At 33.5% G+C, this 72,089-nt stretch overlaps 1 pseudogene; it reads right to left on the bottom strand.

The window, feature by feature from the left end:
• Positions 1 to 38,936: 38,936 nt before the first annotated feature.
• On the bottom strand, positions 38,937 to 62,982 carry LOC136309302 (proteasome subunit alpha type-2-like; annotated as a pseudogene).
• Positions 62,983 to 72,089: the final 9,107 nt, after the last annotated feature.

The raw sequence follows: 72,089 nt of genomic DNA, 5'->3' as shown, positions 1-72,089 counted from the left end.
GCAGCTCAGTTATTACTGATAGCAATGAATATGTGTGAAGAACAAGAAATTTTTAGAGTGGTGAAACTATTTTATTTTATACCAAATAGAGGATATATGACATTACACATTTATCAATATCTATAGAACTATACACCAGAGTGATCTCTAATATATGTTATAAACTTTAGTGAAATATAATGTATCCATATTTATCAATTGTAATAAATGTACCGCCCTAGTGCAAGATGTTAACGATAAGGAAAACTATGAGTCTAAGAGAGGAAATAAATAAAAACTCATTGCAGACTCTGCCTAATATGCTGTAAGCAAACCAAAACCCACACTCTAAAAATAAGATCTTAGTTATTTTTTTTAAATTAAATATTTAAAAATCTAGAAAAAATGTACCAGACTTGCATGGTGAAAATTAGAAAATATTGTTATCAATAAATGGAGAAATGTACTGTTTATGGATAAGAAGTCTCAACTTACTAGAGCTATTTCTCTCTAAATTGATGTATATGTATAACACAATTCATATTAAAATTTCAGCAAGATCCTGACCAGATTGTGGCCCAGTGGATAGACCATCAGACTGGAATGCAGAGGATCCAGGTTTGAAACCATGAGGTTGCCAGCTTGAGCAAGGGTTCATCCTGCTTGAGCGTGGGCTCATCAGCTTGAAGTCAGGGTGACTGACTTGAGCATGGGATCATAGACCTGACCCCATGGTTGCTGGCTTGAGCCCAAGGTCTCTGGCTTGAGCAAGGGGTCACTTGCTCTGCTGGACTCCCCGGGGTCAAGGCACATAGGAGAAATCAATCAATGAACACGTAAGGAAACAAAGAACCACAACAAAGAATTGATGCTTCTCATCTCTTTCCTTTCCTGTCTGTCCCTACCTGTCCCTCTCTCTGTCTCTATCACGAAAAAAAGAAAATTAACAGGATTATTTTTAAATACAAAATGGTTATTCTAAAATTTTCAGACACAATTACGGTTGTTTTAAAAGAGAAAAGCAAAATAACTAGAATACTTAAAATAGCTTTGAAAAAAAAAAGCTTAGGTGGGAGAAATTAATCTATCATGTTTGACGAATGATAGTAACTAAGGCTATGACCATGTTATTTTGTGAAGGGTTAGATACAGGATAAATAAAACAGAATAGAATACTAAAATATAAACTCACATATGTATGCCCAATGACTTTGACAAGTATGCAAAAAAATAAATGTAGAAAAGATTCCATGTTCAACAAATGTTGCTGGAGCAATTGTTCATCCAGTAATCTTGACTTAAATTTCCCTCCTTATAAAAATTAACTCAAAATGGATTATGAACTATATGTAAAATGCATTGCTTTAAAAATACACAATAAAATTCAATAGAAAAAATATAATCTAGGCCGTGGAATAGAAAAGGTCTTACATTGATAAGAAACACATGAGCCATAAGAGGAAAAAAATGATAAATTTCGCTTTATTAAAATTTGTCTTTGGCTCTGCAAAAGATCATCATAGCAGGTACAAAAACTACTGACTGAAATAAATACTTGCAGACTGCATATTCAACAAAAGACTAGTATCTAGACTACATAAATAAATCTATAAATTTAGTAGGAAAAACAAATTAGAAAAGGAGCAAAAGACATTAACATTTTACTAAAGAATATATACAAAGGGCAAACACAAAAAATAAAGTTAAACATTATTAGTTATTAGTAAAATGTAAATTAAAACCATGAAGATAAACTTAACAGCATGGTTCAAATAAAAATAGGGATGTCAGCCAATGCAGGTGATGCAACAGAAAAATCAGGCCACATATACATTTCTGACTGGAATCAAAACTGGTACAGGAACTGTGAAAAACAGTTTTGTTATTTCTTAAAGACTAGTAAACTTGCAACTCTTATATGATCTAGCAAGTACACTTCTAGACACTTATCAAAGAAAAATAAAAACTTATGTTTATACAAAAATCTGTAATTCAATGTGTATAGTAGCCCTATTCACAATAGTCAAAAATGGAAAAAATCCAGATGTAAAAAAAATTGTAGTTCAATACATAAAATAGAACAATACTCAGCAATAAAAAAGGAATTAACTATTGATACACACAAAAATCTGTATGAATCTCCAGAGAATTACATTTAGTGAAAAAGATCATTTCTCAAAATTATGCAGTTGTATATTGTATTAGTCCATTATATAATATATTTCAGATGACATATTATAAAAATGGAAAATGGATTAATGTTTGCTAGGGGTTAAGAAAAAGGTTGATGTGGGAACTAAGTGAATGTAGTTATGAAATGAAACAAGACATTGCCAATGACAATATACACAGTGTGGTATTGTACTATAATTTTCCAAGATTTTATTATTAAGAAATATTTGGAAAAGGACACATATATCCTTTCTATATTATTTCCTATGATGCATATAAATCATCAAATTTTATCAAATTAAATTTATAATTATATATAAAAACCAAGATGTCATAAACTTACTAATTGTTAAATATATATATATATATAAAGTACACATTTTGATGTACTGAGAATTGTAAGATTAAATCATGAGAGACATGATGACTTAGTTTAATGTGTCACTTTTATATGTTTAAGTTGTGATTTTGTAAGAATATGAAAAGTTGAGACTTCCTTCAAGCTTAAATTGCTTTACTGTTAGATAGAAATGCATTCACATGTATTAGAAACAAAAGAGATTCCAAACAAGTGATCAGGTCTTCTATTCTATGTTTAATAGTTGAATAGAAATATAAATTATCTGGCATGAAGGGCTGAAAGATCAATACCTTAAGACTATTATTATGATATGAAATGTTTTATCACTGTTATCAACAAAAATCTATTACTATAATAGTGAGATATGGTTAGTATATATCTTTGATTCAACTAGTATTGCAAGAATAATTAATTTTGGGAAGATTTAGAAAGAGTTTTCTTCCTCTTTATTATCTCTCTTTCCTTAGTAGGATTCAGATATTTCAAAGATGTATTCTTGAGAGACCAAAAAGTAAAAATTAAAATTTTGTATTAAGCAATATGTACATTTACTATTCTAAATACAGTATATGTAATATCTAAGATAAATTTAACTATTAGAGAGTGTGTAAGAATTGTCATTTCAATTTTATTATTTTTATAGTTGAAACCAGGAGTCCCCAAACTTTTTACACAGGGAGCCAGTTCACTGTCCCTCAGACCATTGGAGGGCCGGACTATAAAACAAAAACTATGAACAAATCCCTATGCACACTGCACATTATCTTATTTTAAAGTAAAATAACAAAACGGGAACAAATAAAATATTTAAAATAAAGAACAAGTAAATTTAAATTAACAAACTGACCAGTATTTCAATGGGAACTATGCTCCTCTCAGTGACCACCAATGAAAGAGGTGCCCCTTCCCGAAGTGCAGTGGGGGCTGGATAAATGGCCTTAGGGGGCCTCATGCAGCCCCCAGGCCATACTTTGAGAACCCCTGGTTAAAACCATAAGACAAATTTTAAATCATTAAAATACTAAATATTTTATTACAAGAACATGATAAGTTCACTTGTTTAAGTTGTCTAATGTATTTCTTTCTTTAAAAATTCAATTTATTGAGGTGATATTGGTTAGAGAAACCAAACAGATTTCAACTGCAGCTCAACAAAACATCACCTGCACACTGCATTGTGCACCCTCTCTGTGAGCAGTATCTTTCTGTCTCCATTTCCCCTCTTTTTGCCCACCTTCTTATATCCCGCACACCGCCTTTCTTTTGGCACTCACTACACTGTTGTCCTTGTCTATGTTTATATATATATTAGTCTTATCCCTTCAGCTTCTTTATTCCAACTTCCTAATCCCTCACCCTTCTAATAGCTCTCAGTCTGTTCCTATCCCATTAATCAGCTTATTTTGTTCATTAGATTCCACAGGTGAGTGAAATGCATATAGTCTTTGTCTTTCTCTGATTGACTTATTTTACTTACCATAATAATCTTCGGGTCCATCCATGCTGTCACAATGGTCAGATTTTTTTTTTTTAATATCTGGGTAGTATTCTATTGCATAAATGTACCACAGCTTTTTATCTAATCATCTGCTGATGGATACTTGTGCTGTTTCCAGATATTGGCTATTGTAAATAACACTGCAAATAACATAGGGGTATATATATTCTTTTGAAATAATGTTTTAGGTTTCTTTGGATGTATTCCCACAGTGGAATCACTAGGTCATAAGGAATTTCCATTTTAATTTTTTGAGAAAACTCCATACTGTTTTTCACAATGGCTACATAAGTCAGCACTCCCACCAACAATGCATGAGTGTTGTGGTGTTTCCACATCCTTGCCATCACTTGTTTGTTGATTATTAATGAACCATAATGGCAAAAGTAAGATGTCATCTCATTGGGGTTTTAATTTGCACCTCTCTAATGATTAAGATGATAAGCACTTTTTGATGTTTATTGGTAATCTATATTTATTTATTTATTTATTTATTTTATTTATTTTTTTTTTTGCATTTTTCTGAAGCTGGAAACAGGGAGAGACAGTCAGACAGACTCCCGCATGTGCCCGACCGGGATCCACCCGGCACGCCCACCAGGGGGCGACGCTCTGCCCATCCTGGGCGTCGCCATGTTGCGACCAGAGCCACTCCAGCGCCTGGGGCAGAGGCCACAGAGCCATCCCCAGCGCCCGGGCCATCTCTGCTCCAATGGAGCCTTGGCTGTGGGAGGGGAAGAGAGAGACAGAGAGGAAGGCGCGGCGGAGGGGTGGAGAAGCAAATGGGCGCTTCTCCTATGTGCCCTGGCCGGGAATCGAACCCGGGTCCTCCGCACGCTAGGCCGACGCTCTACCGCTGAGCCAACCGGCCAGGGCCTATATTTATTTTTTGAAGAAGTGTCTATGCAAGTTTTCACCACTTTTATTTATTTATTTATTTATTTATTTATTTATTTACTTATTTTAGCACTCCTGCCCAAGAAAGAGAGAAAGAGAGACAGACAGACAGGAAAGAAGAGAGAGAGAGTTGCAGCACCTTAGTTGTTCATTGATTGCTTTCTCATAGGTGCCTTGACTGGTGGTCTCCAGCCAAGCCAGTGAACCCTTTGCTCAAGCCAGCAACCTTGGGCTTCAAGCGAGCAACCATGAGATCATGTCTATGACCCCACGCTCAAATCAGCAGCCCCATCTCAAGCTAGCCAGCCCAGGCTCAAGCTGTATGAGACCAAGCTCAAGCCTGCAACCTTAGGGTTTTTACCCTGAGTCCTTAGCATTCTAAGCCAGTGCTCAATCCACTGCTTCACTGCCAGGTCAGGCTTTTGTTCACTTTTTTAGTTGGGTTGTTTGCCTTCTTGGTGTTGAGTTATAAAAGTTATATATATATATATATATATTTTAGCTCCCTATCAGAAATATCATTGGCAAGTATATTCTTTGATTTAGTGGGTTCCTTTTTCATTATGTGATTTTTTTTTTTTTTTTTTTTTGCTGTTTAAAAACTTTTTAGTTTGATGTAGTCCTATTTATTTTTTCCTTTTTGTTTCCTTTGCCCAAGGAAGTATATTGGCAAAAATATTGCTGCGAGAAATGTTTGAAATTTTACTGCTTATGTTTTGTTCTAGGATGTTTATGAAATTGCTACTTACTTTTATACCTTTAAATTATTTTGAGTTTATTCTTGAGTATGGTGTAAGAAAGTGATCTAGTTTCATTTTTTTTATATATATTTGTTTAATTTTCCCAACACCTTTTATTGAAAAGAGTCTTTTTACCCCATTTTATGTTCTTGTCTCCATTATCAAACATTAATTGACCATAAAGGTATAGGTTTATTTCTTGGCTGTCTGTTCTGTTTCCCTGATTTATATACCTGTTCTTTTGCCAATACCTTGATGTTTAATTACTATGGACTTACAGTACAGTTTAATATGTATTAGATAGTGTGGCACCTCCAACTTAGTTTTCATTTCTCAAAATTGCTGAGGCTATTCGGGGATTTTTATGGTTCTGTATACATTTATGGAATATTTCTACTAGACTTATGAAATATGCTGTTAAACAAATAAATATTTTTTAAGTTTGCTCACTTGTATTGGAGCAGTGCCATATGTATATAGTCCAATGCTTCTCAAACTTTTTGAAGTCGGGGCACATTTAAAATCCTACAAATAATTGTAGGCATATTATATACAAATTTCTGACAAACATGTTATAATAATTAAGTCAAATATTAAAGAAAAAATATAAAATCCAAGCATGCTTTTATGGTAATTAAACAAAATAAATATGACAAAATTAAATTTATTCTGTCATAAAAACATTTTTATGTTAAATTTTTGAGTTATGCTTTTTAGAATTCATAAAAGAGGTTAAAAATACAAAACAACAAAAATGTTTCTTTTTTTATATATATAGATACATTCTTAGTAAGATTTAGTAAATTTGGCAGGTTCTGGCCCAAATGTATTAAGTTTTTTTTATTTTTGTGTTTATGAGAAACATAAACCTGATGTGTCCTAGCAATTTCTTTAGTGTTTGGGCATATATTTGAAAGGCAAACTCTCATTTCTTCATCAATACATTGAAGAATTCCTCTCTTTTTACTCTTAATTGTATTGAGTGCAGAAAACCCCACAATATATATCAACTTTACACCAAACAAAGGATAGAAGAAACTTGCCTCCAGTATTTTCAGGGAACGTTGGGAGTAGTGTAAACAATCCAGCACCACAGTTTAATAGACTTTTGCAACCTAATCAGGCAAGTGAGGTGGGGTTGGGCAGACTGTCAGCTTATAGCCAATTCCCCTCACCTCTATCCTCCAAAAATCTAAACTCCAAAATCCCTGTTGTTTTTTTGGTCCCCAACAGGCACATATTTCTCTGGAATACCATAGAGCACAGCTGGAAATCTTCTAGGGCACAGCAGTGCGACCTGTTGCACACTTTGAGAACCACTGGTATAGTTGATGGAAGGCTGAGGGTGCTTGCCCTCAGGGTGGCAGTTTGCAAATTGCAGATTGCCGACTTGCTTGGGAGGAATGATTGTTTACTATTTTTATTTATTTATTCATTTTAGAGAGGAGAGGGAGAGACAAAGAGAAAGAGAGAGAGAGGAGAGACAGGGGGGGAGGAGGTGGAAGCATCAACTCCCATATGTGCCTTGACCAGGTAAGCCCTGGGTTTCGAACCAGTGACCTCAGCATTTCCAGGTCGACGCTTTATCTGCTGCACCACCACAGGTCAGGCCTGTTTACTATTTTTTGATGGAGAAGGGTTTTTCTCCCCCCAGCCTGATTGGGTAGAGAATCCAGAGAGAGCAGAGACAGAGTCCAGAGGGAGAGTCCCAAGGGTGAGTCTAGAAAATGAGTCCTGGATGTGGAATCAGAGACTGATTTGGGGCATGGGAATCCTGATATCTGCTCAGCCTGCTTGGCTGGGGAGTGCCGAGACTGATGGGGTCCTGAGATAGGAGAAAAGGAACCGATCTTACCTGCCTGTTTGCTCTTCCACCATTATGGGACTTTAAAAAATAAAATGGCCCACCATTTTCTGGTTCCACTGTTTCTTTAACATCTGCCTGAATCCAATGAGAACCTGCATGGCCATAGCAGCAGCAGTGGACCCTACATATGCCGTTTGTATTTTAATAGAAATTGTGCTGAATCTGTAGGTTGCTTTGGGTAACATTTTAATGATGTTAATTTTTTTTCTGTCCATGAACACAATATATGCTTTGACTTATTTGTATTTTTCTCATAATTTTCTGAGTACAAGACTTTTACTTTATTTGTTAAATTTTTTAGGTAACTTATTTTTTGTTCTGCAATAGTTAGTAGAATTATTATCTTAAGTTGTCTTTCTGATAGTTCATTATAAAAGGCCACTGATTTCTGAATATTAATTTTGTATTCTGCTACATTGCTGAAATCATTTATTACATCTAGTAGTTTTTTTATGGAGTCTTTAGGGTTTTCTATGTATAGTATATCATCTGCAAATAATGACAGTTATATTTCTAGTAAGAATATACTTTCAGGGATCGTTTCTATAGTTTATTACTCCTAGTGTATTCTTCATTTCAGACATATTTTTTCTTTCTATTTATGGTTTCTATGTACTTTTTAATGCTTACTATCTCTTTAAGTTTTCACTGAGGTCATTGATTCTTGCCTTAACATTTTGAGCATCCTTATAACCATCATTCTAAACTCTGCATTTGATATTGCAGTGGTTTTTATTTCATTTTTCTGGGGATTTTTGTCCTTTCATTTGGGGAATATTTCTTCATGTCTACATTTTGTCTCTCTGTGTTAGGTAGATCTGGTGTGACTCCTAAGCTTATTATCATGACTTTATGATGGAAGTTTCTTGTTGGACTCAGTGGCACAATCTTTCAGATCATCTGAGATCAATGTTCTAGGAAAATTTCTTGTGGGTTATGTTCACCCTCCAGTTGTAGTTGATCCTTGAATGTGTTTGGTTTATTTGTGAGTGGAGTTAACCCTTCAGGCAAGGTTAAAGATTAACCCTGGCCATAAGGATTAACCTTCATGACCATGTATGAGTTGCTATCCAGGGGCTGCCCCGCAAGTCAAAGTTGTTTCTAGCAGTGTGTGGTGCCTTCCAGAATCCCCCATTTGGTGTGACACTTGTGTGGCTAGTTGAATTAACCTCTGATGTGATCTGAAGCCTACCTTTGATTGTGTTTTTCTGAGTCCACTGGGCATAGTTCAGGTACAGGTCAATGTCAGAAGAGTATAACCAGTTTTAAGCTACCTGCCTGGAACTATCATGCTATTCACTATTTATTGTTCTGTCTACTGGGCATGAGTGTGTGTTTAGGAGGGGCCAATATAAATACAAGGGTTGGCTTTCTCTAGCCTAAAAGCAGGCCTAAAAAAGGTCCAAGGCTCTTTGAGCTCCACCTCTACCTGTCAGCTACTAACTTTTCCCTTGAGATTGCTTGTTCTTCCTCCGGAGCCATCTGAAGAAAGGCTGTGTAATAGGCCTGTTTTGGCCATGACCCACAGACCCTTCCACAGGTCTTGAGTTTGGTAGGATGGAATAGTCATGATTGGGAGGACAGGGTTAGTGGATCCCTTACTTGGGAATTGTGTGGTCGAGAACTCAATGAGGAGAAATTAGCTCCTACTCCAGAACCAAGCCACTCAGTCTCTTCCAGAGTCTCAAAATCTCCTGGAAAAGCACATGGCAGTTTCAGGTTGGGTGCTGCCAACTATCCCCTCTACAGGAGCAAGCTCAAGAGGGAGATCCACTGGGGCTCAGAAAGATAGATCAAAAGAGTATCCTGTTGGTAGTAGTACCAGCTTGTAGAGGTCTTGAATAGGAACTAAGAACAGGGACAGAGTTCAGTGCCCTGAGGCAAAAGCCACAGTGGCTTTACTGACAAAAGTACTGAACGTGAACGCAGTCCTGTGCTGAATGCAGCAAAATAGGGCAAGAATTAGCAAATCTGATTAATCAATTTGTGGGGACATTTGAGCTCCTTTTCCCTTTAATCTGCTCTAAGGAAGTTTCCCATCCTGACTTCCTCATTCTCTTCTCTGCTTCTTGACTTTCCCATCCTTGTACCTGCTTCTATTTTGTGTGTATCAATAAGTACACATAAGGACTGGGGGTCAGGGCTGTCTCATGACACCTGTATAGAGGACTGTGAAGTGGTCTTCCTTAGTTCCCTCAGTGCATGCCACGTGGTCTAACAGTCTTTGTCTCCACAATACCAGCTGATTTCACAGGAGAGAACCAAGCACTCTGTTCAAGTTCCAGACAATAGCCTATGAGGGAGATACACTTTAATTTTCTCAGCTTGAGCATCCATCCATCTCTGCCACCATTTTCCTATGGAATTGAGCTCAGTAGGCCAGGACCCCTGGGACTTGAGAGAGGCAGATACAAGCAGTCTCCAACTGGCGATGATTTCAGCAAGTCTGTAAGGGAACAGACACTTCTTCTCCTTCCTAGGATAGAACTGGCTGAATTTTCAGGGGAGCTATGAATGGTTCCTGCATAATATAGCCACACAACTCAGCTCAGTTACTGTCTGAATCTCTGCCATTTGCTTATCTAGAAAAAAGCACTCCAAAAGCTACTACTGAGTGCCACCAGCAAACCATCTGCAGCTCCTAAGTACAGCAGAGTTGTGTCACCAGTAGGTGAAGGAACAAGTAGTGCCCTCCACAAACTGGTGCTGGAATGATAAGAGTGCTCAAGTTTGGGAAGGTATGTCTGGGTCTCTAGCAGACTCACGTCTCTCCTATATGGACTGAATCCACTCTGATTTTCTCCACACTGATTTTCACCACCAGATGCCTGCAGACTCCTCTTCCCATCTCTACTGCTCAGAGTTAAAGATTGTTGCATGGAGTTGAGACACTACACTCCTAGGAGGAGGGAGTTTTATAGACAAGATACCTTGCTCAACAACTATACATGTGTGCAGGATTCAGCATTTTAGTGTTTCTGCCCTTCTTACCAATATCTATGTGGCTTGTTTTGTAAATTCTTGGTTATATTATTTTGGGTCAGCTATCCTTCTAGTTATTCAATTGATTGCCCTCTACTTTAGGTGAAAATCCAGTGTAGAGCAGGAAGCAGGTAAGTGTAGTTTCTACCTACTTTACAGCCACCTTGGAATCTTCTCATTTCAACTTTAAATATAAACTAATTTAAAGTAAGTTTGTAAAAATAGCCAAAATCTAATTTCTAAAAAAATTGCAAAAATATAACAAATGATTTATAATATATGAGTTTAACATATTGGATTTATAAATGTTATTTGACTACAAAAGACAATTTTATTTTTATGGTTATAAAGTAGAAAGAATGAATATATTAAAACTAAATTCAGTTAAAATTTTCAACATTTAATTGTTATTAAAAGCACTTTATGTTACCTAAAGTATACTTAACTGGGCTGCTGTTTGCTCCTGGGAGCTGGGCAGCCCTTTCTGCGTTTCTGCTTTTCCTACCAGTCTCAGTGTGTCTTCTACAGTGATCTTTGGTTAAAGAGTCCCCTTAGTTTAGTCCAAGGTTGGTTTTTCCAGATGATTGTTCTTAAAATTAAGTTGTAATCCACTTTGGTTCTGGGAGGTAGAAGTTGGTATGTCTGCCTACTCCATCGCCATCTTGCCGCCTCTATCAAATGTAATTCTTCATGATTTCTTTACATATAAACATAAAGGTAGAAATTGTTAACTGAATTTAAAAGTTTAACAAACAGTTTTACTTGTAAATTTAATTAATTGAAATTAATCTTTAAAATCTTAATACATTTCTAGTAACCCTCTTTGAATAAATACACACACAGAGAAATGAAGAACACAAATGTAACATAGTCAAGGAAATTTAATCTCTGCCATTTTTTGTCAAATGGAACATCAAAGAAAGCTCCTTGGAGAAAAAATAAAGTTAAACATAAAGTAACACATGTTATGATAGCATGGGAGAAGATAACATAAAATATATGGCACTAAAAAGTTTGGTAAAGGATCACTTTAGAAGAAAAAAGAGCAAGGGTAAGATATCAAAATTCACTGTGTGTTTGATATTACAAGATAAAATTCTGAGAGTAGATACAGTGAAAAATAAATTAATGTGGCCTGACCTGTGTGCATTGGGTAAAAGGTGGACCTGGAATGCTAAGGTTGTCAGTTCATAACCCCAGGCTTGCCTGGTCAAGGCACACACAAAAAGCAACTGCTATGAGTTGATGCTTCCTGCTCCTCTTGCTTTATCTCTCCTCTCTCTGAATTCAATATGTAAAATCTTAAAAAAAAAAGTTGATGAGTCTAAAATGAACTATGAAGAGTCAAATAAACAAGCCAAAGATTGCAAAAACAGGTTAAAAACCTAATACATAATATATAAATTATAAAGGGCATATATGTGATTATAATTAAATAGTTGAGATGGAGGAATGCTAAGATAATTATAGTAAATCCAGAAAGAAAAGAAAAAGAGGTTAAATTATTAAATAGATAATTTAATGCATATGCAAAATAGACAAGAATATAAAATATTCTAATAATTGACATTTTGAAAGAACTTCACTGATAGGAAAACAAAATTCTAATATATAAGAGGATGTTTTTCTTGACATATTTCCAATGAATTCATATACTGAGAGTAAAAAATATACATTCATATAGAAAATACATAACCAGTCTTAAAGGATTTAATCTGATATAAAATATAGTTTATTGATAAATAAGAAAAAAAGTTCACTTAAAATAAGGAAATTCAGTCTGGATTCTGAAATCTTCATAGCAGTGTTTAAAATCAGATGGAACAATACATTGAGAGAAAAATAATATACCTTGGCATGGTTATTTTCAACACATTAGTCTTAAAACTATAAAAACAACTGCAACATATCTCAATTTTACAAAGACTAGAGGAATTTCACACCTAAAAAACCTTATATTGAAGAAGTTTAATGGCAAAATCCAGGCAACCAATAAATGAAGAAATAATAAGCAAAATATCTAGTGACAAGCTTTGTTTGGATAAATTTAATCTGAAAAAACTAAGAAAGAAATTTATAGGCAAAGCTTTAGTGTAATGTTTACTGAATTTTAGAGAAAGAAATATACATATTTAGTAGGTGTGAAGAAATTAAAGAATAACTAAGTATATTAATTTTTTCATTTGAAAGGAGTTAATAAATATTATTATTGATATATCAAAAATAAAGGTAAGTTATTTTATTTATTTAGAGAACTATTATAAAAATAATCCCCCAAATATAACTAAAACATAGGTACAGTAGGTTCTCCTTATCATAGGGTATAAATTACAAGACCCCCAGTGAATACCTAGAATTATGGGTAATACTGAACATTATATATGCTTTTTCCTAAACATATATACCTATGGTAAAGTTTAACTTATAAATTAAGCATAATAGGAGATTAATAACAACAATGATAAAAAAGGACTATTGTAACAGTATACTGTAATAAAACATTGGTGACTGTAGTCTCTTTATTTCAAAGTACTTTATTGTACTGTATGTACAGTGTGTATATCTAGATAAAGGGATGATTTATGTCTTGGTTGAGACAGAGCTGGGTGGTGCTAGATTTCTTCCTGCTACACAGGACAGCATGGAATATTAAATTTATGTAATGTTCATTTCTGAAATTTCCTACTTAATATTTTCAGACCATAGAAGACTGTGGTAAGTGAACCATTTTCATTCATTAAAGCCATTCATTAAAGAAGCTGCATCACTTACACTAACAGAAGAGGGTGCTCTTGATCTAAGAATATATTAAACTACCCCAAACTGCCAAGGTTAAAACTTAGTGGTTTATGTCTATACCAGAAGGTAGCAAATAATTTTGTAAATAACTAGACAATAACTGTATTTTCAGCTTTGTGGAACATACAATTTATGTCACATCTACTCACCTCTGCTGTTGTAGTATAAAATCAGCCGTAGATAATACATAAATTATAAACATGACTCTGTTCCAATAACTTCTCTAACTGAAACAGGTCTAATTTGACTCATTGACGGCAGTTTGAGAACCTCTAATCTAACCTTATGTCATATAAAAAAAATAATCAAAATGTTTTAGTAAATTCAAAACGTTTTCCCAAAAGTCACTATATAGAAGGAAATTAAAAACAACAATCCAAAATGAAGTAAAGATTGATAGGGACCATTACCCATAGAACAATTTACCTTCAACAAAAAATACTGAGACAATTGTTACTAACACAATTTAATTTTAATAATAAAGTTAAAAAAGATCTTGATCTTATGTTTGGACAAGAAGAGCACAAAATGAGCCTAGAAAATCTTGTACCAGAAACTAAGAATATGTTAAGAAAATATGAGAAACTTTCAAACAATAAAAGAGGCAGATAGAAATAGCAGTTCATTAAAATAAATACATAAAAAGATATTTATATAACACCCAGAATAAAATAATTCATGAGTCATTATTAATATAATGAATAAAAAATAAATATAGTAAAAGAAAAACTCTTCAATAAAGTATAATAAAATAATATATGCAAATGTAATGATAGAGTTTGAAAGTCATAATTTGAAAGCAAATAATCTTTGTAGTAATTATTTTATAAAAGTCTCTTCAATGGATTATAAAACCAGTGGATAAAATTATTTTGAGTTATAGGACACTTATATAGTATTAAATACCTACTCATAAATTATTTATTAATAAAAATGAAGGATATTACTTACTTTACAGAAGTAAACTTGGCGGACACTACCTTAATCAAGTGACAAAATTAAATATTTACAGAAAAAGGACAAAGAAAAAATCATGCTCCACTTGTATAAATGCAAAGAAAAAAGGTAAAGATATTTTGGTGTTTGTTTTATTTTGTTTTTCCAAAAACCCTAGTCTGCAATTTACCACTAAAGTATCAAACTGGTGGATATTCCATATCATAATTGGTGCCTTAAAATGATACCTCATTATGGTTTTAACTTTTATTTTCTCTACCTATCACTTATAAAGTGAATCATAAATGTTATGTATGTTTATATTTCTTCTCCAATAAAATAATTGTTACTTCATTATTTTTTTAAATTGATTTTCAGTACTTACCTATTAAAATATTATTTTGGGCCCAATACACTGAGCATATTTGATTCAAAATTTTTAAGGTATGTTATTTAATGCAATTTTATTTATTCATATTTTTATAAAGCATAATTTTAAAATCCTGCTTAAAATATTTATTCTACTCCAAAATGGTAAATATATTTCATCTTATTATTTCTTAACATTTTAAATCTCTAGTTTTCATATCTATGTTTTTACTTGTTTTCATAAACTTATTTTTGTGTTGTATGACAGGAGAGAAAATGCAATAGAAAATTAATTATTCCAACACCAAATTATTTTGGGTATTCTATGAAGATAATTGTATCATTAGTAGAATATGGCATTTCTAATTTTTTTTTCCAGCTCTCAGGTTTCTACTACATTTTACTGTAATTCTGCACTGTGTAGAATTATCATTCAATAAAGAATTAAATGGGAAGAAGTTGGCATAGTCCAGTGCTCTTGATTTAAAAAAAATGCTTCTGATATTTCAACATTAAATATAATGATACTAGATTTGAAGTAGTAGATTCATTATTCAGTGTAGAGAAGTTTTCTGCGACTCTTGCTTTATTAAGAGCTTTTATGATTAATTAGAAATGCACTTTATTGAATGTACTTGCTCCATCTAATGGAAAGATCAAATTATATTTCAGCTTAATCTTCTAATACAGTGTAATTCCATAGTAGATTTCTAGTACTAAAACAAACTTGTATGCCCAGGATTAAATCAATTTATCATTATGTATCATATATTTTAATAGATATATTAACTTTGGTAATATTATCTTAAGGATACTGTCACCCATTTTTATATGTTGGTTTGAACTGTATTTTTCCTTTCTTATACAGTCCTTGACTAGTATTCTGTGATACAGAAAGGTAACTCAAATAAGACATCAGAAAGCTAAAATAAGGCTCAAATATTGAGAAAGGCCTTCTGGCAAACTCATCAAAAGTACATGGCAGCATCAGATTAATTTGAAACCCACAGTAAACTAAAAACAACCATACCAAAAATAGCAGCAGCTAAAATTCAGATTTACTAGATCCTCAATGATTAACTCAATTTTCACTAAATCACATCTAATTGACTTAGATGATGTGTCCATTTAGAGATATAAACCTTAATTTCCTCAGTTTCTCTTGTTCTACAGAAGATGTATGGTATACAATAAAGATGTATGAGACATTTAAAATGCAAAAAAATACAACCAATTGTCAAGAAACAAAGTAGTAAACAAAACAAAAGTCAGAGATTACATAGATTTTAGAACCTTTAGGCATAGATATTGAAATACTTGTAATTAATTTATCAAAGAATTGAGTGGAGAGTGGATTACTTAAATGAACAAGTGGAAATTTCAACAGAGTAATAGAATTAAAAGAAAGATGAATAAAAATGAAAGAAAATAATTATCAAGCTTCAACATAGATGAGGAAACAATTAGTGAACACAAATTTAGGTCATTGGAAATTACTCAAACTGAAAGAAAGAAAGCAAATAATAATAAAAAAGCTATGGGACCATGTCAAACTGTAAATATGATTAGAATTATAAAAAAAAAGAAAAAGTGGTTAAAATGGAGAAATAGTTGAAGAAGTAACAGCAGAGATACTTTGTTAAAAAATGATGATATATATCTAAGAAACAGAGACTTAAAATTTCAATTAGGAATATAGTACACACACATACACATATGCATACACACACCAAAACTAAACATAGGCTATACATACTTATGGAAACTCAAAGAGAAAAATTTAAGAGCACCTATGAAAAAATGACACACTACATTAAGAGAATAAAGATAGAAAGTACGGTTTTGTTTTATTTTGTTTTGTTTTGTCAGTAATGCCATCCAGAAAAGAAGAACAATATTATTAATGTACTGAAAGAAAAAAAAAAAACTATCAAATCAGAATTTTTCACCCACCAAGATATCTTTGAAAATTAAAAGCAAAATCAAGAATTTTAAAACCAAAACAAAGCAAAAACATAACAACTGAGGGAATTTATTGCCAGCACACCTGTGCTACAATAATGTGAGTGAATTTCTTTAGGCAGATGTCAGAGCACACCTGCTCCACAGGGGATGACTTTGGAGCTGAGATTCCCAAGGTGAAGGAAAGAAAGCACAAGGAGCCAGAAGAAGGTGGTGCATGCATCAGTGTTTTATTACTGCTTCATCTCTGTTGCTGCTGCTGTTCCTCTTCCTCCTCTTCTACTTCTGCTTCTGATACCCTCCTCTAGCAGTGCCAGCATGAGTAGATATAGGGACTAGGGACAATAGCGGCATAGAGCCAATATCACATCAACCATTGCATCAGTGTAGTGATGAATTTGCTGAGCTAGCTAGCCTACATCCAAAAAAGCAGTCCTCCAGGGATGCTGACCTAGAAATGCCTGTGAACCGAGGCTCAGTCAGGCAGTCCAAATATATGTGGGAGCTAGCACTAGGGCAAGCAGCCCAGGAAGTCATGGGATTCAGTACTTGATTCTGCAGTTTCTTACGTTAACCAGAGCTCACATTCTGGTCTTCACTATTAAGGTCCTCACAGCAACAATACATACATACATACATACATACATACATACATATATATATACATAAGCAAACTAGATCTATACAAAAAATTAAGAGCCTTAGAAATGATAAAGAAAATTATACAGAATGCTTATACATATTGTAAGTATATTAGAAATACACTGTTATGCACAGGTGGTATATTTATTGTACATAAATTACCTAAATGTGCCTAACCTGTGGTGATACAGTGGATAAAGCATTGAACTGGAATGCTAAGGTTGCTGGTTCAAAATTATGGGCTTGCCCAGTCAAGGAATATACAAGAACAAATACTACAAGTTGATAGTTTTCATCCTTCCTCCTCCTCCTTCTCCAAAATCAATAAATAAGATCAATAAATAAAACTACCTAAATATATGTAAATACACTAAAGAGATTTACCTCTTCATTGTATAAGTTGTCATCTGACAGTAAACATTTGTAAAATCTCAAGAACTGCTATTATAAAGGGTAAGTTTTCCTGTATAAGTTATATTTTAATATATATGAATAAAAAAAATAATCCAGAGACACAGAGAGAGAGATAGAGAGGGAGGGAGGAGAGACAGGTCATGGTTTGTTGAATAAGAAATGGAAGTTCTAATATCTTCAGTTTGACATGTCAGTAATCTATCAGTGATCTAAGAACAGAAAAGCATATGAGCATTTTGGATAGGGAAAGAAATTATAAGATGTAAGATAAATCCTTGTTTATCCAAAAATAATTTAACTGACAATTGACATAAAAGAAGTGAATATTTTCAAAAGCATTTTAAGTATAGAGGTCTTTATATAATTAATAGAATTAACTAAAAATAGGAAACTTTATGTGAAAAGATGCTCATCACCAGTAATTACCTGGAAAATAGAAATAAAAAACACTATTAGGTATCACTTAAGACCTGTCAAAGTGGCTATTATCAAAAAGTCACCAAATAACAAGTGTATGGGCATATCTCAAGAAAATAAATAAATAAAATAAAATAAAACTACCATACAAGCCAGCAATTCCACTTTTAAATTAGAATCTAGAAACAAAACAAAACACTAATTTGAAAAAATACAGGTGCCTCCATGTTAATTTTAGTCTTATTTACAAAAATCAATATATGGAAACAAATTAAGTGTTTATCAATAATAATGGATAAAGAAGATGTAATATATACACAAAATTAAATATTATTCATTAAAAAAAGAATAAAATATATCATTTGTGACAGCATGGAATGGCCTAGAGGTCATTATGCTAACTCAAATAAGTCAGCCAGAGGAAGATAAGTACTATCTGATTTCACTTATATGTAGAATCCAAAAGGAAGGAAGGAAGGAAGGAAGGAAGGAAGGAAGGAAGGAAGGAAGGAAGGAAGGAAGGAAGGAAGGAAGGAAGGAAGGAAGGAAGGAAAGGGAGGAAGGAAGGAAGGAAGGAAGGAAGGAAGGAAGGAAGGAAGGAAGGAAGGAAGGAAGAGAAAGAGAGAGAAAGAAAGAAAGAAAGAAAGAAAGAAAGAAAGAAAGAAAGAAAGAAAGAAAGAAAGAAAGAAAAAGAGAAAGGAGAAAAACAGAAATAGACACGTATAAATACACAGAACAAACTGTTGCCAGATGGGGTGGGAAAAAAGGTGAAAAAAGTGAAGGTAAATAAGGTACAAACCTATAGTTATTTTAAAAAAATTAAGTAACACACATGTAATACACAGAAGAGGGAGAATAGTTAAACTAAAACTTGATATGTTTACAGATGGTTACTAGACTTCTGTGTAAGGAATATAAATGTTGAATTACAGTGTTGTACACCTGAAACTAATATAGTATTGTATATCAAATATACTTTAATAAAACATTTAAAAATGTTAATACACCTAGAAAAAAATAAGGTAAAGCAGTTTATTAGGTAGAGGAGTCTGAGACATGGTAAAATTGCTTTCTTTTTAAGACTTTTTAGTCTAGTTATAGTTTTTAGATGGAATGCATGTTGTACTTGGAAAAATTGTTTCATCATAAAATAAGTATATATTGTGAACCATCACTCAAGAAATAAATATAAGGTGGGAAAAGTAAATTTACAGTTGTTCCTTTGGAAAATAATGCAATAATGAATAAAAGAATAAATTCTTTCCTGTACTCACAACTATAAGCCTACTTTTGCCCACTCTTAAAAAGCAATTAATGAGAGGAAAAAAGCAAACTGAAACAAAACCTGTCAATCTAGAAATCTATACCCAGTAAAAATGTTATATAGAATAAAGGGAAACAAAGATTATTTTTTCAGAAATGAAATACTCTGTATATAGAAGCTTAATGTGATATCAATATACACATACAATTTATGGTTACTTTTATCTTTTTATTATTTATATTTGAAGTGGGTAAAAAAGGAGAGGAGGCGCATTAAGAGTTACAAACTTCTAGTTGAAAATAAGTTATGGGTATATAATGTACAGCATATAGAATATAATAATAGCTTTGGTACTAGATGGTAACTAGACTTACTATGATAATCATTTTTTAATGTGTATAAATATTTAATTATTATCACACATACACCTAAAACTAATAATATGTTGTCAGTTGATTATACTCAATATAAACAAAGAAACAAAGATTCCCTGGCCAGATAGCCTGGTTGGTTAGAGTAGTTCTTGGAAAAGCAGAGGTTATTGGTTTGATCCCCAATCAAGGCACATGCAGGAACAGATTGATGTTCCTGTCTCTCTCTCCCCCTACCTCTTCTCTAAAATAAATAAAATAAACATTAAAATATTAAAAATAAACACAAAAACAAAGAAAGAAAAAGGTTTCTTTTATAGAGCATAAGTTTTGGTCTTTGTTTTTTAATGCAGTTTCATAATATACATCTTTTGATTGGGTTATTTAAAAAACACTGATATAGGAGTTGGCAAAAGTAGGTTTAAAGTTGTGAGTATTCAAAATACAGAGTTTATTCTTGTATTATTTATTAATTATTGTATTATTTTCTAATTGTAAGCCTACTTTTGCCTCACCGGTGGATGGTGCTACATTGCCTTCTCATTTATGTTGTTTTAAGTGAGATTCCTTTTGACCTTGCATGACATTTTATTCTCAGGTTGCTTTAAAATTTTTACTTATCACTGGTTTTGAGAAAATTGATTATAACAAGATTTGTGATGGATAGTTCATGTTCCTTCTATTTTAATTTTGTTGACCTACTCAAAGATGTGTCTTAGTAATTTGAACCAAGTCAGAAATTTGTTCTTTTACAAAATATTGTGGCTGACTCTTACTTTCTCTACTCTCCTTTGGGAACTCCAACTATACAGATATTCGGCAACTTAAAATTTGCTGTCTTTAACTTTTTTTTCCCTCTGTGTTTAATTTTAAATTATTTTCATTGCTGTGTTTTTAAAATTATTAATCTTTTCTTCTATAATAGCTAGTCTTTTGTAAATCTATTTCAGTTTATTTTCCTTTTCAATCTCTGTGATTTTAATCTTTTGACACTCAATTTGAGTTCTTTTAATAACTTTCACATGTTTATGTAACTTTTTAAACATATAGGATACAGGTATAATAGAGTTCTGGATAAGTTTTTATTGATTATTCCCTTTAAGAATTATATTTTTAGCATGCATAAATAGTATTTGCTTATATGTAAGACTGTGAATTTTACCTTGGGTACTAGATATTTTTGTATTCCTATAAATATATTTGAACTTTGTCTTGGAGTGCTGTTAAACTACCTAATCCATTTGTTTCTTCCAGGTCATACATTAAAGACTTTTTAAGGATATGCAGCAATTAGTCTACATTTGAATTGGTTTTACTAATATGGCAATATCTTTCTAAATAATCGACCTAATTCTCACTGAATTAGAAATTTTCCTACCTAATAGAAATTAGATATGATTTCCAGTACTGTATGAACACTAAATTTTGTTTTATTTTTTTCCCAGTTTTGGATATTTTTTGCATACATATGTACTAGTCAGTGATTAATATTCTAGGGAGCCCTTTTGAATATTTCTGGACATTTTACTATGTTTAGCTTTCTATCTGTCTGACACTGTCTAGCTGGTCTCTTGTGTGGTCATATGTCCACATATCAGAAAATTTTCAGGGTTCCAACTTGTTTAGGAAATTGTCTTGAGGTAGTAAGATAAGCAAATTGAATGCTTTTCTCATTTGTTTAACATTTCTTAAGAGGAATTGCCCTTCATTTTCTAATATTCTGTTTAAAAAACCATTGTCTAATATATTCTGTCCAGTTTTGGAGGGTTATTTCACCTTGGAGAATAATTTTTGGTTCCTGTTATTCTGTCTTGAAACATGTAAGGAAGAAGTCATATGGATATTTTAAAGAAGGTATCCAGGCAAGAAGACCTAGCTTCTGAAAGAATGTAAAGAAGGCCAGTGAGGCTGGAGTGGAGTGAAAAAAAACTTATACTTTGAGCAATTACTTCTTGGACAATATAATGTTTATACTTAACTCAAGTTCTACATTAACCTAATTTAGGGAAAATTCAATAGTAATATGTAACATGTTTTATGGCACAAGAAAATGGAAATAGGATTGTATATCTACAATTATGTTTTGGGAAACAAAGAATTTGAGTGTTAGATAAAAAATACTGAGAATTGTTGTTTCAAGCATGGGTAATGGCTTGTTCTTCAAGCAAATACTTCATTCTCATTTTTATGTGACAGTCTTAACTGGGAATACTTATTAATATATTGAAAATTCAATGTAGTTAAATTCATTTAAAATAAAAATGACAGTTTACAGATACCATATTCTGGAATTGAACTATATCCAATATACACCCAAAATACAATGCTTGATAGAAGTGAGTGATGTGGCTAAGCTTTGTCAATATCCCTCTCCTCATTTATATAAATTTGATTCGTAACTTTTATCCACCCAAATAGAGGTCTAAAATTAAAATAATCATTATAACTAATTCTAAACTGTGGAGGATTTAAATGTTTCTTTTTTGGCTAATAACTTGTTTTAAGAAATGTTTAATAGCATAGCTACTCTTTATGAGATCTATATCAACTATGAAGAAGCTCAAAGTAGTGAAGCTCAATACAATACCAAGAAAATGTCCTTAGCCTCAATTATTCTACCTTATGCTCTACCATTGTAGATAATCTAAAAATATTTTGAACATTAAATCAATGATTTAAGTAAATTTGTATGGAACACCTATTATATATCAGATACTAGACTATTCCTGAAAGAAAAATAGGTACCCAAAAATGTAGCTGTAGTTTAGAGTCTAAGTATACCAAAGAGGCAGGCAAAAATATACTTTTTAAAAATGTGTTAATTGCCTTGGTAGGAGAATAGAAAACTCTATATCAAAGTATCTAAAATACATATATTAAATTCAGAGATATAAACTAGTGGTATAAATATGTAAGCTGATTAGAGAACAATATGTAAAACAAATAGGAGATTTAACATATATAAATGCATCAAAGGACAGAGTACATGGAATATTCGGAAATATAAAAAAAAGTTATGAGTGATGGATGAGGGAAAAAGTTAGAGAATAGGAAATGAGTTATGCAAAGTCTTGTACATGAAGGTCATTGTACAGTAAAAACTGAATTTCTCCAAGGAAAGTCTTTCAGAAAAATTATATAGTTAATTTCACTCAAGTGCTTTTGCAGAGTATGGTATAAAAGAGAAAAAATGAAGTCAGGAAGACCAGTAAGACAGTTTGTTACAAAATATATTTTAACATGACATTGCTGAGAACTATGAGCAGAAGATGGTAAAAGAAGTAAATCAGAGAAAACACTCAGTTTGTAGATGTGGTGACTAAAAAATAGAAAATAAGCATTGAGGAAACAAAACACAGTGAAATGTGTATCTCGCATCAGATTTGTTCAAATGGTATTCACAGCTCAGGCAAGGAAAGCAGGAGGAGAAAGTGTGTTATTCCTTCTAAATCACTGTAACTTCATTGTAAATAATACTTAATTGCTCACTTGGTTTCATCTAATGTAAAAAAATGTAAATAAATAAGTATAAATAAATAATTATTTTGTGTTATCATAGACTTCATTCATCATTCTTAAAAAGACTTTTAAAAAATAATTTACATCTTGGCCAGGTAGCTAATTTAGTTTGAGAGTATCCCAATATGCCAAGCTTGTGGGTTCAATCTCTAGTCAGGATACTTACAGGAATTAACCAATTAATGCATGAATAAATGGAACAACAAATCTCTCTTTCTCTCTCTCAAATGAATCTATCAATAAAAATTTTAAATGTCATTTTTACAATACCTTCTCAACAGTACAGTGTCTCTTATAGTGATTTCAGAATATCTTAATTCTAGGATTTTTAGTGCACACAATGATTGTTGTAATCAATGATATAACAAACAAGGAATTTCCATTTGGTTAGCAAGCCTATGACTTTCTTGAGATAGATGGATTACTAAGTTTTTGGTGATTATGTAACTGTTTGCTTTTTTTAAAAATGCCCTTTTAAGATAGAAATTAAATAAATAAGTCTATAATAAGAAAAGTAAGTTCAAAGTGGTGAACATCATTCACTAAGGTAACTTAAGAAATATGTAGATGACATCCACCTCACTAACACATCAGTGGGGCTCTAGTATAACAGTGAATTCCTACTGAGAGAGTGGCAAAACCCAGACTGTGTTTACAGAAGAGAAAAACACAAGGATACTAGAGGAACCTGACTTCTAGTAACTAGAGCTTTAACAAAGATTAAACCAGCATAACTCTTAGATCAATATATCTCACTAAAGGTCTACTTACCTCAGTTCCCATTACTTCATACACCATGTTCACCTTTTAACAAAGATTCAGAGCATGCTAGAAAGTTTTATGTTTTTTATCATCTTAAAAATATAAGCAAGCTTTGAAGGCCAGAACTCAGATATGATACAGATTTTGAAATTGGAAAATTTAAAATATCTGATTAGTATATTAAGAGCTTTAGTGGACAAAGTAGACAACATTTAAGAAGAGATGAAAAATGAAAACAGAGATGAATATTGAAAAAAAAAGTTAGCAGAAATAAAAACTTGGTGGTGTAAATAAATAATACCTTTGCTGAGATCTCCAAGAGACTTGATACAGAAGAGGAAAGAAATAATGAGTTTGAAGATATTTAATAACAAAAAAAAAAACCAACCAGATTTTTCACACACACACACACACACACACACACACACACACACACACACACACTGAGGGAATTCATTGGCAGTGGATATGTCCTGCAAGAAATGTTAAACATAGTTCTTCAGTAAGAAGGAAAGTGATAGAGGTCAATATCATATCAATGTAAAGAAGGGAACAGTATGGATAAAAATGCATTGTGGCACAAAGTAAGAACCCATCATATTTCATTTTAGAGTCTAAAGCCACTCAGCATGTAGTAAAGCTGACTGTGCAATGCATTTCAGGGTCTGCTAGTCATATAGACTGTCCTACAAAAAACTCAGCTTGAAGTTATACAACGCAATTGCCCTGTTTTTGCTCCAAATATAAATAGGAAAGCATGAGTGATTATTAAATGCTTCAAAGATCTTACAATTACATAACTAAATAGAAGAAAACAACAATGTGAAATATAAATTTCTTGGAAAACTTATCCTATGTTTTTCCACATATTTTTTGTTTTAGATATTCCAACAAAAGTAATGTGTGCTATATTTATATTATCCCAAGTGATAAAATGAAATCCTAAGGAAGGGGTTTCTAATATTACAAAATATTTTTTATTAATATACTCTGCCTTATAAAACTATCTCTATTTCACTCTTTTAGGATTGGTAGGTTGCCCTTTTGGAGTCTTAAATATCTTAATTGTCCAGTCAAGTGAATTTAAGAGAAATTTTAATTCCCTTTATTAAAATTGGTTATGAAAGCTAGCAGGGAAAATACTACCTTGCTTTTTGGTTAAATTTTAGTATGCTTTTCAATGTGATTAGTCTATACTTCTATATAGGTGAGAAATTACTTTTTTTGCCACAGTATTAGAGACTTTGAAACCAAGTGGTTCATGGGTAGCAAAGTTATTGTGTAGCTGTAGCTCATGCACACAGTTTGCTTAAATGAAGAGCATTCTTCAGCTCATTGTTTTCATTTATTAGTTTGAAGAAGTTGTCAAACTAATAGTACCTAGGGTGGACCTAGCATTATCTCTGTAGAGTTCTGTTCTCATTTGTCAGCAATTGAATAAATGTATGGTAATTTCATATGTAAATTTCAGTATTGCTAATGAGAGTTAGTAGTAGCAGAGCATTCACTGGCCCTATCTTCTAGCAAATGATTAGTGAGGAGTCTTATTTGTTCTTCAGCTTTCAATCCACAGAGTTGAAATGTGCTACTTTTCTACTTCGAATGCACTGTAAAATAAATTAATGTAGCTTATAACAATATCTTCTGTTTTCACTATTGTTTGTTCAAAAATTTTTTTTTAATTTTATTTTTTTAATGGGTGACATCAATAAATCAGGATACATATATTCAAAGATAAGTCCAGGTTATCTTGTCGTTCAATTATGTTGCATACCCATCACCCAAAGTCAGATTGTCCTCTGTCACCTTCTATCTAGTTTTCTTTGTGCCCCTCCCCCTCCCCCTTTCCCTCTCCCATTCCCCCCTCCCCCCCCCCCCCCCGTAACCACCACACTCTTATCAATGTCTCTTAGTTTCACTTTTATGTCCCACCTACGTATGGAATAATGCAGTTCCTGGTTTTTTCTGATTTACTTATTTCGCTTCGTATCATGTTATCAAGATCCCACCATTTTGCTATAAATGTTCTGATGTCATCATTTCTTATGGCTGAGTAGTATTCCATAGTGTATATGTGCCACATCTTCTTTATCCAGTCATCTATTGATGGGTTTTTTGGTTGTTTCCATCAATTTTTTTTTTTAAAAGTCAATACAAGCTATAGTATTTTTGAAGGTTTTTAATATGCAAATCAAAAGAAATAAAAACTGCAAAACAATGTTTACATATCAACGTAATTTATGTTTTCTGGTAGAAATTTGATTAATTCTAAAAGTGTAAAATATTAATTTCACCTTTGATTTTTAGTTGTGCTGGATGGAGAGCTATGGCTGGAAGAATGATTAAGTATTGTTGCACTAAGCCTTTTTTTATTTTTTTATTTTTTACAGAGACAGAGAGAGAGTCAGAGTGAGGGATAGACAGGGACAGACAGACAGGAACAGAGAGATGAGAAGCATCAATCATTAGTTTTTTGTTGCGACACCTTAGTTGTTCATTGATTGCTTTCTCATATGTGCCTTGACCATGGGCCTTTAGCAGACCAAGTAACCCCTTGCTTGAGCCAGCGACCTTGGGTCCAAGCTGGTGAGCTTTGCTCAAACCAGATGAGCTCACATTCAAGCTGGGTGACCTCCGGGTCTTGAACCTGGGTCTTCTGCATCCCAGTCCAATGCTCTATCCACTGCGCCACCGTCTGGTCAGGCTGCACTAAGCCTTTCTTAACACAAAATGTTACTAATAATTGTGTGTATACCACCAGTAAGAGTTTAAGAACTCACAGACTTACTACTATAGATTCATTATTCACAACAAAGCATTTGGCTCATACTAAAATGCCCCCATTTGGCTTATACTAAAATGAAAGCAGAAAAAAAATGTGAGCAGTGTGCCACAGGACCAGGAAGAGAGAACAAATGCAATGAATGATAAGGGGCAGCTGAAGAGAGAATCCCCATTCAGCCTGAAAACTTTGTATCATTATGTGGTTACTTAATATCTAAGACCTCATTGGTACTTTGGATCTAAAATTTACAAAACATCATGCCAATGCTGGCCTGACAAAATGGAAGAGACTGTTGTTTATGAAAGTCACAATGGTGTTTTTATACACAGTAGGTCTTAATAACACTACATGTATTCTTCTGAAATTAATATAAAAATATATGGAAAAATAATTTGAAAATATTTTGGAAGAATTGTGTAAAGGAATTGTATATAAGCATAACCTCACTATCTGAAAATAAGCAATGGTAATTTTCACATAGACTTCATGGTTTTCTGGTTCAGTGCATATACTTTTGAAAATCTTGTATTTTCTATTTCAATGCTGAAGGCAGAAAATTATTTTGCTTCATTGAAACACCCTGAATTTCTTTCTAACTTATATTCATAAAATTATCTTTAGCAAATTATCCTACTTTGCAATTTCTATACAGTTTTGAAATTCATTCATTACACATTTCCACTTGTAGTTCTGCTAAAAAGTATACAGTATTATCTCATATCATTACCATTATTGTATAATCTAAGATTAAAATTCTTTATCAGAAGTCAACAAATACTTAAAGAATTCTCATCATAGTTATATTATGGCATTGTAATTTATTTTTATGGATAGAAAAAAAAATTATCATGTCACCATGCTTCTTCTCTGGTTGAAATCTTTAAGGAGCTTGAGAATTAACATCTGTCAGCCTTACACACAGGGTCATTTATTTCTGTAGATAAGGTAACATAATATATGTTCCTTGTATCAGTAGTTCTCCAGAAAAATAACTCCTGTTTCACATTAGGTTGATGAATGGAGAAGTAATCATATATTTGATTTAGACTATGATTCTTTTGATAATCTGAAAACAACATAACATGTTAATAAATCAATTTTAACAATCAGTGAAAGGCTATCTTTGACACAGACTCCCAATCATCTTACATGTGCTATCTCAGGATAAAGAGATAAGTTCAACATTAGAACCAAGGGTTGTTCAATCTGTACTTTTGAAGGTTTTTTTTTTTTTGGGGGGGGGGTTCTTAAATAACTTCCTAAAATTTTTCTGAATCACACACACACATAAACATTTACTTAGCTAAATTGATGAATAGATTGATGATAAATGCATTATTTTCCATTGTTCTTTTCTTTTCATGAACATACTATTCATAAGGTAAAATAAGATGACTTTCTTGGAATGTCCTCCGTATCTTACCTTTCCCCTACAGTCATTATTAACTTTCTGTTTAGCTTCATTTTAATTGTCTTATGTGTAGTTATATTTTATCTGAATCCATTTTCTCTACCTTTTGGTTCTCTCTTTTGACTCTGTTCTTATTGAATGCTATATTTAATTTCTTTTATGATGATTTTAATTTTTTTCTACAATTTTACCAAGCTCTGATAACCTTCTTTATATATATATATATATATACAGGGACAGAGATAGAGTCAGAGAGAGGGATAGATAGGGGCAGACAGACAGGAACAGAGAAATGAGAAAAATCAATCATCAGTTTTTTGTTTTTGACACCTTAGCTGTTCATTGATTGCTTTCTCATATGTGCCTTGACCATGGGCCTTTAGCAGACCAAGTAACCCCTTGCTCAAGCCAGCGACCTTGGGTACAAGCTGGTGAGCTTTTGCTCAAGCCAGATGAGCCCACACTCAGATTGGCGACCTTGGGGTCTTGAACCAGGTTCTTCCGCATCCCAGTCCAACACTCTATCCACTGCGCCACCACCTGGTCAGGAGATAGTCTTCTTAATAGTGTTTTCTTTGACAATAATAGTAAATTTTCTGCATATTTGCATGATTGCGTCAGGGTTTTGTTTCTAGCAGCTCTCATTAACATTTCAGTATAAATTATTTGTTTATAATTTTTATTTGTTCTCTTGAGTTTTTACCTTCTTTTAGTTGATTTTTCATTATTTGTATGCTTTTATTAAGGTTTCTTATTTGGTATTATTATTATTTATTATCATTACTATTCATTAATTGGCTAACTTTTCAGGTACTTCTTTTTTTTTTTTTTTTTTTTTGTATTTTTCTGAAGCTGGAAGCGGGGAGAGACAGTCAGACAGACTCCCGCATGCGCCTGACCGGGATCCACCCAGCACGCCCACCAAGAGTCGATGCTCTGCCCACCAGGGGGTGATGCTCTGCCCCTCCGGGGCGTCGCTCTGTTGTGACCAGAGCCACTCTAGCGCCTGGGGCAGAGGCCTCAGAGCCATCCCCAGCGCCCAGGCCATCTTTGCTCCAATGGAGCCTCAGCTGTGGGAGGGGAAGAGAGAGACAGAGAGGAAAGAGAGGGGGGAGGGGTGGAGAAGCAAATGGGAGCTTCTCCTGTGTGCCCTGGCCGGGAATCGAACCCAGGACTTCTGCACACCAGGCCGACGCTCTACCACTGAGCCAGCCGGGCAGGGCCTTCAGGTACTTCTTATAGTAGTGAGGCACAACTTCATTTCAGACAAGCAAACATTCTTCTTCCTTTACAGTGGATTTTACTTTAACACATTTTAGTATATCAGTTAATTATTTTAAAAAATATTTTCTTCAGATGAAAGATATTAGTGGGTTCTGGAATATTCATGATGCATTTGTCCTCTCAAATCTCTCTAATGACAATTTCTAATAATAATATTTTGACTATTCTACGATAAAATATTTAACTTCATAAAGTCAGCATCATCTGTAAATTCTACATGAACTTTCTATTTATAATTTTTAAAAGGCATTGCTTTTTATGATGTCATTGAATAATTTTCCAAATTGAGTTTAAGCCACTAATTTAAATAATGTTTTCTCTGTCACTTGTTAAGAATAAATATCATATTTTAATTAATGGCTTCTCATAATCTCTCCTGATGATTTTATGAATTTCTTTTACTATTAAGGCCTGACCTGTGGTGGCACAGTGGATCAAGCACGGATCTGGAACTCTTTTACTATTAATGTGTGCATCGTAGGTAGTATTTTATTTTATCTCACACAAAAAATGGTTACCAGTTAGCATGACATTTTAATACAAAGCTGGGTTATATTTATTCTCATATTAGGGTTAGAAGTTCATTTGTCACATAACCAGAAATGTTTAAATAAATTATTTTTCTCTAGTTGTTTTGTTTTATTTTGCCCTAAGTTTCCATCTCTTTTTCTAGCCACTGAATAATGTAGAAAATGTATATATTTTTATTTAATTTTATTGAAATAAAAACTCTTTAGTTGCTTAAATAATTAATCTTATGGACAAATTTCCATAAAACTGTGCTTTTTCTGCAGTATCATTTTTGTGAAGCTATAGTCAGAAATGCTTCCTGAAGCCTAAATTCACTCATGGAAAAAGGCCAGTTGTGGGAATAAAAGGAGCTGGATGGAGATGGAGAAGAACAGAGACAAGTTGGATTTATTGGGAATCTCTGTGTCTCTATGTCATCATGGTCATCTCACAGACTTTCAAAAAGTAACAGGTATGCCTTCATTTCTTCTTCTAAAATATCATACGACTTCTTATTTTGGCCAATTCCAAACATTAACCATATAAATGAAAGATTCTGGGATATACACTTGCTACCTTAATTACATTAGTAAAATGCAATTTAGCAAACTTAGCCCCTTTATGGTAAATTTGGTATGAATGCACATTTTTTAAACCACATTTAATTTTTAAATAGAGAATAACAATCATATTTCTGCTTTACATTATATAAATATCCTGCATACAATCAAGAACATATAACTTTGTTTTGAAAGAGAATATATAAAATCACATAGGCCACTTGTTCTATCTTGGATGATGTTGATTCTGCTTGGAGCTAAACTCACACTTTATGACTTTAATAGGAAAAAATTAAAATGACTGGAGGAAGAAGCTGCTTGACTTCCATGGGAAAGGCCATATTTTCCACCTAGTTTTTAAGATGCTCTTCCAGGAGGTTGCTCTTTAGTATATAAATATTTAGCTCGGATATATGTATCTTCACCATTTCTTTCAATCAAGGGAGATCAACTCAAGTACTTGTTCCCTCAACCACATTGTCACTAATTTCACTAATTTTCTAATCACAATTCTTGACCATTTTAGCTTCTGACCATAAATATTATAGATGTGCACCTCTGCCTATCTTTCCTTTCAGGAAAAATGATGTTTTGCTCACCAGGGCTGACACGTCCAGTTTGGAAAGCTGAAATGTGCTTTTTTCCTCATAAATCCACTCAAGCTCAGATCAGTGCTTCAAAGGGACTGACTAGTGTGTCCGTCACTGAGCTGCTGGCTCTCCCTTTGAATATTCGCTTCCTTACTTCCCACATTTATGTCAGATCTAATTCTTATAATCTATTCCTTATCTTATAATATTTAGTGTCTCCCTCTTCCTGAGTGAACAATGACTGATAAAATAAGTAAGGCTTAATTTATTAGTGCTCTGTACTCATTCTGTTTTTAATTTGAGTGCTCTCAATGATGATAGGGTACATTATTGAATATAATTTTAAATTTTAATTTTAAACATCTTTTCCAGTAAACACATTTTATATATACGCTGCTTAGAAATATACAAAGAAAGTGATTGGGTATTGACAGTGATGATATTTCAAATTATTTCAAAAATTTGTACTTAATTTATATAAAAAAACCTCAAGAGTAATCTTATTTTAAATAAAAATATTAACTCCTAAAAAGGAAAAAAAGTGATAAATGAAAATTTTACACGTTAAAAAGTCTAAGTATTTGCTATTTACAACTTTTATACCTACATAAATTACAGTATTTGATCCCATATCATGATAGCATTGAGAATAAAAGACATACATTCTGAATTCATATAGACATGGAAATATCTCCCTCCTAGTGTTCAAGTTGGAACTTTTGCTTTCCTGCAAAGTCCTCTGCTCTTCCCTCCCCTCTATGCTTCATTTAAACTTCTGTTTCTATTTTCTCAACCATCTTTTGGCTTCATCAGCATGCTTATCAGGAACCAACATTTAATGCTTGCAAATAACTTACCAGAACAACTTTTATTTTTAATGTACAAGGGGGAGGCAAAAGTAAGTTTACAGTTATTTATATAGAGAAAGACATTCAGGTTATAATTATTACAATAGCTTTATTACTCAAAAGAATGTCACACATAACTGTAAACATGATTTTACCTATTTATGTATACATCACAATTGGATTTCTGTTATAAATTTTAGTGTTACAAACAAGAGATTCAAAGGCATTCAATAATTGTCTGAAATCTTTTAAGTATATTATAGCTTACACAAATTTGAATATAAACTATTAGTCTTTGATTTTATGTTTTTAATCAATTGTCTATTGAATATCTACAATGTGTCTTACTGTACCAATTTATCTTTTATTTTACATTTTGGTCCTTTATGAATTTAACTATAACTAATTATCAAATTAAAAATTGAAAATTTCTACCATAGCCTATTCAGATCTCACGCTGAAATTAGATACTGTGGAAATGACAGAGATGGATTATATAATTAGTTCACGCTGTTTAGTTCTTACAGAGGTCTAGTAGAAAATGCTAAAAACTAAAATAATCTATAAATAATCACTCAGTTTACTCTTCTATGTAGGATGCAATCAACACCATAAATTCTTAGTATTATTCTAAATTCTTAGAAAAAATAAATATGCTTAATCAATACTCTGTATTTACAGAAAAGTGATTTCTTATAAATTTTGAATTTTTTATTAATAAATGAAGAACATTTTTATAAGCTAAATTTTTATTTCTTTATCATGTTGTTTCAAGATTTCAGAACATGGTGAACTATCTTGGTCATTGTCTGACTTTTACCAAGTCTCTGTAAAGTTGAACCTGTAGATACATCTGAACCTGTACACACTCTGTTTTTTCCCTTCTCTTTGGAAATCCCTTAAACTTGCTAAACTGTACTCATATTTTAATCATCAACTCAAACACAAATTTACCAAGAAATTCTTCTTATATCTAGGTTATATAATTTCTAATGTCATTTGTTCTCACTGAATCCTATATCTTCTTACTTCAACATTTAATTTATTTGTACATGACTTTGGGTGGTTGGCACATAATGCAATATAGAGTTGGTGCACCATAGAGTTAAACATTTAAAACCAATATATTTTTTTGGCTTTTATTTTTTCATTTATGTGTAGATTTTATACGATATAATTTAGTTATTTTAGTCTCAGGAATATAATATAGTGATTTGACATTTTTATATTTTATGATTTGATCACCTGACTCATTTTAATAATCATTTGTTTCATGCTTTATCTTAATATTATTGTTTATATTTCCCTTCATTCTTTTCACCCATTGCCCCAAAAACTATATATATATGTATATGTATATGTATATGTATATGTATATGTATATAGATAAATGTGTCAAGAAACTTTCAGTACATTTTTATTAAAATCCATTGGCTCGTATCACACTTTGAATGGTTACTTACCTATGCATGATTTTGTGATATTATGCATTGGTAATTTAGAAAATATTATCTAACTGAATCATAAAGATTTTCCATAAGTTTATACACAGAATTATGTATCAAAAATTGTGCCTGACCTGTGGTGGCACAGTGGATCAAGTGTTGACCTGGAATGTGGACATCACAGGTTAGAAACTCCAGGCTTGCCCAGTGAAGACACACATGAGAAACAATTACTACGAGTTGATGTTTCCCACTCCCATCTCTCTTTTTCTCTCTCTTTTTTCTCCTCTCTCTAAAATCAATAAATAAAATTTATTTAAAAATTGCTTTTATTAGTATCACCATCTATCTCATCAGAAAAGTCATTAAGTATTAGAAAGTTGTCAAGCCCATAGTCGTGGTTACAGTTTACTAAAATTCCAATTTTTTTAGAAATGGTGATATTCATAACAATGATGATATACATTTACTTTGTTTATATTTAAGAAAGTGTTCACTAATATGTCTTACTAACAATAATTTTTCAGTTGTTCTTCCAAGTAAAAAATGGTATGTCATTTAGAGTTTATGCAGTCATCTTGTAACTCAATTGGAGAAGAATTTTCCTTGACAATTTTCCATATTGTCACAGAGAATACTGAAGATATGTATACTTAAGGTTGAGATTTAATAAAATGAATACATTTCCTGTTTCATCAAGAGTATCCCTAATGAAAATTATCGTTTTTTGAAACTGAGTGTGTGGCAGTGAAGAATATAGTGCTACTGTTACCATTTGGTGCTACTGCCTTGATTTTTGATAAAGGCCTGTAGTTTCACACACTACTACTTTTGCACGGTGATTTGGAATACCATGCCCTGTGTTGCAAATGTTAACACAATGGGAGAAGTGAATAACATCTTAGTATTATTATAAAAGTAATTTTAACCTCATAAATCCCCTGAAAATATCTTGGTATCACCCAGGTTCTCACAAACCATACTTTGGGAATTGCAATGCTAAATTCTTTGGTAGCCCAATAGCTTAGCGCAATTTGCCATGAAGAACACAGGAAGGCAGGAAAATTAAAATAAAAAAGAAATTTGGAGAAAATAAATAAAATACTATTGAATAGATTTTAGTTTTATCCCCACCAAACAAGGTCATGGCTTATAATTGAGTGAGAAGGAATTCAATTTAAGTTAGTAAATAGCCTTTTCAATTTAATATTATTCTTTCACTGGAAATATCTTTGAAAAAATAATCATTTATTTATTTTCAAGAAATATTTATTTAGTATCTACTTTAAACCATATGCCACTTTGTCCTCAGGATTCCTATAATTCTGGGTATCATAAAATCTATATAATATTATTAATCAATGTAACCTCAATACTTTTAATAATAAAAAGAGTATATAAGTGTTTGCTTATTACTCTAGTTAGGTTGTAAACACTAGAAAGAACTTTTTGTGTTTTGTTCATGGTTTTATTCTACCTAGTATATGTATGATTTAATATTTGTTGACTAATCAATTAACTTAATTAATTGAATAAATATATTTATAGATGGTAGTACAAAAATATATATTATGTCTTTGGCATTCCTTAGTTGTGTTTTTGGTAGTATAATTTATATCCAGGATTATCATTAAGTTTTTTATTGATTTGTGTAAAATATTATAAATTTTTGCTTTTCCAACAAAACTCAGCATTTGTAAACAGCTATTTGTAAATAAGTTCAATTATTTTAATTATAGCACTAATGCAAAGTAAGAAATAAAAATTATCTATTTGTTATATATTCTTAATTATATTTAGATTATTTATGATAGTCTATATTTCAACATTTAGAAAATATTTTGCTTGAAAAATATGTGTTTAGAAGTAAATACATACATTTTATTTAAAAATTAACTTACTGAATTTATTATTTATGCTATTAAAACACCTTTAATAAAAGTAAACAAACTTTTTTTATAAATCTGATACTCTTGACATTTAGCTTAAAATTGTAACTGAAGGAGTTATCACATTCAAGAGCTTAATGTAGGAAAAATATTTAATCATAGTCTTGATGGTTCAGGAAAAACAGATCATTGATTTTTATGAAATGGTTTATTACCTAGTTGTTTTACATTTTATTATGTTTTATACACATTATCTTCATGAACAAGCCTATATTTGAATTTTTCTTTATTATTGGTACAATCATTCTCAAGAAAATAGATATAATAATAATGTTCTATTACCTTAAAGAGAATCAATATATATTCCTAAGCACATTTTACTTTGATTCTCTTCATCTGTGTATGTATGTGTATATGCATATATAACAGTCTGTTAAAAAGATGTAATTCAAAATAGCTACAATTTTATTTTCTCCTCTCTTGCTTGCTTTTTCTCTTTTCTTTTTCAAACTTCTTTTTAAACTTACTTAATAGTATATTATTCCTCTCTCTCTAAATGTAAAATTAAGAATGTTCATGTCTATTTAGCTCAGTCTTGACTCTTAGAAGGTCCCATAGTTACTTTAAATCTTTTTCAGATTCTTCTAAACTCAAATCAAAATGTCTGGTCAATGCTATTAATTTTAATAACTCCAAACTTGGACATTATCCTTGTTTCTTTAGAGCAGTGGTTCTCAACCTTTCTAATGCCATGACCCCGCGATACAGTTCCTCATGTTGCAGTGACCCCAAACCAAAAAATAATTTTTGTGGCTACTTCATAACTGTAATTTTGCTACAGTTATGATTTGGAATATAAATACCTGATATGCATTATGTATTTTCCGATGGCTTTAGGCAACCCTGCTGGGGTTGCGACCCACAGGTTGAAAACCACTGCTTTAGAGGTTTACAGCTAGACTTCTTACAGTAAGTCTTTCATAAAAAAGTAATGATGACTTTTGTCTACCAGTCATTCTCAACTCACCATCAATTAGCTTCCATTTCTATCTTAGTCTTCCTACCCATTAGCAAAATTTTTCATAACAGGACTTTATGTTTCCAGAGCTGCTTTCTCTCTAATATCCTTTTACCCAGACTTCCATGGGAAGTATTTAGCCCTCTGCCATACACTCTCCAGGAGTGTAAGGTAATTCCAATGCAGACTTTATCTTGCTTACAGGACCTCTTTATCTTTCTTGGGTTATGAGTCAACCATCACTATGTTGTTTTCTTACTGATACGAAACTCTCTTAACACTGCTCAGCTGGCCCCATAACACTATCCATCAATCAGCTTGAAATGAAACTGAACAAATGTTTCTCTTTTTCTAGATAGGGAGATAATTTATCTTCATAGCATAAAAATAAGTTTTTACAAAGAATTTTCCAACTAATAATCTGTTTTAACCATTTTATTCTTAAAGTACATGAAAGGGTTAAAGATTTGTGAAACTTATTATTAGTGGCATTCTTTGAACATCTACATTTTTAACTGAATAACTAAATTTAAAATATTAAGTATATTTTTACTTGGCAACTAAGCATAAATAAATTTTAATATGTAAAACATAACAGGTTTATAAAATATTATTTTGATTATAATGTATTTTCTCTGACTTGTCTAGTCTTCCTCAAAAGAGGAAACCAGCATTTCTTTATCCTCTTAAAATATTTGTTTAATGTTTATTCAATAGCCATTTAACATTTTAGTATATCTAATAAAAATAGTATACAAATTACTGTGGTTTTACACTTTAAATCTTGTATATAAATGTAGACGTTTGTTAAATTTTATTTTGATCCTCCACTTTTTTTATTTTCATTGTGAATATTTGATATTTTATTCTTAATCTCATAATTTTTATCTAGTGCATAAATAAATAAAATAAATTCTTCATATGATTAACCTCTCATTGATGAAGGTAATATGTATTATGTGGTTTTCAAGGAACACAATCAGGTAATTAGAAGAATCTAATTCATTTCAATTGGACATAGTTCAGAAAGCACTGAAACGTGGGCAAACTAGCTTATTTTCACAGTGACTGATTTTCATGGAACAAATCCCTAAACATATTACAGAGTCACAAGCACAGAAATCCAATCTCATAATTTACCAGATATGCTTTTTTTGAAGACCTCAAATTTATCTTTTATTCATAAGATATTTCTTTAAAATGAGACTTACATCTGTTTTTTTTTGTTTTGTTTTATTTTGTTGTTTTTTTTTTTTTGCTTTTCATTCCTTTGAAAGTTCCTTAGAAATCATGAACAAATAATGTTAAAAAACAATCATCATCATGCTTTTTAACATAGGCTACACTTTTATTGCCTCTTTCACTAAATGAAACACCTATCTTCAGATACTCCAAGAAGAAACCAGTGTGACCCTTGTAGATATTTCATCTCATACCTACTAAATTCAGTAGTTAACCTGATTCTATTTTTAATATACAAATGGGGCAAAAGTAGGTTTATAGTTGTAACTACATAAAATGCACTTTATTCCTGTATTGTTATTTATTGTATTAGTTTCCAAATGAAAAACTATAAACCTATTTTTTGTTCCATTTTATAATTTCTTGGTAACTCCAATTACCATAGTATTATTTCATTCCTTAATTATTTTGGGGGAGATACAACAGTTTATTATGATTTATGTGTCATTTTAAACACCAGTCATAAATCCTGGCCAGGTAGCTCAGTAGGTTGGAATATTGTCTCTCTACACCAAGGTTGCATGTTCTATCCCAGATCAGGACACATAGAAGAATCAATCAACAAATATATAACTAAGTAGAACAACAGATGGATGTCTCTCTCTCTCTCTCTCTCTCTCTCTCTCTCTCTCTATCTCTCTAGCTCCCTCTTTTTTTCTCTCTCTAAAAATCAATCAATAAAAAATATTTTAAAAAGCATCAGTCCATTAAATTATGTTTAAATAAGTATGAAAAAACTTTGTAAGACAATATACTTTAAACATGTTTAATTATAGAGATTATCAGAAATTCCAGAATTTTCAGTTACTTCATTTTTATGCTATAGTGTTATAAAGTGCCATACCCCAGATTCTGAAAGGCACTGTACCTCACTTCATTGCATCCACATAGAGACACTCAGTCCAGATAAATTTTGAAGAGTTTTATTAAAGGAAGAGATTTATTAATATGCTGGCTGCATATGGCTGACGCGAGCATCTGGCCCAAATCGTGCAGTTCACAAAAATAGTTCAGGGGTTGTTTATATACTCCTAATTATACATGGGAGGGGAAAAAACCTGACAACATGGCATAAATTTATACCTTTTGTTTAGAGATACATACATTAACTACATGCTTTCAGGAGGGGAGGGGTAGTTTCCATAGGGACAAATGCCTGTAAATGGTTCATCAGTATATGAAAAGATTTTAATTTAATCTTTTTTCTTCCTGTACCTAGCTAGCTATTCACCCTGAAGTTCAGATAATCCAAGTCTCCTTCCTCTTCTGCATTTACAACACAATGCCATCGGCCATATTGGTTTTATGCTAATCATACAAGTACAGAGAGGTCATCCACAAAACCTCTCTGTACACCCAGCCCAAATCAACAAAATATTTTTAAACTTCCTAAAATATTAATATTAATTATGTAGCTTTTGGCACCTTACAACAATGGCAGCCAACTAATCCTTTTAACTTCAGTTGGAGTATGCCTCCTAAATCCAGCTTCATTGCAGGTTCCAACTTCTGTGTTATCTTCTGTCATTGGCATTTTAAAACTTTCCTTTAGGGTTAATAGGTCTGTTTGAAAAGCATCTTCATTATATTTTTTCTCAGGCAAATTTTCCCATGCACATAGTTCTTTCCTATGGCTATGGCTTTCTAAGCAAAGTAAGCTCCAGATGGATCTGACTGAAATAAATACAGTACGCCCTCATTCCAACCACAAATTAGTAAAGAAACTCCAAATGGAGGAATAGCACCTTACTAGGTATTTTTGCATCACAGGAGCTACACTCTGTACCGGCTGAGCAGTAGGAATGGGTTCTTGGTAAATAAGATAGTATCGCTGAGCTGGATTGCCAGCTCTGCACACAAGCACTCTATAATCTGGGTCCATGTCATCATACCCCAAGCACATTGGTAATTGGCTCCACTTTTTGTGAGCTTCACTCATCGTACAGAATAGATTTCTGTTTCTTCTCAGTTGCTAATACCATATTATTTGCAGCAATAATTCCCACTGAAGGGACTCCTCCATTTATAGCAGCCAAAGCATATGCAATCTGAACAAGTTTACCAGACTGGCTGAGTGTAAAAACAAGATACTGTAACGGTGCTCCACCACTTTAACCAGAGGGCCAGTGCATATCTACATCTGCACACTGCGGCCGGCTCCTTTCTCTCTTAATTCTTGTTTCCATATCCAGACTTGCCACCCTTGACTTCATTTACCTTATGTTGGGCAGATAAAATGTATTATGCTCACTTTGTTAAAGATGACGCTGCCCATGTGGAGGCCGTTGCCCAGGTAATATTAATGTGTGTTGGGGGTGGGCTGTGGGCAGGCAGAATCCTTGTAGCCTGGGGCTTGGTTTTGGGATTAAGCCTTTCCCACCCTTTTTATGTGGGGTGGTACAATCCCATCATGCCTCAGATAAGTGACTTTGTATTAGAAACTTCCCTATTTTGTATATTGGATTAAAGGTTATGAAGCTACACTATAAAATGGGGGCAGAACGGGAGATTACTCTATTGGTTCCTGAGATTATCATTAGAGGAGCAGAGCAGAGAGCAGAGAAAGGCCACGTGGAGGAGGCCAGGGGAAGCAGCCAAGATGGTGGAGTGTTGAGTGAGAAGCCAGTTTGGGCAGAGTTTGTGCAGGGAGAAGGAAGGAGATGGGGAACAGAGGTGAATAAGTCTGGTGAGCCAGAAACCTTTGATTCTGGGAAACTTGGATAAATCAGTAGCTTTGTGAGCACTGAATGTGAATGGGTTTTGGAGCCCAGTGTGTGTTTTATGCTTGCCCGCCAGGTGCAAGCTAGGATTAAAGATGACAGACCACCAGTTTTTGGCTCCGTTGTTTCTTTACTGACTGTCCGAATCCAATGCAAACCTGCATGGGCCAGGCTGCTGTGATGGTGGCCCCGGCCACTGGCTTTACACCTTACTTCAGAGACCCTATATAAAATGTGAATCCAAACATATCAGTTCCCCACTTAAAACCATTCAAAATAACCTAAAGAAATAAATGTCTGTCCTCTAGTAATTACCCCCAAAACCTATTATTTACACTGCAATTCAATTAATATTTGTATTCTGCCTATGTAATATTATAAATCCCTGCATACAATAAAGCATTTAGTTTTAAGTGCAATTCTTCTTGGTTAATGAACTATAAGTGACATTTTCCCTTGTAATACCACCAATTAATAACAACACAAGTTGCAAAAGCTGGTTAAAATATGTGTTAAACAAATTGAACTGAACTACTTGACATAACCAGTAATAATCATTGATATTCTTTATTTTATTTATTAATCTATCATTTTAAGGAGATTATAAATTATGTTTTTATGTCATTGTTAGGATTAAAACCAGTTCTTTCTCATGGCTTGCAATTTACATTGTTTAATAATATCTATACATAGATATTCTTAAATAGAGTAAATTGAAATAGTTTTCTTGCATATAATTATCATTAAGCCTCAGTTACCACCTTTATAAACGATCATTTCCAAATTTGTTTAGGCCAGGTGGAAAATTCCAGAACTACTCAGCCATTTCCACATAGATGATCTTCATATGTTTATATAACAGGCACATCATAGTCTGATTGCTCCAAACTTATCTCCTTATCTCATCATCTTCCCACATAAGTCTTTTACTACTGATTTTTTTCTTCATGAAAAGGAATACTACCTTCCTTGTTGCCCCAAGCAGAATTGTAAGCATAACATTAATTAGATTACTAAAACAACTATTTAATTTTTTTCCCTTAAAACTCATTATTTACTCTGTAATTAAATTGACTGTTGTATTCTAAAAATATAATTTCCTTGCTGACAATAAAACAGGAATTGGTCATCAAGTACACCCCTAATAGTCCAATTGCTGAACAGTATGTTGGTTTATGGATTCAGACTAACTTAAAATCAAGTTCTAGGTTCTGCACTTGTGTGATTTGGGGGAAAAAATACCATCTATATTACAGTTTGCTCATAGTGGAAATGGAATAATAATATAAAACAATTAAAATGTATACATTTAATAATATGTGTACATAGATATTTTTACATAGAGTAAATTGAAATACTTTTCCTGCATATATTTACCAGTAACCTCAGTAACCAACTTTTCAATGATCATTTCAAAATTTGTTTAAGCCAGTCGGAGAACTCCAGAACTACTCAGCCACCTCTACATAGAAGATCTTCATATGTTTATATAACAGGTACATCATAGTCTGATTGCTCCAAGCTTATCTCATCACCTTCCCAGAGAAATATTAAGAATTCTTAGGACAGTGGCTCATACAAATAAATTCTAGGGAAAAGTTAGTGACCTGTATAGTAGTGGCATGTGTTACAATATTTTTTAAGTGAATCAGGTTAGTATCTTTTCTCTGTTTTCAGATACATCAGCTGACTACCTGCCTTAAATGAATTTAGAAAAAAGAATAACAGATTTTATATACAGTGTCATTTTATGCAGGCACACTGAAAAGCATAGCCCCATAAGCTCCCTGAGAAGATGAAATAGATAATGCATAGGAAATTCCAATACAGATAGCAAGGTAGCCTGATGCTGTACAATAAATATAAACTTTAAAAACAGAGTTTGCGCCTGACCTGTGGTGGTGCAGTGGATAAAGAGTTGACCTGGAACACTGAGGTCGCCGGTTCAAAACCCGGAACTTGTCTGGTCAAGGCACATATGGGAGTTGATGCTTCCTGCTCCTCCTCTCTTTCTCTCTCTCTTTCACTCTGTCTCCTCTCTAAAAAACAAATAAATAAAAAAAACACAAAAACCAAAAACAGAGCTTGCTTTTAATTGTTGCCAGGCTGTGAATCTGGGCTATAGCTAATCTTTTGAATGACAATATACTTAACAGTAAAATGAGAACAAAAATTTTTCTAATTAATCAGATAATGTATAATGTATGTAATATGTCAATTACCAGGGTAAATATTACTGTAATATGTATATCTGCATGTTGAAAAAAAAGACATCTAGGAATAAGTCAGAAAAATATTTGTATTGATATTTAGTAATGAACAAAAAAGTATTTCCAATATTTAGTAAAGCAAATGAAAGCTATATTTTTAGGTAATAATGTTTGTTTTAAGGTGGACTTTATATACTTAAGATATGAAAAAAATAATGATCTGTTTAAAATTTAGAATAAGTTAAAGTTATACTTAGAAAAAAATAGCTTAATTTAAAAAATTTGTTTAAAAGACAAATGCATGTAAATACTATTTTAATCATTACTTTCTCTTCTGGCTTTTTACAAACTTTAGTTTACTGAAATAAAAGCCTTTCTTTCTATGATAAGTAATTACACATGATATTTTCCCTTTGGTTCTACATATTATGTGCACAGAAATGAGAGGATTTTCTCAGTCATATAAAGATTACTGTAAATTGTCTTTTGAAAGTTCAATGTCTTAGAAAGTACTTCTCACCTAAATAAAATAAAATAAATTTGGCCATAACCTATTTCTTTCAGACTTTTTTTCATTCTCAAGGACAAAAGCCATGGGAGGGCTTTAGTATTTCCTTCAAAACAGAAATTGCTTGCTAAATTGCTTTCTAGGTTCTAAGTCAAAATTCTTTTACATATAAATTATGTGAAAAACATATGTGTGTTATTGAAAGTCATGTCAGCATTCTAAGAAGTTTTATAAAGGAAGGCATGTGATTAATACAACAAACAGTTAATTTTCTTTGACAACTTAATTGTCCTGATTTTCCACTGAGTCTCATATTTCTCAGAATATTTGTGAATCATAAATAATTCATTCAAGTGGCTCAACAAATCAAGATTCACATAAAATTATTAATATCATATTCATAAGCAGTTAAATAATTTTACACACCATGACATTGGAATCACAAGTCAGTAGACTGTTTTGACTCTTGCTTGGACAAATCTGTATTAAGTTTCTGCATTCATCAGGTTCAATTAATTCTATGTATAAATACTCTGTAGTTTCTCAATTTAGGAAGTCCCAATTTGTTGAGTAACAATCTTAGTATTAGCTTAAATATGAAAGGCTCTTGAAAAGAAATGCTCTAAATAATTGAATTTTGATTCATAATGCACAGAAATACATTTTAGGAATTAGGGTATTTTGGGGCTATATAGTTATGGGGTTTAGGGCATTAGGTGACAACATCCAGCAATACCCAACACCCCACACATTTACCTAGCTATTTAGCATGAACAGTCAGAAGCTGTAGTAGAGATGAGAATAAAAATGGAAGCTGGGTGAAAGAGATAAGAGTAAAAATGGAATGCATTTGAAATAATTATTGTCTGAATATGCTGCTAAATTTGTTAGGGAAGCACTTTGCAAATTTTATATGGCTTACAAATAATTTGGAGATCTCATTAAAATGCAGCTGCTGATTTAGTAGGTCTGGACATAGCTTGAGCTTCTGCATTTCTAACAATCTTTGAAATAATATCAATATAACTGGTCCCTGGGCCAAATTTTTTGAAAATAACTGTAATGATGATAATGGACCATCCCTACGGCAACATTACTTTTTTGGCTTTTTGGGTCAATGGGAAGGTATTAGTGGAAATGTTATGACTGTACACAGTGGCTTTACCCCATTATTGAAAAGAAAATCCCTTGGGTTATTCTATCCTTTTCTGCTATATTTTTATTTATTAATATTATTTTCTGTATTTCTCTGTAATGCATATACATTTAGGGGTTTATTCTCTGGTTCTGAAAATAAAATATTAGTTCTATAAAAACAGATATTTTTGTCTTTTAAATTTAATTTTATTGCAACCATAGAATATGATCAAAATCAGATCAATCGGAGATTTTTTCTAGGTTGTATGTACTGAAAGTGAAAGAACAGTTTTTTCTGTGTTTTCTTTTTGCTAAGCAGATATAGGTTAAGTATACTCATTTACAGAAATATTCCCTACTATATGAAAGAAGCCATTAGAGAAACATCAAGAAATATCAAGCCTATCAACACACAAAAAAGTTATGAACTGGAGAAAACTGATTCTTCTTCCAAAACAGGAATTAGTTATCCTTAATGCCAGTATTATTCTTGTTTGATTTTTAGAAATTAGAGCCAATACATAACAATTGCCTAAAATCCTACAACAGTCCTTAAACTCCTCTATGTAGGCTGAAGTCATTACAATAACTTAAGAACCTTGAATGAGCTTTATAACATTACTCCTTCCCTCTTGCTTTCACCAATTCTACTACTCCTCACTCTGAGGTTCCTTGAACAAGTAAAATGTGTTCCCCATAATGTCCTTTGCACAACTATTTCTTAGGGGAGAAACATTGCTTTTTTGGCTATTTGGGTAAATAGAAATTTGTATAGTGGAAATGCCAGGGTTTTAGACAGTGAGCCGGTCCCATTATTGAAAATAACACCCCTTAAGTTTTTCCATCCATTCTGCTACATTTTTCTTAATGAATCTTATTGTCTGCCTGGCCAGGCAGTGGCATAGTGGACAGTGTCAGCCTGGGACACAGAGGATCAGAGGTCACCAGATTGAGTGCGGGCTCACCAGCTTGAGCTCAGGGTTGCTGGCTTGAACATGGGATCATAAACCCTGGCTTGAACCCAGAGGTCACTGGTTTGAAACCCAAGGTCACTGGCTTGAGCTCAAGGTCCTTGGCTTGAGCAAATGGTCACTGGCTTGATGTAGCCCCCCAGACAAAGCACATATGAGAAAGCAATCAATGAAGAACTAAGGTGCCGCAACAAAGAATTGATGCTTCTTATCTCTCTCCCTTCCTGTTTGTCCCTATCTGTCCCTCTGTCTATCTCTGTCTAACATAAAGAAAACAAATCATATTGTCTATATATATATATCTATAGATAAGTATCTATAGATATATATATATATATATATATATAAATATTTCTATGTATATAACACACACACACACCCACACACATTTTGGGATTCATTCTCTGGTTCTCAAAGTAGAAAGTATGTTCCATAATAACAGAGAATTTTATTTTCTTTATTTCTTATTGTTGTATCCCCAGTGCCTAGAAAGTTTGTCAAATAATACATGTTCAGTAGATATTTCTGAATGGTTGAATAAATGAAAATAAGATTTTCTAAACTATCTCCATTTCATTTTACTGTTTCTAACATTCCAGTAATAAGATAAATCTATTGCCTGATAGATATTCTTTTTAAGAAACTTTATGATATTAGTAGTTAAGATATTTCTTTATAGTTCATTTAATCTCAATCTAAAATTGGACTTGATGTTATTTTAACATTTAGAAATATATTTTTATTAGATAATTGTTCTTTAAAGTGTATGTTTATTTAATTATTTGTTTTCTTACTACCTTATCTTCACCCATTCCACATTCTATTGAGAAACTTCTATTGCTCACCTAGGCAATAACTTTAATTGTGTTAGTAGTACTGTATTTATATTGTTCTGCAGTTATATCTTTTTTGAACTCTGGATCAATAGAATCCTGGCATGGTCATATGAGGCTGAATTTGATTTTTTCCTCAATTATTTTACACATCACTGCTGGGCAAGCTAAATTTAGCACCCAGGATTTTAAAATGTTTTTCTTGGAAATCCTACAGTGGATGAAGTGCCATGACAATTCTTAATCTGACTCTCAGAGAGCCTTGAGTTCTTGCATACACTCTGCTGCCCTTAGTCTGAACAGTAGTTTAGCTCAAGAAAGTCAGATAAATTGAGTTGACGATAGAAAGAAATAGCAATATTTAGGTCTTTTATCCAAGAGATGATCTCTCCATGAATGTTCTTGACAGATAACATCATGATTAAATAACTTCTCTTCAGTATAAAATAAAATAAGAAATATGTTGAAACTTGGTCTGAGTGACATGTTCTGATTCATCTTTTGTTTTCACACATTTCACATGACTTTCACTATTTTTAGTCAAGACATCAACATGAATGTCAGTTGTTTCTTTCTTGCTGAAGTATTAATATATCTAAATAATGAAACGGCTTTTGAGATAGTTTGCATTGTCTTGTCTAACATAATCACCCTGCCTTCCCTTTACATTTACAAGACACACGGTAATAATAACTGCTCTCAAAGACAAGGTGATATGCCATGATACATATGTTATTATATTTAGTAATCATGTTTATATTACATGAGGCCTTTACCTATAAATCTCCTTGTCCTTTTCTAGGATTTCTAACAATGGCTTGTTACCAAGCATTTATTATTCTTCATTATACTGTAATGATTATGCTGTGTGAATAGTATAGTGAGAAAGGTAAATGGGAATGCAGAAAGTGGCCAAAAACCAGGTAAGTGAGCTTGAAAAGTTTTAAGATGACAGTAGCCTTAATCAACCACTGGACTGAAACTTTGTGAGGGATCCTGTGTTAGAACCACACAACAAAGCTACTCCTGGATTCTTTCCTGCTTTAAACTGCTAAATTTTGGGATTATTAAGTATGTAGCCTCAGATAACTAACACTCTGTAACATAAAAATTTGAAAATGTAGAAAATAATGATATGCATTGTAAATGTATTCTGTAATGTAAAAAATTCATCTAGTTGTAGATAATTTATTGATGGTAAGGTTACTCAATGATATAAAAATTAATAATTTTTAATGAATTGAAGTGATACTAAGAAGTAGAAGACATGATAGACACTAAAACTTTCTTTTTCTTGTCATTCATTATTCTTACAGGATTAGAAAAAAAATTCTATGCTGGTTGAATTTTTATTTGCTATTCTTCTGTACAGTCTGATTTTTTACACTGTGGCACATTATTATCTAAAAGGCAAATAGGAACAATATAAAATGACTTACTTAATAAAAGAAAAAAGTCTGAGAAATAAAATTTTTTCTCTATACCTAAAAAAAACCAAACATGATTATAATTGGGAAATAGGTTTCCTTGCAAGACAGTTTGGAGCAAATAACTAAACTAAGCTAAATTTGAGTCATGCCAATTTAATTCAAACTTCTAAGGGTCCAAGCTCCCATTGATAATGTATGACAAAGCAATGGGTCTCAAGGTAGTTTTTCAGTGTCTTATAAAATTATATGCATTTACCATATAACCCAGAAATTGCACTCATCCCAAAGAATTAAAAATTCATGTTCACATAAATACCTGTATATTATTATTCATAGAAGCTTTATTCATAGTAGCCAGAAACAGGAAATAACTTAGATCACCTTCAGCAGGCAAATGACTGAACAGATTATTGTTTAATATTGTAGTTTGAAATATTGCTCATCAATAAAAATCACTGAACTATTAATACACTCAACAACTTAGATAACTCTGGAGACTTACACAGAGTGGTGGGATTCAAATAATTTAACAACTGGTTCTCTGTCTTAATGATCGTTTTAAGTATAAAAGAATGATATACAAAAAAGTAGTTTATTATTTCATGCATTTAGTACTTAAATAAAAACAATAAAAGAAGTACACAAAACTAGATTATGTTTTAAGAAAGAGTTTTAAAATATTAATGAAAAACTATTAAATAATACCTGACAAAAACCAATAGAGCTTTTATTTGTTATTTTCATATTGCTTCTTGATTGGTGTCCTCACTTGCAATTTCTTTTTTTTACCTGTGGACAGAATAAACATTATTACAGTTGCTTAGAATACGCTGTTGAGCAGAAGAACATTAAAAAAGAATAAGGAATGTAAATTTGTGATTTTCACATTGGATGGCTGCCCAACACCCAGTTTTCCAAACTCAATCAAAAATTAGGTATTGGTTCTGCTCAACCTGTGTGAACTGCTTGAATACCACCACTGATTGGAAAAACAACAAATTCAAAAGACTACAAATTATATGATTCTTTTTATATATCAAAATTATAGAGCTGAAGAATGGAATAGTAGTCTCCAAGGATTAGGGAAAACAGGTATATATGTGGATGTGGCTATAAATGGGTTGCTAGAAGAATCCTTACGGTCATGGACAGTTCTGCACCTTAATAGTCAGAGGTGGATTTAAGGCAGGTGCACCAGGCGTGTGCTCTAGGCCGCAACTTCTGAAGGGCCCCGTAAAAACCCAACTTTATACTTTTTTCTAATGACACCAAGTCTGGTTTCATATGTTCTATTTTAACATTAATAGTACATAATATTTTTTATTTACTTAAAAATATGGTTAATATGTATTTTTATTTTTCCTATCTCTCTCTCTCTCTTTTTTTAAGGGTCTAATTTTTTTCTTTGCCCAGGGTCTAAATGACCTTAATTCACCTTTGTTAATTGTAGTAGAGGTTAATGAATCTACACATGATGTAATTGCATAAAATTACACATACACACACACACACACACAAATACATAGCTATGTGTAAAACTGGTAAAATATCAATAAACTCTGAAGGTTGTACCAATGTCAATTTCTTTGTTTCAATATTGTACTAAAGTTATGCAGTATGTCACCCTGTGGGGAAACAGAAAACCTCTCTTTATATATTTTACTTCCTATGAGTCTATAATTACACCCAAAGGTATATCTGTATGTACTAATACTGAAATATGATTTTATAATATTAATGTCTGTTGTCCTATAGAATTATAAAATAATCAATTTAGAAGGAAAAGATTGAGACTATAAAAATTTAAAAGTGAAAATAAAAAAATTCTAACTTTTTACTTAATATATTTCTATGCTGGTTGATTTGTTTACTTGCTAGTCTTCTCACAATTTGATTTTTTACAATGTAAACACATTTATTATTTAAAAGGTAAATAAGAATAATATAAAATAACTTATTTGAAAGATAAAGTTTTCTACCATTACCTAAAAAAAATAAATTACCCATTTTTCTCTGATATCTTTTTTGTTTATGCTTTTATATCAAATCTCAAAAAACATAAAATCATTATAAAATGCTAATAAGATCATCAAGGAAGTTAATTTTATTTATCCTGTATATTGGAAACATAAAGACAATTTAGACTGTCTTTTAGTTCAGAGCTGGTATACCACAATGATATCTCATTTAAGGTGGAGGGTTGAAATAGTGTGAGCCCTTTTCAACTTACCATTTTGAGCATTCTCCAGATGGATTTTGAAAGTGTTTGTCAATCACACTGACAAAAAATTGCATGAGATCATGTCTATTTATTTCACTCAGCTTGTTATTTCTGTTTTTATCATTCTTGTTACTTGTGCAGTTATTTGTGAGTCATGGTAATACTGATTATTTTTAGTTTTAGGTTTTGAAAAACAAAATTTTCAATAGCCTCTTCAAAAGTATAATAACTTCACAGGATAATTTTTCTACTTTATCATTAAAATAAGGAATTATAATACGGGCAGATAAAATCTATAATAAAATAAAGACAAATTTTGCTTCAAAAATAACAGTGAACTACTAAGTTAAAATAAGAATTGGATTCATTAAGTAAAGAAGTATTTTTGTTAATATCTCCAACAGTTACACATGGCATTTTTCTCTTCTTCTTTGCACATTTTAAAAGAGCATACACAAAGCATTTTGCTATATAATATGTTCTTGATATTTGTAAGCAACAAGAGGATTATACTGGAAAGGCTGGCTAGATTGGTGAACAATTTTGTTTCTGAAAGTAAAATCTATTTTTTTCTAGTACTTTGTTTAATCTAAATACATAACGGTATTCAGTAGTGTTTGAAGATGAAGTGGGAAATAACTAAACAAACTATTCATGTTGTTAGGCATGCACAGTCACACAAACACATAAATACAAACCCTCACATATTTGCACTTATGTTTTTCAGTAAAATAATTGTTTAAGGCCCTAGCCAGTTGTCTGAGTAGAGCATCACCCTGGTGTGTTGAAGTCTCTGGTTTTATTCCCAGTCATCAGGGCACACAGGGGAAGTGATCATCTGCTTCTCCAACCTTCCCCCTCCTCTTCTCTCTTTTCTCTGTCTCTCTGTCTCTGTCTCTCTCTCTCTGTCTCTCTCTCTCTCTCTCTCTCTCTCTCTTCCTCTCCCACAGTCATGGCTTGATTGATTTGAGCAAGTTGACCCTGAGTGCTGAGGATGGTTCCATGGCCTCACCTTTGGCACTAAAATAGCTTGGTTGCTGAGCAACAAAGCAGTGGCCTCAGATGGGCAAAGTGTCCAAGGTACTTGCTGGGCAGATCCTAGTCAGGTAACATGTGGGAGTATGTCTCTCTGCCTCCTCACCTCTCATTTATTAAAATAAAATAATTGTTTAAATGGTCTAATATGAGTAAATTATAGTTGACATTTCTGTGAAAATAAGCATAAACCATCTCTAGGGCCTAAAAAATTGTTTTTTGAATTTTAGATAGAAACAAAATTAAACATTATATTGATTTTTATTGGCTTGAGTAAGAGGGTATGCCTACAGATGAGGTTATTAAAGGTGGAATAAGAGTAATCTTTCATCAATTTTTACTTTTAAGGTAACATTGAACATACCTGGAAAAATTGCTGACATAATTTTTATGATCTTTCCTTTTATTACCTTACTACAAGTGTTGCAGTCATGCCATAGAGAATATTTAATTCTTAAGGGATATAATGCATTTTCTGACATGTTTTTTATTTCACTTATTAACTTTTCAAAGCAAAAGTCATGAATTTCATATATCTACATTACTTCAGCCAAAATTAATTACGTTTTAGGTTGGGTTTCTGTAGTACTTTGTTTAACACTTGTCATAATAGTGAGTTTCTTAAAGAAATAATTTAAACAAATATTTGGTTTTGAGAACCTAGAGGGAAAGAATATTTTTGTCATTTATCTTTTTAAACTTATCTGCTGAAGGGAGGGATGCAGGAAAATATACCCAGTCTTAACAACCTGTTGAACAGTAGGTAAGGAAAGAAGACATGAGCCAGATACTGCATAAAATGCACAGTATTAAATTTGCTAGAGTAGTAAAAAGTATTATATTTTTCAGGTTTCATTAGTGAAACCTTTTTAATTTTTATTTATAATTTTGAAATTAAATTTAATGAGATGACATTGATCAATAATAGTACATAAGTTTCAGGTGAATATCTCTATACCATTTAAAATGTTGATTGCATTGCCTGGTCATCACTTAGAGTCAAATCATTTTTCATCATCACATATTTGTCCCACTTTACTCCCCTCCCACCTGCCCCTTCCCCCTGGTAACCACTGAAATTTTATTTATGTCCATGAGTGAAATTTCATTTTAGGGTATGAAATTAGTCAACAAGAATAGTGAAATACCCAGTCTATTAAAAGGATGTGATGGCTGATCCAATAAAACTCCCATCTATCTACTGCTCAATTAACTTTGGTAAGACAAATTAAATTCACCCCCACTGAAATCTAAATTCATCCAAGTATCTGTGGTTGAGACACATACTGATCACAATAAGCATGCTTGCACAGAAGAATATCCTCAAATGGCTTCAAGTTAGATTGGAAAATGTGATAACTGAAAGCTGGTAAATTTGGAAGTACAAAAATTATAAGAAGTCTGTTTTATTTAAAACAAGTGTGTTGAATAATAAATATAACATTTTGTTTATTATTTAATAAAATTACTGGTGTTTGACTTTCAAAATGGAATCAATAGAAAAACAATATTTAGGGCACCATTGTTGATATCCATGTTATTTGATAATTAAATAATGGGTTTGACCACATAAAGATACATTCTCATTCCATAAGAGACAATAAAGTAATGGATAATTATTTGAGGATTAATTTAAAGAGTTAATCATAACTTTCTTATCTGGTTCACTGACTATTCTGTTTCTTGATGGTAGGGATTCCTTTAAAGTTCTGATAGTGTGCATGCGTGTGTGTTTTATTTTTTTTTAAATTAAATGGAGCCCTGACATGAGTTAGGTGTTCTGCTTGTTCTTCATTAGTGTTTCCAGCTGATTTTGTCTACTTCTTTTAAACAAGTAAGCCAAATCACTGTCAACAAATTGATAAACATTTCAACCAAGAGACGTGAACAAGGTCACTTGAATACTTGAAGTACCTTTACTCCCCTTTCGGTAATTTTCTATGATGCTTGGCACACCCACCATCTGATTATTTGTCAATGACTTTAGCATATGGTTTATTTCTTTTTCTTCAGTAAACTCCTGACATCATTCTTAGTCATTTCCACATGGACATAAACTGATCTTGACCTCATCATTTCTAACTGCCATGGATGCAACCAAGACTTCATTATCAAATACTTCAACATCTAATTTCTTTAATAACCCATTCTTTAATCCAAAGAAATCTAACTTTTGAGCTCATGTTCTCTAGTACCAAATTTGAACACTGATTTGACCTCACCAAGAACCCAATACATTAAAACTATTTTTTCACCATCAAACATCATCTCATGTTCTTATTTTTCTTCTTATCTAACATAAGTTTAATGAATCATCATTATAATGATTCTTTTTTTGATCCCATTATCTCATTCATATTTTTTTTACTTCATCAGAATAAACTTAGAAAAACATCTCTTTTAAGTTCAATGTTTTAGTTCTCGTGGTAGTCAAAACTCTAACATGAACCTGAATGTCCCACACACTGCCTACAAGTGGGAATAGGGCCTGTGAATATTATGAAACGTCATTCTTATGATTAAGTTATACAACAGAAGATTTTGACAATGTAATTATGATTGCTAATGAGGTAACTTTGAATTAATAAAAAAGGAGAATGTCTTAGGTAGGCCTGACTTAAGTAAACAATTAAAAGAGATAAGAAGTTATGGCAGACAAGTTTTTTTTTTTAGAACATGTGGATATTATCGTATATTCTTTTCAACTTCTGTACATTAGCCAAAATTCCAAGAAAATATTAACTAATATTCTGTTATGCATTCATGCAGTGAAACCTTGATGTTTAATATAAGCTTATTTCGGTCCTCATATCTCTCCCCAACTATCCAATTGCTAAGCTCTTCTGTATAGAAAAAAATATTTAAAGACAAGCTATGCTTCTTAATTCAACAAATTGATAAACTCAGCCCCATTATTAAGAGACTATTCAATAAGTCTCTTAAATCTACTTTAAACAAGTTTTTATGTTTACCAAGTCATATTGCCAACAACCTCACTGACCAATTTACAATATTTAGTTATTATATTGCTTGTTCTCTTAGCAAAATTTGATTCAAGTCACTCTTTTGTTTCTTATAAATTAATTGTTACACTTAAGTTTTCAGTTTTTCTTTCTCTACACTGGATGCTTCTTTCAAATGTCTTTGCTTAATCTCTAACTCTTCTATACCATTACTTTTGTGGTAACTTTAGTTCACATCTATATCTTTCTCTATTTGCACAAACATTTTGGCATTTGTTACAGTGTAAATACCATCTACTTAGGACACTAAAATTCCTATCTCCAACTTTAAGATATTCCTTGGATTCCGGATTTGTATATTTGACTGACTATTCAATAAGTCTATTTAGATATCTAATTAGCTTTCCAACTTTGTGTACATTATACATATATACACACACAACATACAGAGTCTAAGACTGACTCAGTTATTTTTATTTCTGATATGCACACTCTTGTGAAATACCCTCCCTTTGAGTACAGTCAGTATCTGTGATGTTCTTTCAACAAATAAAATATGATAAGGTGATGAAACATTATTTTTGTGGTTATGTTACATAAGATTGTAACTTTTATCTTGCTAGCAAATTGGTTTTAATTTTCTCTATTTGATAAAGCAATTAACCTTGTAGAGAGGACCATAAGGCAAGAGACTGAGCGTAGTTACTGTATGACAACCAGCAAAGGACTGAAGCAGTTGGGTGGCATCCCACAAGGACCAAATCATGCCGTCACATAAGTTTAAAAGCAAATTCTTCCCCATTGAAACCTCCTATGACACCCAAACCCTGCTGACACATGATAGCAAATTTATGAGAGATGCAGAACTTGAAATCTATGTCCCAATTTCTGTCCCATAAAACTACATGACACAAAATGTGTTTTTAATATCGCTAAATTGGTGGTATTTGTTGTGCAATAACAAATTGGTGGTTACAAAACAGTCACAGAAATGTAAAAAGTTCAGCATAGGAGATATAGTCAATAATGTAGTAATAACTATGTATTGTGCCAGGTGGGTATTTGAGTTTTGGGAGGAATCAGTTTGTAAATTACGTAATTGTCTGTCCACACTGCTGTACACTTGAAACTAATATAAAATAATATTGAATGTCAAATGTAATTGAAAAATAAAATTTTAAAAATATTCTACTATCTATCAGAATTCCATTCCTCTAAGAAAATATTAGTTTCAGTATGGTACAAAAGACATGTAAAAAGACAGGTAAATTCCTTTGTTATATAACAAGGTACATGTGTCACAATCATTTTGCTGTTTAATGAGTTCTTTACTTTGAAGTGATATTAAGCAATATTTCATGTTGATGAATCAAACATACAATAAGCTCTCAGATTGCAGTGCCAGCAGGGAATGTAAATCCATATCTGCAATGTGTATTGATTCCATTTAAGATAAATCACTGTCCTTTCTCTATTGGAAGGAATCCAATACAACTTACCACCATGTGTCTAAACAATCTCCTCAAGGGTTGTTTTTCATTAGGCAGTTTGGACATTTGACAGGACCAAAATGTGGTTGATAACTTGACCAACCTTGGTGGAAAGGAATCTATGCTATTGGAATCATATATAAGCTCAAATTCCTGCCACCATAGCTACTCCATGCATCTGGGTTAATGCATGTCAGATGACTAAGCCTAGATGATATCATCTAATTGAGTCATTCAGTTGACTTGGTTATTTAATACCTCTTCCATGAAAAATCATCTATGATGGAGATTCACATAAAATGCAAAGTTCTTCTTACTTTGGCCCACTCAATTAAATTCACCTATAAATCTCTTTTTAAAACCTCTTGATACTTTTTGCATTTTAGTCTTTCTCCTCACTAGCTTCTGAACAACCAACCAAAATGTTTTCCATTACTCTTAAATCTGTGTGTATTTTAACAATGAACCACCTTTTTTTTATACCTGGAGTGACAGTTTTCCCTTACTTCTGTTTCATGTAATTTCAGCCTCACTATACTCTTGAGAAGGTCTGTAGAGCAATGTAAGATATTAGATACAAATTGTACTGTACCCATCAGAGAATAATGATACTCCTCTCTCAGTTAATTATGAGACAACAGCGTGCTTATAGATGTGAGCAGATGGCATGTTATCAGTTAACCATGCTTGGATGACATGTTGTTGGGGAACCAGTTTATGCAGCTAACTTGTTCCCTCTAGACCTGCTTATGCTTGGTCCAAGATCTACCACTGGTGGTCCATGGTGGATTTCTGTAAGAACAGTTTAATATTATGGCATTGTGGGGCAAAGAGAAGCCTCTTAATCATTGCTAGTTCTGACCATATAGTCACTATTGTTTTGTGATCACATGTCTAAAGTCTAAAATGTCTAGTAGCTCTCCAGAAGCTCTCTTTCCAATAGCATTAGACCAGAACCATGCAATACAAGTTTCCCCTTGGGGTTTTCCATAGATAACATACATATATAGCATTTTGTCCCACCACAGATTGCCATGAATTAGTGTGGCCAGTAACTGTCCAGGTCCTGAGTGAGAATGGTACAGAATAAAGAAATTAGACTCAAAAAGAAAAACAATGGGATCAGGAGGTCTCTGCACAGCCCATAGTTTGCAAAAGCAAAAACAAATCCCCTGGTCTACTTTATTATATAGTGCATAGCTATATGCAAATAAGGAAGTCTCTGATACAAAGTCACACATCTGAGGCATAAAGGAGAATCTTCATAAAAGTGTGCCACCCCTGCAACCCCCAGCATGCAACAATTCAAGGTGTGGGGCAGATCTTATTCTTAAAAGGGTGTGGGGAAGAGGTTAGTCTTATACTAAGCCCTAGGCTATAAGTACTCTGTCAGCTTACAGCCTGTCTCCCACAGATCATTCTTTTTTATTTTATTTTTTAATTTTAGCTAATGTGCTGAGATTTTCACTCATCTGATTTCCCAGATTTCAATTCAGAGACTGATTGGAAAAATACAGAATAAACACAAAATTAGTATAGCTAATGTTAACAGATACCAAAACAAGTGTCTTAATACATTAAAGGGATTAAAGCTTTTTATATCATTAAGCAAATTCTTAGCCAATGTAGCAGGATTTATAATAGTTTTTGCTGTTTTCAATGTCCTTAATATGTTCACCAAGTCCATGATGACACCATCAGCATCCCACATTTCCTGTAGATGCCACTCAAACCCACTTCAGTCTCATTGAAAAATGTCATAAGGTGCAGTAGTCACACACATTCAAGAAAAGTCCACATGGCACTGGAACTGTTGTCACATTTCCACACTCTGCAGCTAGCCTCCAAGTCTCATGACCATTGCTTCTAGCACATTAAGCTTTTGTCTCAAGCCTAATGTCAATTCTGGGTTTCTGGCGATGATTCAGGTAGACTGGTAGGGCCATCTGTAGGCATGTGTGGAGAAGAACCTTTTGTTTTTTTTAACCTGGGGAAACAAAACCAAGGAACCTGTTCCTGGAGTTTTGCAGCCTTGGGGGTTGTGAGTAGAACCTTGGGATTTACTATGCTGTGTGGTAGAGGTAAATTTGTAGCAGAAGTGGGCAAATCAGTCTGGCTGACAGTATCAATAAGGTCAATTCTGAGGATGGGAGGTGAAAGGAGAGGCTCTGAATTTGGAAAGTAAGTCTTGGTTTAAAATAGGGTTGGGGCACCCAGACAGGAGGAGAAAAAAAGTGTATAAATGAGACTCCATGTATTAGATAAAGCAGTGGATTCATGGCAAGCAAGGAGGAAAATAAGACCATCATCACCTACAACAGATATCTCTGCAGGATGAGCATGACCCGAATATTCGAGTAAGGCTGAGTACATTGCTCCCATGTCTATAAGAAATGAGAGCCAGAGTGACATCAGAGAAATGGTGCAGTGAGAGACACACCCTATACCTCCCCTTGAAACTTCAACAAAGTCAACAACTAAACAGAAAGAAAAACAACCTTAGGAGCACCAGAAGTTTGCACACAGCAGACAAAGATATGATTGGGTGAAAAAGTGGCTGAATATATGAGACGGAGTATGGGGGATTTTACTTTCTACACTGATCTGAGGTAGGGGCACTTTTGTTTGGAGCCGGACAAAGAGAGACTGGGCTAGTGGGAAAGGAGCTGAGTTAGGGTAGGCACCCAAACAAAAGAAAGGATACACCATCTCTGCTTGAGATAGCATACATGGGGCACACACACAGGCAGTGGGATCCACCTAAAATTACCAGCACAGGATGCCTGCATGGGCCGGTGCTAGCATCTTTGTGTATTTTCAGCTCCATGATCACCAGCCCTGCACTAACAGCTCCACCTAGCATCATCAGCACAGGGAGTGAATGAGCACATGCACAGATCAAAGTGTTTAGCCCAATATTATCAACGCTAGGCACCTGCATGGGCACCAGCATCTCTGGGCATTTCCGGCTCCACAATCTCCAGTGCTAGACACGCACATGGGCCAAGACCCTTGGCCTGAGACTGCCCATTAAAGGCACCTGAACGGTGGTTGCAACCATCTGTGTGCATTGCTAGAGTCGTGGGAGCTGGACACACACATGGCCTGTCATGGGCTACCAAGCAGCGCAAATGGAAAAAGCCCATGGAGATCAAAACTGCAACATGCTGAGGCATGTTAGATATGCCCACCGGCCATAGAATTTCGCCTGTGTGTAACAGAAAGGAACTTGGTCCTTGGTCTGTGCCCTGCCCTGTCTGCTCATGTTAATGGCTCTGGGTATCACTGCCTTGCCCACAACTGTGCTTTGAGTGGCACTGGATGGCAGAGCTGGCTGTGCAGAGAATCCTTACTATGCATGGACAGTAGTTGAGAATTTGCTTAATGATATAAAAAGCTTTAATCCCTTTAATGTATTAAGACACTTGTTTTGGTATCTGTTAACATTAGCTATACTAATTTTGTGTTTATTCTGTATTTTTCCAATCAGTCTCTGAATTGAAATCTGGGAAATCAGATGAGTGAAAATCTCAGCACATTAGCTAAAATTAAAAAATAAAATAAAAAAGAGTGATCTGTGGGAGACAGGCTGTAAGCTGACAGAGTCCTTATAGCCACAGCTAAGTCTCCAGGCTGCTAGCTCCAGTGGGAGGGACGTGTGGAGAGGCACCTGGAAAACTGAGACTGACATTGATAGAGCCATACAATTGCAAAACCCTAACAAACCCCACCTGCCAATGGGACTGAGGCCCAGACTACATCATTGCCACAGCGACGCACCAACAGACCTCTTTCCAAGAACCCCACAGAGGCAAAACTCATAGTATAGTAACAACTGCCAAAAAAAAAGAAGAAACTGCCTCTCAAAACCAGAAAATAAAGTACATTTTTAATGCTTTTTGTCATTTTTACTTCTTTCCTTTTTCTTTTTTTAATATTTTCCTTTTTAACTACATTATCCATAGTTGTTACATTTTTTGTTCTTTTTTCTTTTTCTTTCTCTTTGTTTTGTATTTTGTTTTTTTTGTCCTTTTTCTCTCTTTATTCTCCCTTTTCATTTCTTCTCCTTTATATTTTTTCTTCTTCTTTTATTTATTATTATTATCTTTTTTGTTCTCATCTGATCGTCACATATCAAATTATTATATTTTGGACTCATATCTTTCTTTGCAACATTTTGCTTGTTTTTTATTTCATTTTTTCTCTATTTTGTCATCTCTCCTCAGTTCCTGCTTTTTTTTCTCTGTAGTTTTGTTCCATTTATCATTATAGAATTTTTATTTTTTCACTTTTTTCAATTTTTATTTTATTTCTTTAATTATCTCTTATTAGTGTTATTAACAATACCACTCTCAAATGCTATTAAAGAAAAATAAATCAAATGTTATGGATACAAAAGACATAAATGCAGCTAAGATAGATGATGGAATATCTCTAGGAAAAAAATTTAATTATATGCAAACCTTGGAGTTAAATGACAGGGAATTAAAAATTAAAGTACTAAAAATACTCAGTGAAATACATGAGGCTCTAAAAAGCAAATACTCAGTGAAATACAAGAGGCTCTAAAAGGCAATTTAGTGAGCTCTATAAACAAATTAATGGAAAAAAAGAATACTTTATCAAGGAAATTGAAACTATCAAAAGGAACCAAACAGAGATGAAAAACTCAATACATGAACTGAAAAATGAGATGACAAGCTTAGCTAATAGAACAGGCCAGATAGAGGAGAAAATTAGTGACATAGAAGACAGGTAACTAGAAATACTATAGAGAGAAGAGGAGAGAAACTCACAAATTTAAAAAATGTGAAAGCCCTACAAGAATTGTCTGACTTCATCAGAAAGAGCAATGTAAAAATAATGGGTATATCCCAGGAAGAAGAGAGAAAAAAGGAATAGATAACATATTTAAACAAATAATCAATGAGAATTTCCCAAGCCTGTGGAAGAATTAGAGCCTTGAATTCAAGAAGCAAACAGAATACCAAGTTACCTTAATCCAAACAGACCTACTCTAACACATATTATAATGAAATTATTAAAAATAAATGACAAAGAAAAAATCCTCAAGGCAGCCAGAGTAAAGAAGGCTACAACATATAAAGGAAGGCCCATTAGGTTATCATCAGATTTATTAGCAGAAACTCTGCAAGCCTGAAGAGAGTGCAACTCAATATTTAAAGTATTGAAAGAGAGAAACTTCCAGCCAAAGATATAATATCCATCAAAGCTTTCCTTCACAAATGAATGGGAAATAAAAACATTCACAGATATAGAGATGAGAGAATTTATCACCAGAAAACCTCCACTTCAGGAAATACTAAAGGGGATTATCTGATGAGATACAAAGAACAAAACAAAACAAAATCACAAGTAAAAACTCCAACAAGATCACAATAAAAACAAGAATAATCTGTGAAAAGAAAAACAAAAAAAGGAAAAGACAAAAATTAACTATAACAAAGGAGAATGGAGTGCAGAAGCACTCACAAGATAATGGACTACAATAAATATGAAATATATTCTTTTAATTACCTAATAGTAACCACCCTTGAAAATACCACTACTGAAATACATGATTTAAAAAAAGAAGTAACAGAGAAGTATAGATTACAACCAAACAAAAAAAATGGCAGAAAAACAAAAAAATACAAACAAACAAGGAAAACAGTTATTAGAAAGAATTATATAAAATGACAATAGAAAACCCTCAAGTGTCAATAATTACATTAAATGTAAATGGATTGAACTCACCAATAAAAAGACACAGAGTAGCAGAGTGGATCAAAAAAAAATCCACTGTATGCTGCCTTCTAGAAACACATCTAAGGTCCAAGGATAAAAACAGACTCAAAGTGAAAGGCTTGAAAATGATTCTCCAAGCATATAACATCCAAAAAAAAGCAGGCGTAACCATACTCATATCTAACAATGCTGACTACAAGACAACAAAGGTAATCAGAGACAAAGATAGTCATTTTATAATGATAAAGGGGACATTGAATCAAGAAGACATAACACTTCTTAATATATATGCACCAAACCAAGGTGCACCAAATTATATGACATCTACTAACTGATCTAAAAGTAAAAATTGACAAAAATACAATCATATATAAAGACCTCAATATACCACTGACAGCTATAGATCTTTCATTCAAACAGAAAACCAATAAAGAAATATTGGCCTTAAATGAAAAACTAGAACAACTGGATATAATAGATATCTACAGGAATATTTCCTCACAAAATATCAGAGTATACATTTTTTTCTCCAGTGTACATAGTACATTTTCAAGAATTGACCAATGCTGGGCCACAAAACCAACACCAACAAATTCAGATACATTGAAATTATACCAAGCATATTTTCTGACCATAAAATTTTGAAACTAGAATTTAACTCAAAAAAGAAGTAAACAAACCCAGAAAAATGTGGAAATTAAACAACATACTTCTAAAAAATGAGTGGATCAAAGAAGAAATTAAAGCAGAGATCAAAAGATATATGCAGACAAATGAAAATGACAACATGATATATCAGAATCTCTGGGATGCAGCAAAAACAAAAATAGTAATACAAGGGAAGTTCATATCATTACAAGCTTATATAAAAAAATAAGAGAGAGCCCAAGTAAATAACATGACATCTTAAGCAACTAGAAAAAGAAGAACAAAGGCAACCAAAAACCAGCAGAAGAAAGAAAATAATAAAAATTAGAGCAGAAATAAATGAAATAGAGAACAGAAAAGGTATAGAAAAAATCAATAAAACAAGGAATTGGTTCTTTGAAAAGATAAACAAAATTGACAAATTCTTGGCAAGATTCACTAAGGAAAGAAATGAAAAGACTCATATAAAGAAAATACAAAATGAAAGAGGAGAAATTACCACAGACATCATAGATGTACAAAGGATTATTGTAGAATACTATGAAAAACTGTATGCCACCAAATTTAACAATCTAGAGGAAACGGATAATCTCCTAGAACAATATAATCTTCCTATATTGAATCTTGAAGAAGTAGAAAACCTAAACAGACCCATAAGCAGGATGGAAATAAAAACAATTATCAAAAACCTCCCCAAAAATAAAAGTCCAGGGCCAGATGGCTATCCTAGTGAATTCTTTCAAACATTCAAAGGAGATTTGGTTCCTATCATACTCAAAGTCTTCTAAAAATTTGAAGAAGAAGCAATACTTCCAAACACATTTTATGAGGCCAACATCACCATCATACCAGAACCTGGCAAGGACAACACAAAAAAGAAAACTACAGAACAATATCTCTAATAAATACAAATGTAAAAATCCTAAACAAAATATTAGCAAATCAAATACAACAACACATTAAAAAAAAATAATATACCATGATCAAGTGGGTTTCATCCCAGGAGCACAAGGATGGTTCCACATAAGGAAATTGATCAAAATAATGTGCCACATCAACAAAACAAAGAACAAAAATTACATCTATGTGCTTTAATTGACCAATGCCATCCTGTTAAAATTAACTGTCTAAATAAAACTATAAAAAAAGAAAAGAAAATAAATAAAAATTGGCTTCCTTGCTACTTGTATGGTCACCCTAGACTCAAAAAATAATGATGTGAGATGGGGTCAACAGCCCTAGGCACCTTCAGTCTTCAGAGGAATGTCTCAGCAGGCTAGGCAAGGTTAGGTCAGAGGTGGCTGGGGTATGGCTGGAAAAGACTGAACCCTCCCTTGGAAGAGCAAGGGTACAGTTTACCTTCTAGTGTCCTTTTTTCCCACAGTGAGGGCATGGCCATAATGGGGACTGAGGAGCCAGAAGGCTTTTTGCCCAATAACCTTTTTTTGTAAACTTGAAGCAGGGCCCTGATGGAGTTTTATAAGGCCCCTTAGGGGTGTTGGAACCTTTATGGGGGGGCTGCCAAGAGCCAGCATTTTGCCTGATCTCTTTGGGTTCTGTCTGCCTTCTATTCCTCTCAGTCTTTATTGACCTTAAAAGCTATGCTCAGAAGATCTCGTTGAGGGGTTTGAGAGCCCTCCTTTGTCTTTTTTAACTTTTTCCATATAATAGGGCCTGACTGGAAGAAGAAAGAGAGACAGCATAATTTGTAGGAGAAGGAGATTTGGGGCATGCTAAGAGGATTTGATAGGTGAAAGAGGTTTAACAGAGAGAGGAATGAAAACAAAGTAAAATAAACCTTATGTAATTGCTCTTGTGGTGTAAGTTTCTTCTCCTGGTTCATGGTGTCTCAACAAATGTTGAGAAACCCACCGAGGAACCTCAGCAATCCTAGGAAAAACACAAACATACCCTCGGCCCCATAAGAGAACAGGGTCTGTCACTTGCCAGATTCCTGTGAGCGAGTCCTTCCATTGCACTTCAGGGAAGGCTTTCCTTGTTGGATTCCAGAGTCTCTAAGCCACTGAATGGCCCTGTACACCAGCCACTTTTTTTTTAATTAAAAAGAGAGTGATAAAGAAGATTTTCAGGAGTTTCAGGGTATAATTTCCCCTTTTTTATTTTTTCTAATTGACTTTTAAGTGTTTGATGAGCATGCTCTAAATCTGATTAATCTTAATACCTGAGTTGCTATTTTGCTCTCATCTGAGAAAACAGAGAACCCACCTTACAAAGCACCAACTAAATTAGCAAGTCTTTAGGATTTACATCCCATTCTATTTAAATTTAAATGAGTGCTCCTTATATGTTCTAATTTTAAAGCAAAATGTAGGAATGAAACTATTTTATTTTTTCAATATAAGAGCCAATATTTTCAATTTTTGTATCAAGAACTTAATTTTGGCCTTAAAAATCACATTTTAGACAACATCAGACAAAAGTTAAACAGAAACTAGAATCAGACAAAATAGAATGAAAGCAAGGATTTCAGAACACAACCAGACTGGAAAAGATGCCTGCCTGATCTTAGGGCATTTTATGACAGAGGGGCTGAAGGAGGGACTAAGCAAAATCTTCCAGAGATAATTTGCTCTCAACAGTTCCACAGGAAATTTTGTAGTCAGATCCACCAGAGGTTCCTGCCTAAATTTCCAGGCAAAGAATAAAAAAGAAACAAAATAATAGTTCAGAGGATTGTTGCTAAAACATTAAAGATAATTAGACAATAACAGAAAAAGCTGTAACTATAATAGCTGAGTCTCCTAACCATTTTCAAATTCCATAATTGCTGTACTTGGCAGCTCACGTTGACCATGACTAGACTTCTCCTCTACCTCAATTTTAGCTGAGCAGTAGACTAAGCAGTTGAAGAGAACTAGGAGCAGCCACACTGTCCCACGTTCCTCAGCCCCCAAGCTGCAAAGTTCAGCACCAACCTCCAGAGGGACTGCCACTTTAATTCTTCCTGCCATAGTCTCCTTACACCACTGCCTTTCCAGAACTTTACCTACTTGCTTCCTTGTAGCAGAACTAACCATTTCCTCCTCTGGAAACAAGGGGCATACATCTTCAATATATTGCGAAAAGCATTCTAGCTGCATACTGTTCTTACAAAAAGGTCCCTTAATTTTGACCCTAATTGTCCCATAATTTATTACTCCCAACTATACTTTCCCCCAAAACTTTACTTAATGAGCAAACTTGGGGAGTTCCACCACCTGCCTTTGGTTTAGTTTTCTCTTCCTCAGGTCCCTGTTTGGGTGCCATGTGCCACAAACCAGCACCGCTAGTAATTGTTTGGGTCCTGAGTGAGAATGGTTCAGAATAAAGAAATAAACTCAAAGAGAAAAAGGATGGGATCAGAACGTCTCTGCACAGACCATAGCTTGCAAGAACAAAAGCAAAGTCCCTGATCTGCTTTATTATATACTGCAGAGCCATATGCAAATAAGGAAGTCTCTGATACAAAGTCACACATCTGAGGCATAAACGGGAATCCTCATATGAGTGTGCCATCCCCCACCGTGCAACAGTCATGGGTGTAGGGAAGATCTTAGTCTTAAAAGGGTGTGGGATAGAACTTAGTTTTACACTAAGCCAGTGGTTCTCAAAGTGTGTGCCAAGGTGCAGTGGTGTGCCCTAGATTTCCAGGTGCGCCCTATAGTATTCCAGAAAAATATGTGCCTGTTGGGGACCAAAAAGCCAACAGGGATTTTGGAGTTTAGATGTTTGGGTACAGAGTAGTGGGAAATTGGCTGTAAACTGAAAGTCTGCCCAACCCCTTATCTCACTCGCCTGATTAGTTGCAAAAGGCTGTTAAGCTATGGTGCTGAATTGTTTACACTACTCCCAAGAAAGACTGGGGGCAAGTTTCTTCTATCCTTTGTTTGGTGTAAAGTTAAGATGATATGTATGGTGGGGGTTTTCTGCACTTGGTAAAATTCTTGGGTTGCCTTGGAAACATAATTAAAGTTTTCTATGAGTTGCTACTGGCCCACTTTGTCCTACAACTTAAGTGAGATGCAGTTTTGGGGCACACTTTGTTCTTGCCAGCAGAAATTTTAGGGCCCTTCAATCCTGTATTTTTTTAATTCCGCGTATTTTCTTAATTCTGCACCATTCCCACTCAGGACCTAGTTACTAGCTGTGCTGGTTCATGGCATGTGCCCAGATATAAAAATTATACCATTTCATTATGAAAATATCACCCTTTGTGTTAACACATCATTATTATATTTAGTATTAACACATTGTTATATTATTATTATTGTAATTTTTTGTATTTTTCTGAAGCTGGAAACGGGGAGAGACAGTCAGACTCCCGCATGCGCCCCACCGGGATCCACCCGGCACGCCCACCAGGGGCGATGCTCTGCCCACCAGGGGGCGATGCTCTGCCCCTCCGGGGCGTCACTCTGCCGTGACCAGACCCACTCTAGCACCTGGGGCAGAGGCCAAGGAGCCATCCCAAGTGCCTGGGCCATCTTTGCTCCAATGGAGCCTTGGCTGCGGGAGGGGAAGAGAGAGACAGAGAGGAAGGAGGGGGGTGGAGAAGCAAATGGGCGCTTCTCCTATGTGCCCCGGCCGGGAATTGAACCCAGGTCCCCACACGCCAGGCTGACGCTCTACCGCTGAGCCAACCAGCCAGGGGCTGTTATATTATTTTTTGATAAATACACCCAAATAAAATGGATAGATTTCTCAAAAAGAAGAGTGATATTGAAGAATCCGATTCTGGAAGGGAGCAAAAGTTAAGTGTAAATAAAATGGACTTGAAGGCTGATGGGCAGAATTTAATTTATAGCATTTTTTATCACTTAACACAACAATACGATTGCATTAGAAATCCATTTATGGAAGCTTCAAGTGATTTTGGTTTAACATTAACAGAAAACGAATAACTGGAAGCTATATCCACTGATCGTGGATTGATGATTAAACATAAGGAATTGTCTCTTGAAGCCTTTTGGATTTCTATAAAAGAAGAATATATAGCAATATCTAAAAAAGCTTTGAACATTTTACTATAATTTTCAACATCTTATTTATGTAAATTAAGATTTTCCACCCTCAACACAATTAAGAGTAAAAAGAGAGGAATTATTCAATATATTGATGAGGAAATGAGAGCTTGCCTTTCAAATATATGCCCAAATATTGAAGAAATAGCTAAGACACATCAGGCTCATATTTCTCATATACACAAGAATGAAAACACTTAACACATTCCCACTGGGACCTGCTGAATTTACTAAATCTTACTAAAAATGTATCTATATATATAAAAAGATAGTATTTTTGTCATTTTTAAAAAAATTTTAACCACTCTTTTTTATGAATTCTAAAAAGCATAACAAAAAATGTAACAGAACTGTTTTTTAATGTCAGAAAAAATTTAATTTTGTCATATTTATTTTAATTACTATAAAAACACGTTTGAACTTTATATTTTTTCTTTAATATTTGACTTGATTATTATAACATATTTCTCAGAAATTTGTATATAGTGTGTTTACAATTATTTGTAGGATTTTAAATGTACCCTGACTTCAAAAAGTTTGAGAACCACTGCACTAAACCCTAGGCTATAAGGACTTTGTCAGGTTACCGTCTGTCTCCACAACAGATGGCTCACGTGGAGTGCTCCTTACACTGTAGCCTGGATGTGTTGTAGCAGTCATTATTAGTGCCTGAGCTTTTTGTGGATTTATTTCCCACTTTTTAGGAACACATGTCCTCCTAAAGCACCCAGTATACTTTCTATTTCTTGTACATATGTTCTGATGCATATGATGTAATAAATATAATGGACCGATGTATTACCTCAAGAATATCAAATTGAACACAATCTCTGCAGAATATGTTATAATAAAGGGCAGAGAATTAATACAATTCTGGAACAAGGCCCAAAATGTATCCTGCTATGACCTTGTATAAATGTAAATTGTTTCTGATCCTCCTTTTTGAAAGTAATATAAAAAACAAACCTTCCTCATGTAAAAAAAAAAAAAAAGTTCTAAATGAATGACCACATAATATGCAAATAAGGCTATGTTCATCTGCTCTGGAATAAAAAGCCTGCACAAAATTGAAATTTAGGCTATTGTTTAGTTGAGTATGTATAGTCAAATATCATCTGCCAGAATTTATTTTTTCAAGGTTCAGAAAGATAAGTTAAGCATTATATAATAGTAATCAGCACCTTAGCATGCTATGCTCTGAGTCTTTTTTTTTTTCTTCGACAGAGACAGAGAGAGTCAGTTAGGGACAGACAGATAAGGAGAGAGATGAGAAGTATCAATTCTTCGTTGAGACTCCTTAGTCTCCTTAGTTGTTCATTGATTGTTTTCTCATATGTGCCTCGATCGGGGGGCTACAGTAGACTGAGTGACCCCTTGCTCAAGCCAGCAACCTTGGGCTCAAGCTGGCGACCTTGGGGTCTCGAACCTGCATCCTCCGTGTCCCAGTCTGACACTCTATCCACTGCACCACCGCCTGCTCAGGCAGCATACTCTGAGTCTTTAAAGTGGCAGTAAGCTTTGCCATTCTCATGATGTGATTGATGTTGTGTTAGATTAGATTCAGCATCTTCACTGAGTTTTGGAGGTGGTCATTGCAGAGATTTTCAATATAGGGCTTCTGCTATTGATTAAGTATGACAATTCTAATTACACAATTGGAGATGGGTAAATCACTACAGGTTGCATCTATTGTAGAGTAGCCCCACCATAAGCAGTACTGGTTCAGCACTTCACTGTCACGTATGTCCCACTGGTCCCAGTCAAATGGTATTGGGAATATGTAACGATACAGAACTATGAATCTCTGGATATAAACGCAGAGGTGAATGTTGTTTTCAACAGTACTTAAAATGTGTAAATATTCTGTTTACTAACTACAGTATTCAATCACATGAATAAATGGCTGTAGTTTCCTTTGGGGAAGGAAGGACTTGGGAAATCACTGCCATGTATTACCAGGGCTGTCACAGAGACATTCCTCATGGGGATCTGGCTTCTAGTTTAGTGAATGAATTCTGGGTCAGACAACTGCCCAGGAATTAGGTTAAGGAATATAATTTTTCATTAGGACAGCTGTTTTTATGATGTTAATCACTTTAGATTGTTTAATTTGAGAAATCTGCCTGGTCACTCTCCATTTTTCTTGTCCTTAAAGTTTGCATATTCTAATAACAATCTTCAAAGATTTTGGAATAGCCTTCCTGACCTGTCACTGGCTTCCACTCTGACCTTGCTTCTTATTCTTATTTTAAAATGTACTTTGCCACTGATGGTTAAACCTTATCTCTTGACCTTCATAAATTTGGAATTTTTTTATCATCACCATTACTGTAATTTATCTCAGTTATGTAGCAGTGCCTTTTTCTCAGCCACAACCTAAAGCTGACAGTCACTCATAAGCTTACACCAAGGTTGATGTCCTTCTCACCAGTGTGTCTCTTTTCATTTAGTAAAAAGAGTGTTATGCAAGTCACCTTCCCAAGAATAGTGTGCTAATGTGTGTTCAGGCCAGATACGGCATTTTCAATGGACCATGTCTGCTTCTCTAAGTCTATTGGTTTCTCCCTTTACCTTCTGCCACAGCAATCACAAACGCCAGGTCAGGCATTTTTACTTTATATAGTAGACTAATTATTTTTCCATGCTTCCAAGAACAAAATAATAGCACATTAATCCTTGTGAGGGTTTTATGTCATATATCACTGGGCAATGATGCCATTTTGAAAAAGTTCTCCCTTTCAATATATACCCCATTTTACTTGATCCATTTGGACCCTTGGGATTCTGACATTCCTATTCCTATTGAATAGATCTTACAATATCATTTATATGTGGTCCTTTTCTCCTTTAGCAGGACCGTTTTATATTGTGTCCTGAGCACAGTTATCGATCTGTCAGACAGGAGATTAGGAGATTAGTGATAATTCTGAGAAGGGCCACATATTAGCATTCAAGAAAGAGGCTTTATCAAATGACAGACCCAGGGGCATTTCTGCATGCCCAGAGAGGAAGGGAAGCTCCTGGGTTCCATCCCAAGTCTCAGGGTTCATTCTTTCCTAAGCAGGGCCATCACCTACTAAAAAGCCAACTTTCACTTATACTTTTCAACCCATAACATTAATTTCTAGGTTTTAAACTGGGTTTATTTGCATTGTCCTCTGGCTAATCAAAATGAAAATTTTCTTAAATATGTCAAAAAGACCTTCTGACTTTTTTACTTGGTTTTAATGTAGTAGTTAATCATCTTCAGCCATACAGAGTAAGGTAAGAGTAGGTTTAAAGTTTGTTTATATGGAAAAAATATAATATTTCATGAATAATACAAAAATAAGCCATTTCACATATCACAACCGGAAACCTACTTTTGCCCTGCCTTGTATATTGTCTTTTCCAGTACATCAGGAGTACTCAGCAGCACTCAGCCATAGCCATCAAATTTCATTTTCTTTATAAATACTTCCCTGAACCTTTCATATACCTTAGATACTTCACCTGTTGTGGTTTAAATTGAGTCAACTTGGTTAGGGCAAAACTATTTCTCAGAACTCTGTTCCTTATAAGTTTCTAGTTAGATAGGCCACAAGAGAGAGATTTGTGTGGAGTTTTGAAGGGTAGAAATAAAACAGAGTTTGTCTTGTTGTTCTTATTTATTTTTTAAAGTTTAGTGAAGATGCCTTTGTAACTCACACAGGCGACTTACCTCCTGGTGTGGAACAGCATTCATGCCTGCAAATGCTTCACCTGACTGTAGATACTCCTTCAGCTTCTCTGACTCCTGGACTAGATATGTGATTAGTTCTTTGACGAAAGATGCCAGCTTCTTCTTTAGAAAACTGACATCATTCAGAGGAGAGATAGATATAACTGGCAAGTGTTCTAGTCTATTAGTCTCCTGAGTTTCAGTTCTTATTTATCTCCTCTCTAATTGCCTGCCCTGTGGACATCAAGCTCCATGCCAAATATAAACACAACAGCTTTCAGAGACTGTTGTGTAAGATCACAACAAAATCTCTGAATGCATTCCCTGTATGTAACATCTAGTTGTTCTTCCTGATTATTTTTTTAAATTTTTTATTTATTCATTTTAGAGAGGAGAGGGAGAGACAGAGAGAGAGAAGAGACAGAGGGGGGGGGGAGGAGCTGGAAGCATCAACTCCCATGTGTGCCTTGACCAGGCAAGCCCAGGGTTTCAAACCAGCGACCTCAGCATTTCCAGGTCAACGCTTTATCCACTGCACCACCACAGGTCAGGCTGTTCTTCCTGATTAAATCCTAACCAATACAGTGCTCACCAGTGCCATTATCCCATTCCAGTTTACCACATAGAACTTAACAGGGTCATTACTGCAGAATGCCACAAGCTATTAGTGGTCAGGTCTTACTTTATATTCTATCAGCAGAAAAGATCTAGTCAAAAATCCCATTGTGAGATCTGTTTCATTATCCAAATCAATAACCCCATTGTCTCATGTCAAGTTTCCTCAGAAACAGACTGAGAAAGACAATTGCTTGTAAAAGTTTTATCGAAGAGCACTTTCAAGAATAACACTGCAGGAGACTAGAAGCTCAGGATTGGGCAGAAGAAAAAAATAATCTGGATTGAGATGGCAACAGAGGCCTTAACTCAGCCACAGGAGATCTGAAGCTGGGATGCCCCTTCAGAGAGTTCAAGAATGATGATGAGTTTGAGATTTCAACCTACTTTCAAGTTAAGCTATCTTCCCACAGTTTCATGGATTCCAACAGAAGACATGAGACTCCTGGACCATAGTTACTCACAGTAAACAACATGAGCATCATTGTCTGTTACCTTTGCCACCAAATGCCGTAGGCACAATGCAACAAGTGAAGATAAATGGCTGCATATACAGTAAGGTGTTTTATAGAAGAGAAACTTTCAACTTCAGGAAGTCAAATATTTTATAATGCTAATACATATGCTTATAATTGTTATGGAAGGAGATGCTATCTGTCTTTCAACACTTGAAGCAAATCTTCCTTTTTTTTACCCAAAGAGATGCTCTAACTTTATTTTTTTTCCTAACTATTTTAATTTCAGTTTACTATGAGAACATACTTAGACAGTCATCAGTTCTGATTGAAAGATGTGCAGAAAGAAAAAAGAGCTATAGAAAATGGTCTCACAATCTGAAGTTATTATGGAGGTAGGCAAGAAGGCTAGCCTTTGACAGCCAATTACTGATACAAATTGAATCAATATTAAGAAAAAGACTTGGCTGAGAGCCTTTGACAGACAACAGTCCTGGTGCCTAGGGTTCAGTGTGGCAGCTGGAAGTTCTATCACAGCATGGACTGCATGTGTCACAGCATGGTCTACAATATAAATATATGTTTCTGCACACCACTGTCATCTTCACTTATCCTATGAGTTCTGTAACCAAGGTTGGCACAGATGTGCACTACCGAAAATTTTCTCCTAGTTTAACTCCTTAATTTTATCCTTCACATCTTTATTTTATCCCCTTCACAATTTGCATCCATACCATTTTACTTTTAGATATTTACTTAGTCTTTCTTGTTCTTTTTATTATGATAGTATGTAAGTTGCTAGAATAAACATTCTCTTCCTTTCTGCATCAAATAAACAGATGGCTATTTTA

Source organism: Saccopteryx bilineata, chromosome 6 (genome assembly GCF_036850765.1).
Source record: "Saccopteryx bilineata isolate mSacBil1 chromosome 6, mSacBil1_pri_phased_curated, whole genome shotgun sequence".
Lineage (NCBI taxonomy): Eukaryota > Metazoa > Chordata > Mammalia > Chiroptera > Emballonuridae > Saccopteryx > Saccopteryx bilineata.
The sequence above is the reverse complement of the archived record's forward strand: the minus strand, read 5'-3'. Positions and strand labels throughout refer to the sequence as shown.